This window comes from Sorex fumeus, unplaced genomic scaffold, assembly GCF_029834395.1.
Source record: "Sorex fumeus unplaced genomic scaffold, SorFum_2.1 ptg000008l, whole genome shotgun sequence".
NCBI classification, from domain to species: Eukaryota; Metazoa; Chordata; class Mammalia; order Eulipotyphla; family Soricidae; genus Sorex; species Sorex fumeus.
In genome coordinates, this window is record NW_026606065.1 from 46329851 (window position 1) to 46401939 (window position 72089).

A 72089-nucleotide genomic window follows, 5' to 3' on the forward strand; every position below is an offset into this window, starting at 1 on the left:
GAAAGAGCCTCCAATATGGCACTTTTGGGAAGGACGAGTAAGGAGAGGCAGCTAAAATCTCAGGGCTGGGCTGAATGTAGACATTACTGATGCCCACTCGAGCAAATTTATGAACAAGGGGATGGTAGTGATACAGTGATACAGTGATCACTTTGAAATTATTTTATTTCTCAGGTTTTTTTTCTCGCTTTGCTACATATACCCTAGGAAGGAATAATCTAAACCACTATGATGAAAAGGCTGATTGGTTTGTTTTGAGGCTACACACAGCAGTGCTCAGGACTTTTCTCCTGGCCCTGTGCTCATGGATCATTCCTGTCAGTGTATGAGTGATCATATGTGGTACTGGGGATTGAATCTGAATTGACTGCAAGTCAGGCAAAGGTCTTAACCCTTGTACTATCTCTCAGTCCCTACACTAAACAGTTCGTGTTAGTACACTAAACTCTAAGGTAAAGGTAAAGGTAAAGGCCCTCCCGTTGATCGTCGATTTGCTCGAGCGGGCCCAGTAATGTCTCCATTGGAGACTTTGTTGTTACTGTGTCTGGCATATCGAATACTCTCGGTAGCTTGCCGGGCTCTCCGAGAGGGGCGGAGGAATCGAACTCGGGTCGGCCATGTTGGCCGCTTGTAAGGCGAACGCCCTACCGCTGTGCTATCACTCCAGCCCTTAGAGCAAACTCTAAGAAATGATGTAATTTATATATATATATATATATATATATTATATTTGGCCTTTAGAATAATAAAATAAGAGTTCTGACATAGCTGTTATATGTCCTTCAGTGCAGCTAGTATTTTGTCATTTCAAATGAAAAAATCAATGTTTAAACTTTTTTTCCCTAAAGAAAAAAAGAGCATAGCTATCTGAGAACATGAAGAAAAAAATAACACCCTTCTGCCTTCCACAAGAAAACCATCAACAAATTAATAGCTTATCTAGAGAATGAAAGAAAATATTTGTAAATTATATATTTGTTGTGGGATTCATATATAATATATTAAAAATTCATTCAATTCAATAGCAAAAACAAAATCCAATAAAAGCAAATGAGTAAATGTCTCAATGACATTTTTCTAAAGCTATTATATAGAAGGTCAAAATACCTGAAAAGGTACTCAGCATCCTTTTTATATTAATAATATCATATTATAATTAAAATTAGCTCCTCAGAGAAATTAAATCAATACCACAAAGAGATACAATCTAATATTTAGTATTACCATTATGAAATATACTATAAGAAATGAGAAGTCATGTTAAGGATGCAGGAAAGGAAACCTTGTGCAATGCTAGTGAGAATGTAAATCTGGCACCAGCTACAAAGAACAATATGAAACTTCATGAAAAAATTAAAAGTTGAAGTGTCATATGATGTACTAATTCTAGAAATTTATCAGAAGAAAAGGCAAATACTAACTACAAATGTAAATATTTATGCATATATTCACTCTCAAGTACATTGCAATTTTCTTTATAATGGATAGATGGATAAATAATCACTATATTTGCCTACAATGAAGTATTTACTCAGCCTTGAAAAGAAGGAAAATATTTTTATCATGGAAACACTTATGGAGCTAAAGGGTGGTATGTTAAATAAATAAAGATTAAAAAGGTAAGTAATTTATGATTCACTGTATGTAGAATTGAAACAGAAAAATATCTAGCTTACAGGTAGAGAGAGGATTAATAGTTGACAGATGTGCAAAGTAAGTGAAATAAATTATGGGATTCTGTTTTCCATTAATTTGCTTTATTGTGGCAAACTCCCAACAGGTTCATAAAGTAAAATTTTCCAGTCATGAAATAAAGTAGTCATGAGCATTCAATGTACAATATTTAGGAATGCTATGAATAATAATATATGCATTATTATTTTAAAATTGAATGCATATGAAATATCTCATCATAAGAAAAAAATCTAACTATTTTAATGCATGGTAACTGTTTTCATTGTGTTGATTATTCTAGAATAAATCTAAATATTATATTTTTAAATGTGAAACTAACATAATGGGGTTTAACTAAGGAATATATCAAGTATACTTCAATAAAAGAGAGACATTAATTTTTAAGAATGTTACTACAAATAGAACTCCATATGTGCGAAAAGCAAGAGTTTTAAATAAAAGGTGACAAAATTATTTCTGGTTTGTTAACTGCATTACTTTTGTGTTGTTGTCCATTAACTAGTATTATGGATTTCATGTACTGAAGATTCAAATCAATTTTACAGCTTGTTCTTTCTTGTAATAAAGATTTAATTATGGATTTAACAGAAATGTTTCATTTTATTTGGGGATAACATCAAAAAAGGACAAACTTTATAAATGTATTTATATCATATATGCATTTTCACCCATTTCTTTAAATACCTCTAATCACGGTACAATGAACACAACCATAGTGGTTTAAATTGCAAATTTAAGATCAATTATTTTTTAAAATTTGCTTTCTAAAAATAAAATATTCAATATCTATCCAAAATAATTAGATTCATCAAAAAACAAGGTCAAGCTATGTACTGTAATCGATCAGCAGCTTGGCAATCATGGTGTCTGTAAGAAATACATCAAGCTAATGAGCAGGAAAGAGACAAGAGGATAAGTCTTCATATCTCAGATCTATGTTTTCAATGACTGTCGAAATTACTTCAGAGTCCAGGAGGAATTTTTTTTTACCAAGTCTAAAATAAATGGCTTGATTATTTTGTACATTGCAGTTGAAAAATAAAATAAAAGCATTTTAATTAAAATATGATTTAAAAACCAATCATTGTGGGTGCATGAAAACAGACACAGTGCTAGTAATTTCTTGACATATATTTTAGTATTTTAATATATTTTTGATATATATCTGTGCCCTCACTACAGAGGGTCCAGGAACCATCCAAGAAAGTGGTATTTGCCACCACTGCAAGAGATAGGGAATTTCTGAAGGCAAATTTTCAGGGGACAAATATTGATTTGGCTATTGGTGGGAAAGTGGGGCTTGTACTCCTCAGATAACAATGTTCAGGGGCTATACACATACCCTCAAAAGGCTATTATAGATTTTTTTTAAGTATAACAAGATGTTGACATGTAGCAAGAAAAATTAAAAATAAAGATGATTTTTACTTTATCAGGGTGAAAAAATATATCATTTGACAATACATCTGAAGTATCATGAATGAAAGTGAAAAATGTTCCAACTCCTATAGAGAGAAATTTGGTACTATCTTGTGAAATTACAAATGCACCTGTGTTTTAATACAGCAATTCCATTTCTAAGAACACACTAGCTTATATATTCTTATGAACCAAGATATTTTCTGTTGTATTGTTATTTGAAATAGTAATGATGTAAGCAAAAAAAATTCTCATTCAATGTGTGAAAAAATATTGTTACAAAATAGTGCTAGTTTAAAATTACATCAGAGCTCTGCATATTTATATACATGTATATGTATATACATATTTAAGTGAAAAATGAAAAGAAGCAAGAGGAATTCTGTATTTGGAATAAGAAAGTGGAAAAGGTGAATACAACTAACTCCCCTGGTTATATTTGAAAAAAAAAAAAACACAACTAAGTGAACACATAAATACTAATAAGAGGAGAAACAGAAAAGAAAAAAAAGAACTCTTCTAACTGGTGTAGCACAGCGGGTAGGGCGTTTGCCTTACAAGCGGCCAACATGGCCGACCCGAGTTCGATTCCTCCGCCCCTCTCGGAGAGCCCGGCAAGCTACCGAGAGTATTCGATATGCCAGACACAGTAACAACAAAGTCTCCAATGGAGACGTTACTGGGCCCGCTCGAGCAAATCAACGATCAACGGGAGGGCCTTTACCTTTTACCTTTACCTTTATCATGGAAATGCTTAAAGCTTATTTCTGTGAATGATTTCTATGAATGAAAAAATAATAATTTTGTTTGGGCCAAGGATATGATTCAGTATTAAAATGTATTTCTTGCTTGTGTGAAAAACTGGATTCAATCACTGGTATCAACATAAAAAAATGTAACTATTTTAACATTATTTATGAGATTGTTAAGCATAAACGCTAAAGTGGTATAGATATTGTGTTTGAATTTAATAAAAAGATTGTGATTTATTTTTTACAGTCTCACTTTCAATGCATGTTCTAACACTGTCGATTGAAAAGATTTAATGATAAAAGCAACTCAGTAACAATACACTGGTCTAAAGTCTGGTTGTATTCATCAATTGTCTCTCAACAATAAAAGTAATGGGGAAATTTAGAGAAAATACTCAGATATTGGAAGGCAATATGGAGGTGAGCTTGGGCACATTGCCATAATAGAAAAAATACAAGTTTCAAAAGTATTACATAGCATTCAGAAGAAGACTGATGGCATTTATACTGCATAAGTGAGATTTATTTGCACTTTAAGAAAAATAACTAATAAAATACATTGAAAATATGCAGATATAAATAAATCCCCAAGTTAAAGAAATGGGAAAACATTGGGGAGAATGAGTGACTATGAGAAATAATGTTATACTCATTAGAAACAGCGCTGTAACTTACCAAGGTACAAATTCATCATAACAAAAAAATATAGATTAATAAGAAAAACTAAGTTATTTTCATATTTCACAAGTAGATGGCATATCAGGATTATTATAATCTTAACTAGATATGATAAATTTAAAAAGCATAGTTTAGCTTCATAAATACAGAATGAATGAAAGATCTAGAAAGCCAAATTTTTGCAACTCTCACTTCCATAGGCCATAATGTGATTTATATGGCATTTGCCCCAAATGAGAAAGCACACAGTTTAAGAATCATACCTATGCTTACAGATGGAAAGCAGTAATTTAAATTGAGGTCAAAACCTTGCCTGAGAATAAAATAAAATAGTATAGATACAAAATAAGAAAGAATTCATTGCATTTTATCTCTGTGGTTTTAATATTTTTGAACATTAAATCTAAAATCAAATTCTTTCTGCATGTGAAGAGCTCTATGCACAGTTAGAAGGCTGCTATGAAACATTAAACACTGTCAATTCTTACTGTGATACTGCATTAATACTGCATGACATCAATATTTTATATTAAGAATGTTAATTATCCCTGAGATTCTGGAATGCCTTACACTACTAAAGTACTGGTGCACTAATTTTATTTTTAATTTGTTTTCTCTTTTCTATTGGCTGTTCTCCCTGGATCTGTTTCTTCTCCCTGCAGTGAGAAATGAGTTAAATCAGCTCTCACTGTCAAGTGGAACAGCCTTGGAGCTGAGTTAATTCATCACCTACTGACAAAAGGTTAAAAATATTGAATATCAATATCCAGAATGTTTTCCAACTCACAGCATTTGTTTGGCAGGGCTGGTATCTTAGTTCTAGGAACAAAGTGCATAGGTTTGAGAGTCTCTATGAGCATAAAGTTATTTTCATAATGTGTAATGTCTATGAATAAGCACGTTTTTGTATTCCCTTTCCTCTTACTCCCACCAACATCAGAGAAATCGAAAGTTGGAAAGCAAAGTAATATAACATATACAAGTGCTTTCATAATAAAACAAACTTTCACAAATGAATTGCAGAATTATTGACTCATAGTTATTCATGTGATCTAATTACAAATTTATACTCTAGACACCTACCAGCATTGAACAATAGGATCGTTATTTTTCATGAATTTAAATCAGTTACTATGTGAATAGATATGTGGTAGGATAACTAATGTACAACATTCTCATTCTGAATTTGCAATCCCTTTTCATCAATTTAAAATAAGATATATGTATGTTTGGGGTATATAGGCACATACACGAAAACATTTGTGAAGAATCATAGAAATGCATTAGAAATACATGGTAGCTTAGAAAAACATTGAAGTTTCTTGATTAGGGTTTTAAAATTATCTTTATGTACAAAAATGCCAGCATTTTATTTTATTTTTGGTTTGTAGGTCACACTTTGCTATGCTCTGGGCTTTCTCCTGGTTCTGTGCTCAGTGATCATTTCTGGTGATGTTTGAGAGAACCCGGGTGATACTTGATATTGAATCTGGGTCTTCTGTGGGCCAGGCAAATGCCCAACTCACTGTACTAACACTACAACCTGAAATTGCTAACAGTTTAAATTCAGAAGTTTAAAATCATGGGTTTAAAGTTTAAATTGATTGGTTGTAAGTTCATGATATTTTTCTCCTTTTTAACTGAATTACTATGAGGTACACATTTAAAAAATAGTTCATGATTGAATTTAATTCATGTTCCAACATGCAAGTCTATATTTGTAACAAATTCATTTACCATCACGCACTATAACATGCTCCTATGGCAGACACTTATGTGCCTTTGTCTCTGTCTCTGTCTCTACCTCTATCTCTGACTGCCTCTATCTCTGTCTGTCTGTTTCTCTCTCTAACCCTCTCTCTTAGACATTGTGGTTCGCAATAACAGGTACTGAAAAGTTATCACGTATATCATTTTTATCTCTCTTTATCACTCAATTCTTATCTGGAGTGATCATTTCTAACTATTATTGTCATAGTAGTCCTTTCTGTGAACTAACTGCCCTCTCCCCACTTGTGGCTAGCTTCCATCCATGGAACAGGCATCCTGATCCTCACTTCTATTGTCTGCTATTTCTGAGTATTTAGTCTCATACTTTAGTCTCATTCTATGTTTGGGTTTTTTTGTTTGTTTCTTAGTTCGTCTTGTTATCTGTTTTATAACCTGCAACTCAGTGCATCATTTCCCCCTCTTCTCTAACTCATTTCACTCAACATGAGATTCTCCATGCTCATCCGTAAACTTTGAAAACTCATTTTCCCTAGCAGCTATGTAGTATTCTATTGTGCATATGTACTCTAGGTTTTTTGTTTGTTTGTTTGCTTTTGTTATTTAATCTAGCCACCTGTTCTTCAAAACTTCAAACTGTATTACAAAGAGGTAGTAATTAAAATAGCATGATACTGTAATTAAGAAGAACCCTCAGACCAATGGAATAAAGTTGAATATCCTAACACATACTCTCAAATCAATAATCATTTCATCATTGATAAAGAATCAAGAAAGATGAAGTGGAGCAAGGAAAGCCTCTTTAACAATTGGTGCTGGGAAAACCGAGCCGCTGTATGCAGGGGGGGAAAAAAGCCTCAGACCTTTTTCTAACACCATGAACAAAATAAGATTGAAATAGCTGACCTGAATCCATAACTTAATAGAGGAAAATATAGGAAAAAAATCTCCATGACATTGAGGCTAAAGGCATCTTCAAGGATGAAACACCACTGACCATGCAAGTGGAAACAAAGATAGAGAATTGGGACTACATTAAACTAAGAAGTTTCTGCACTTCAAAGGAAATAATGACCAAGATACAAATATAGCCAGAATGGAAAAATTGTTTACCCTACACCCACCATAGGGGTTAATAGCAAAGATATATAAGGCACTTGTAGAATTTTACTAGAAAAAGACATCCAACTTCATCAAAAAAATGGGAAGAAGAAATGAGCAAAAACTTCCTCAAAGAATAATACAAATGGACAAAGGACACATGAAAAAATGTTCTACATCACTAATCATCAGGGAGGTGCAAATCTAAACAACAATGAGACACACCTCATGCCAGAGAGCTTGACACACATTAAAAAGAACAAGAACAACCAGTGCTTGTGCAGATGTTGGGAGAAAGAAACTCTCACTCTCGTTCACAGCTTGTAGAAATGCCCATTGGTTCCAGCCTTTTTGGAGAAGAATATGGGCATTCCTTAACATAACTAGAACTTGAGCTCCCAGACGCCTCAGCAATATTGCTCCTGGGAATATACTGAAGGGACCTAAAAACAATGCAGAAAAGCCATCTGCACTTCTTTGTTCATTGCAGCACCACTCACAATAACCAGAACCTGGAAACCTCCCAAGTGCTCATGCTAAAATTTATGGCCAGTGGAAACGATGGTCATCCACAGAATTTTATACCAAGAATATTGTGTGAAGCATGTGCAGCAGAATGGTAAAATATACTAGAGTTCCAAAACTTGATTTTTCAAAATACAGTGGGTCTGACAGGAGAAGCAAAAGGGTCTCTCAAAAACAAAAACAAAACAAAATGGAAAACATTGAGGCTTTTCTTAATTTCTTTCAGTTCTCACTGATATTTCAAAAGAATGTTTTGTTTTATCCATGTTTCTCTGTGCCAATCTGTGCATGTTTAATCGATGGTTCTCTTTCTGTCATCTTCTTTTGGCATACATGTGCAAAGACTTAGAAAAATACAGATATTTTAGGAAGCAATCCATGGTTGTAATTTTAAAATAAAAAAGATTCAGCATTTGAAGTTCATTTTAAGTCAATTTTCCAAGTAAGGAGATTAGCAGTTTGAAACAATTTAATTTCTCATTGAAGAACATTTAAACATTATCTAGCAAGAGAACATGCTAGCAAGAGAACAATCTTCCCGGAACACTTCTTAATCTCCTGAAAGTGTGTATGTAGATCAGTAGACTTTCCTGTTAAAATCATTCCATTACCCTTTCCCTCTAAGCAAATTGTACATTACAGATGTGAAAAGAAAACAAAAATAGTAGAAAATATGTGGTTTTATTTTACCCTGGGAATGTTTTATAATTTCCTGGGGAATAGCAGTAATGACTATTACACATATAGCTTCTATTTATTAATAATAACACATATAAGACAGTTTATCATATTCAATTTCATAACTCCTATTATTAAACATTTAAAAAACACTATGATGCTTCTGTTTATTTGCACTGTATCACAAAAAAATCTGCACTTCTTTTAATGATGTGAATAAACTGTGAAAAGTGAAGAAAACTAATGTAGAAAATGATATTGATGCTAACAATGCTACCTTGCGGCAAAAGAAATGTCAGTGTTGCCAATATTTGATAATTCTATAATATTACACAAAAGTCTGAGAGTAAAACCAAGATTACATCTTAGAAACAAACTGCAAATAACATCTAGTTCATCATAATAAGGAAGCATAAAATGATATTAGCCAGACTTGTAAGCTGACATCATTTACTTTAATTAATAACCAATGTCTAACATATGAAAAATTTATTGTTAGAAGAATACTATTCTCTCTGAAATTTAGGACCACAATAATACTTCATGTTGTAAATAAACCTATCTGTAAAGAAATATTAAAAATGTATTGTTCAATACAGAAAATAGTAACTATAATGAACATTAAAATATAAATTTTAGTATGAATTAAATAAAATAAAAAACTCAATTTTATGCTATTTAAATTCCAAACCCTCAAAAGTGTTATCATGTTGAACTGTTACAATAATAGACAATACAGAAAACATTTTTATCATCAAAGAAAATTCTGTTGGTGTTGCAATTTCAATTCTGTACTTCCATATCAATGTTAAAAAGATGTATACAACTTTGTACCAATTGAACAGCCTAATTTTCAAAAATAAATAAATCAATAAATAATAATTAAATAAAATGATCTATAATGATATGTAGTTGATAAATTTTTGGAATTCTAGTTGTGTTTCTAAAACTAGTCTGTGAGATAATGTCATAAAACTATTCTAGCGTAATCCTATTATCTAATAAAGATACCTGACTGCTTGTGAAAGACAGGGATAGACATAGAAAGATTGCACTCATCTGGGCAACATAAAATGACAAAATAGGAGACTAACACCCAAGAGTGGCCGAGATTAGTACCAGGAGTTTTGCTCCAAGGCTTGGAGGTCAGCTACACATGCTAGGGGAAAAGGGAGTTCAGATAGAGAAAGGAGCACCAAATAAATGGTGCTGGGAGGATCCTCCCAGGTTGAGAGAAGCATGCTGAAAGTAGACTATAGACTAAACATGATTGCTCCTCAATGCCTCTTTCGCAAACCACAACACCCAGAAGGAGAGAGAACGAAAGGGAATGCCCTGCCACAGAGGCAGGGTAGGATGAGGGGTTGGGGGGTGGGAGGAATACTGGAACCCATGGTGGTGGAAAATGGACACTAGTGGAGGATTGCATGCTTGATCATTGCATAATTGAAACCCAAGCACAAAAATGTGTAAATCTACAACTGTACCTTATGGTGTTTCACTAATAAAAATTAAAAAAAAAAAGAATTAAAATGGACACTAAAAAAAGATATAAAAAATAATAAAGATACCTGACTGTTTTTGCTCTATACTATCCCAATAAACAATTGTGATTATCATTTATTTTCATTGCCATTAATCAATCATATTTAAATTTTATCTATAATATAGAATAAGCTTTCTACATAATGATGGTAATTTTGAGATTTGTATTAAAATAAGTTGATTATAAAATTGATTTGCTATTATAAGCAACTACATAGAGAAGAATATATTGATCATTCAAATACATGTGGTCTACTTCATACATCTGTTCTACATTTCTAGCAAATTAATTGTTGTTCTGGCTTCACTAAATATTCTGGGTATAATTGCTACTAAGTGCACCAATGATATAGTGCCAACTCAATATGCATACATTGTTGTTGCTATTTTTTATTACTGATAGTAGGGCCAAGAAAATAAATCAAATAGTTGGAGCTCATGATTTGCATTTGGAAGGTCCTAAATACATTTCAAGTTCTATCGCCAGAACTATATTCCCTACAGTTCTGCAATGGTCTGTAGAAGCCTGGTGGCCACAGAGCTGCATTTGGATCCTCTGTTACTGCTGGACACAGAAACCCAAATCATAAACCATTATAACCTGCTTGATTATCTTTGGGAGTAACCTACAGCCTCTGAGTACTGCTATGGAAGCTCTCAGAAGAAGTCACTGTCACTGTCCTCCCGTTATTCATCGATTTGCTTGAACGGGCCCAGTAATGTCTCCATTGTGAAAATTGTTACTGTGTTTGGCATATCAAATATGTCACAGGTAACTTGCCAGGCTTTGCCATGTGGGCGAGATACTCTCAGTAGCTTTCCAGGCTCTCCAAGAGGGGCAGAGGAATTGAACTTGGGTAGGCCATGTTGGCCGCTTGCAAGGCAAACGCCTTACCCACTGTGCTATCGCTCCAGCCCATCAAAAGCCGAAAAACAAAAACAGTTATCAAAGTATATTACACATGTCTATATCTCCTGACAGAGGCCTAGTTTGACAACAGAACTAACTTCCCTTTCATAAATAACCAATCAGATTTTCAAAAAAATGATATTAAGGATGAGTGACTCAGAATATTAAATTACAAATTCTACAGTCCAACGCAATGGTAAAAACAAAAGAGAATGATAAACTTGTGTCCAAGAAACAACTTTGTATTTCTAGTTATTCCTGGAGGATTCATAACAAGTTACTGAACCAGTCTGTTTCTATTTCCTTATTGGCAACAGCAACATATTATTCTACCTCATTGTGTTTATTTCAGAATCGTGTGAGGTAGTGCTTTTAAGGCTCCTTTAACCAAACCAGTTCCACAGAGAACATCTCACAAATAATGATTCCTATTGTTAAAATTTATTGTCACAGTGATAAAATTAGCATAAGCTTTCAAATGTATTTTACTGAAAGACTCAAAAAATTAATGTCAAAATTTGAAAAACTTTGAAAAAATATTAATGGGAAAAAAAGAAAAATTCATTTCCGTCCTGGCTTAATCATCAGGGGAAAAATTTTTTTTTTTCAGCTTTTGTCAAATTGCAAAGTAGGTAGAATGCTTAAATAGCAAAGTTTTTTGTTTCCCAGTGTATAGCTAAGTTACTCAGACAAATCATTTAACTATACTTTTAAGAAGGTATAAATGTACCCAAAAGCTCAAATAGAGTAGTTGAAATAATCACAAATGAGTCAGTCAGTTATTCCATTATTTTAGTTTTGCCTGCCTTACTTCTAGAATTTCATTTATTCTCAAGTGTCTGGCCAATTTAATGGAGTTGTGCTTGTTCAGTCATTTCAACTCAATGATTTGAAATATACTGCCTTCCTCATCAGCATTACATATGCCCCAATCTACTCATTCGTCCTACTCATTAACTCTCCAGAGTGATTTAAAGGTTGACTAAGCATTACCCACTCAGGAGTCATTCTGACCATACCATTTTTCAATCCTCAATTTGAAATAAAAGTAATGTTTTTAATTAGTCTAGTTTTATTAGATTTTTAGTGTTCTTTTTATTTTATTGTTAAATTGATTGTTATTATTATTGTGAATCCTTAAAAATACCATCACCTTTCTGAGGTGATTTTTATCTTACACATAATAGTGTTTGAATTTACACCAAGTTGGCATATAATGAATAAATGTTTTTGGTGAGTTGTGTTTATAATGTACAAAATAATTTAAAATTTTAATGAATAAGAGATACACCATAGAGATGCCCTCCCTGCCAAAACAGAGCCCTGGCAGCCAAAATCCTCCAGAACTCAATCGCCGCCATGCTCAAGATTGTTCTCAGAAGAGCCTCCTCCATAAGTGAATCTGCTGAAAATCCCAGATATGTAAGATGTGAATGAAATTTCCAGGCTCGCATGGAGTCAGGAATGGGTGAACTCCTTCCATCTCCTTGTGCTTCCAGTAGCCTGGCAGTCTTGGCCACATACTGCCTCTGGTGCCACATAATCTCCTTAACAGCCATGATCCAAAGATGCACAAATAAATCTCTCTCAAGAAAGTAACAGAGTGACACACCATAGAGATGCCTCCGGACCCCCAAGTCACTATTTAAAAGTTTTAGAATTCCTTAAGCAATCAATATTTCATACTCTAAACTACTGATATACCAAGAGTAGCATACCACATTTGATGGGATGTAAAATAGAAAGCAACCAATATCCAGGAAAGAATATATATATATATATATATATATATATATATATTCCCTATATATATATTCCCTATATATATATATTCCCTATACATATATATATATATTCCCTGAGGTGATTTTTATCTCACATATCAGCAGAAACAATCAGCCTCCTTCCATTGCTGATTATATAACAATATATATTGTTCTGCCTGATATATATATGTATGTGTATATATATGTATATATATATATATATATCTCCTCCCATTGTTCATCAATTTGCTCAAGCATGCACAGTAACGTCTCTAATGTGAGACTTGTTGTTACTGTGTTTGGCTTATCAAATATGTCATGGGTAGCTTGCCAGGCTTTGCCAGGCAGGTGCAGGCAAGATACTCTTGGTAGCTTGCTGGGCTCTCAGAGAGGGGCGGAGGAATCTAATTCGGCTTGGCCTGGTTGGCCGCATGCAAAGCAAACACCCTACTCACTGTTCTATAGCTTCAGCCTATATATATATAATATATATTACATATATACACACATAAATATATATATCTCAACATCTAACAATTTAGGTCCTGCTTGGGGGCAGAGTTTGGGAGTCAGAGTGGAAACATTAGAAATATGGTGATGGAAAGGTGTAATGGTGTGGGATTCATGTTGGAATATTAAAATTTTTAAAAATTGTGAATAATTTCATAAAAAGTATTTTAATGATTAAAAGAGATAAAGCCTATAAAGAACTAGCATAATCATAGCAATGGAAGGAGGCTGTGATTGTTTCTGCCTAATATTAACATGGCTACCTAGAGATTGGATGCATTTGTGCCAAACTTTGAAGTACTTGGAGAGCTACTTCAACGTAGTTCTTGTGTATAACTCCCACTGGTTCTTAGGACTATGCTATGCTCAGAACAGGGATTGAATTGAATTCAATTGTATTCATGTATTCTACATGTATGCATGAATACTAGCTCTTTAAACTGCCTTTCCATTTCACTGTTAGTTTCCCTTTACCTGATTTGTTTCATTTAGTTCATCAAATATGCCATAAGGAGGTAGGATTTCCTCCTGAACAAATTTACACTATTATGTTGTTAAAAAAAATTGGTTTGGCCACTGAGATTATAGTATGGAGGGTTTCTTTTTAATTCAGGTTTGGCAATAGACCTAGCAATCTTACTTCTGTACACTGTGTCTAAATAAATTGAAATCATCATTTCAAAAGAATATCAAGATTATCATTTAATTGCTATGACTAACTTCGAAAATTGAATTTAAGATTAAATATGTCATCAAAATAAAATATTAAACCTTATTTTATTAAAAACTGATTTTATGCTATCCTTAACACATGTTCTAAGAACTATAACTTGTGTGCCTGTATCAATTGTAAAGAATCCCAAGAAAAGAAGTAGACATTCTTAATAACTTTTGAATATATTCTTCTGGCCTATTTTTTTATGCGATAGCACTTCTTCCAAGGTCATATTTGTTCTAATCTTTATTAAAATAATTTTATAATATTACAAGTTAAATATGTGATGGCATAATTATCAAACAGCCTGGATTATAAATAGAAAGAAATAAGGATCTCTTATCTGACAAAATATACAGTAATAAGAAACTTTTGTGATTATGTGAATAACCTTGTGATCAGCAATTGATAAGACACAAGTTCTAAAAGCCTTCAATATTATCTGGTGGTTTTATACCTAGATAGGGAAGTGCCTTTAGGATTTTTCTGAGTTCTCTGAATAATACTTTTTTGATGCAAGAGAATTGTGGGCCTATCCAGTAGTGCTCATAGATTATTCCTGGCTCTGTTTTGAAGAACAAACCCACACTGTCCTCAGGGAACCACATGTGTTCTGGGAATTGAATCAGGATCAGAGGCACTAAAGCAACTTGGAAGGCAATTGCCTCACTCCCTGTGCTTAGCCCTGAGTCATACCTTCTCTGCATCTTTAACCTGTCCTTGATGACATTGATTGCAGACATCTTCAGTGTTGAGCAGAATTCAGAGGAACACTCTGTTGGTTCCATCTGCAGCTGAGTTAGACTTGTAAGACGCCAGAAATAAAGGATAAGCCAGGTATCTGTTCACCACTGAATCTCAATGGAAATAAAGCAGATGAGGTAAATTCCTACTCAATTGCCAGGTCCATCATGCTATGCCAGACCTTTGTCTACCTGATCTGCCAGGCCTGGAATTAGGACCAAAAACCCTGAATCTCAGAGATATTGGAGAAATTAAGCTGGGGTAACATTTATCTTTTTCAGATCAAGGGAATATGTGAAAGTTGCCTCCAGGCAAAAAATCATTAGGATCTTTTGTCATAGAGAGTATTCAGTGAGGAGACACAGTATTAATAATACAGAGATGTAGTAAAGAAATGTTACACACAGGAGTCACATACTCAACTGTTTTTCATTACATTTTTTAGAAGAATCTTAATTTTTTTCCTCTTTTTTGCTTTTTGGGTCACAACCGGCGATGCACAGTGGTTACTTTTGGCTCTGCACTCAGGAATTAGTCCTGGAAGTGCTTGGGGGACCACATGGGAATCGAACCCAGGTTGGCCGCATGCAAGGCAAACAGCCTTCCCACTGTGCTATCACTCCAGCCCTTTAAAAATGGTTTCTAAAAGGTTTTTTTCTTTCTTTAAGCTGGATTTTAGTTGAGAGAATTTCTTTAAGAAATTTCTATTTCTTGGATATGTCTGAGGTCAGAGTCAAAGTCAGCATTATTTCACTGAACTTGCATTAAAAGATCATTATCTTTACCGAATAAGTAGTACACAGCGCATAACCATTCTACTAGTTAAGAGATACTACAGGAAAACGTGTTAACATTATCATAAAACAAACTTTATATCAGCATCAACTTCTGAGAACAAAGCTGTGATGTTGCATAGAAATAATTCTGAGGATTTCATTGACTTGGGAAACACCAGAGAAACAATAGTATCTTATAACAGGAAACAAGGACAAATATTTTGAACACTTGAATGAGACCAGTAGTGGAAGTAATTTTGGGGACATATCAAATGTCAGAGAAGTGAAGAGAATACAAACTTGTAGGTATGCTGAAAAGTGTCATAAAGTAATGGAGATAAAATTTGCCTTTAGTTTCCTGTGTCTTTAGCATAGCTTGGAGTGTTTATAATGGAACACTACTATTGAATATCTAGTAATAAAATTATCAACAACAATGAATCACTGAACAGTTCTGGAGGAAAAGAGAAGAAATGGAGTCATTCATTATTTTAAAAAATAAATATGTCAGAAAGATAGTAGAGCTGATAGGGCACTTATTTTGTACTCACTGACTTAGGTTCTAACCCTGGCACCCTAAATAATCCCCCAAGCCCAGCAGAAGTGATCCCTGGGTGCAGAGCCAGGAGTAAGCCCCAATCATCAGCAGGTCTGACCCCAAAACAAAATAAAACAAAAATAAGCAAATATATCAATATAAGTAAGACTATTCAATGTGCAACATGCATTGAGTTTTTTCTTCTTTAATTGAAAGAGAGAAAAAAGAATTAGATTGTGCATTTTCTGAAGCAGAAAATATGTGTAAATTATAAACATTTAAGATATTGACACAATTTACTAAAGTGGCCCTGTTGGATATCTTTAGTACTTTGATTTTCCTTTGTTTTATTTTCTGTTTCACAGGATTTTTCTCAATTTTCTAAATTGGCTTGGAACTCTAGTAATTGTTTCTCATTATTTAAAAAAATGAAAAAGTATTATTATTTTTTAATGTACTATCTCTCTGGTCCAGCATAAAAATATTTTAGGTAAGTTATGCTGTTAATAAAATTTCGATTTGCTGCTTCAATTGAAAAAGTTACTTGGAGAAAACCTAACAATTCCAGTGTGTGTGTGTGTGTGTGTGTGTGTGTGTGTGTGTGTTTGACCCACACATCAGATTTTACCCCTGACTATACTCAGATATTAGTCTTACTTGTGAGGTGTGCCTTACCTGCGAGGTTTACATTCAAAGCAAGCTATCTGAATCCAATAGTTAAAACCTTTATTCAATTACCTAAGCTGTAAAGAATTTGGAAAAAGAAAATGATTGAAGATATCCCCTATACATCCAATCAAATATATATATATGTATATATATTTTAAATTTATAATTTATAAAATATTTTCTTATTTGGGTTTTGATGCTATAGCTTTGTAATGTGGGAGATAAATTTTTATAGAAATAGCTTTCTTAAAGTACTTAGATCAACATCTTTTACAAATTTTCTACAACTTTTCTATCTGTTATTTGAATAATGTTCATATTTATCTTATACTCTATTGTTTATTGTAAATATTTATTTAATAAATTGTTCAGAAATTTTCATACACTTTAAAGTTCTTTGAAGGATATAATTTGAAAATTGGTAGTAAATAAAGTAAGGATGAGAAGTTCTCCTTACGAAAATACTGATGCCTTATGGAAAAAATAGGTTTATACGGGTTCTGTACTAAGTACTCCAACATATATTGCAGGCTATTTGCACAAACCACAGTCTGGAAGAAAGATATGATTATGTGACTCCCCATGCACTATTTTTGTACATTTTATCTTGGCAATGCCATCACTTTAAACCTGCTAACCATAAAGAAACACATTTGCTTGTATAGTTTCTCTTTTGCTTTTATACAAAATAGTACCATTTCAATTTTATTGGAATCCAGGGATTAAGAACATTATGTTTCAGTCTCATTTAACCAATACAACATTCAGAAGCCTGTCCTCAATTTCCTTAAAATAATGACTTTCACTTTTATATGAAAGCATTCTTTCCATAAATAAATTTCCATTTTCTGAGACATTCTAATTAGCTCAGCTACGTGGATGTGTGTGTAAATGTATCATGGGATTATTTTTATCTCAATTTTTTTTGCTATTATCAAGCTAAAACATAAAACATATGAAACCATAAAACACCACAGTTAATGTTGCTTTTAATATACATAGTTGACAGGGATTTTCTTTCTTCCAACCGAATATTTTTTATATTCTTGCATTTATAAAATAAAACTGAAAGTAAACAATAACTGTTGACATCAATAGGTTTCCAAGGTTTTCACACAATAATTAAAATTGACCAATGTCATTTGAAAAGTAAAAGTAAAGTAAAGGCCCTCCCGTTGATCATCGATTTGCTCGAGCAGGCCCAGTAACGTCTCCATTGGAGACTTTGTTGTTACTGTGTTTGGCATATCGAATACGTCACAGGGAGCTTACCAGGCTCTGCCGTGCGGGCAAGATGCTCTCGGTAGCTTGCCGGGCTCTACACCTTTCTCTTTGTAAGTTGATATTTGAACTTTAAATAATCTTCCATTAAAACTTATTTTTTCTTAGAGAATCAGTAAGCCAATTGGGACAATATTAAATTTTGTCTTTTCTAGGTATCTCCAAGAGAAGATAATGTGATTCCATATAAATAAGTTAGGGAACCATTGGTTTGTGAAATAACATATTAAAAAATCTTGAACTTGGGGGCTGGAGTGATAGCACACTGGGTAGGGCGTTTGCCTGGCACACGGCTGAACTGGATTCGATTCCCAACATCCCACATGGTCCCCTAAGCACAGGTAGGAGTAACTCCTGAGTGCAGATTTAGGAGTAACCCCTGTGCATCGCCGGGGTGGGACCCAAAAAATAAAAGAAAAAATCTTGAGCTTTCCCCTATAGTTATACTTCATAATCCATAATATACTTCATAATATCCCCAAACTCTTTACTAAATTTCAAATGACTTGTATTTCTGTTTATGTTGTATAATACATGTAGCAATAAAAAAATTTTTTCAGCAAGAAAATCTGAACCGGAATTTGTATCTGGTTAAAAAAATATTGCCAATAATAATGATAACTGATAATGATCAATGCCATGGTCTTCACATAATAGAGCAGGTGGTGATCTTTACGTGTAAAACTGTTGAAGATCTCTGATATTTTATTTTTAATACAGTATCATTAGTCATCATTCTCCTCTTCCTCTTCCTCTATCTCTTATTCCTCCTCTTCCTTTTCCTCCTCCTCCTCTTCCTCTATCTCTCCTTCCTCCTCTTCCTTTTTCTCCTCTTCCTCTTCATTCTCCTCCTCCTCCTCCTCTTCATTCTCCTCCTCCTCCTCCTCCTCTTCTTCTTCTCCTCTTCTTCTTCTTCTTCTTCTTCTTCTTCTTCTTCTTCTTCTTCTTCTTCTTCTTCTTCTTCTTCTTCTTCTTCTTCTTCTTCTTCTTCTTCTTCTTCTTCTCTTTCTCCTTTTCCTCTTCCTCCTCCTCTTCCTCCTCCTCCTCCTCCTCTTTCTCCTTTTTCTTCTTCTTTCTTCTCTACTTCCTCCTGCTTTTCCTCCTCTGTTTTCTTCATCTTAATTTAGCTGTACTCAGTGATGACTCCATACTATTGGTCCAGAAATCACTTCTGTCGGTACTCAGGGGAACATATTTGTGCCAGGATCAGACCTGGGTTGCCTTTGTGCAAGAAAAACACTTTATCCACTGTAGTAACTCATTGGCCACTGGCAGTAATTCATTTTTTAAATTTTATGCCCCTAATTATAACACTGAATAAACTTTTAACAACTCATAAGACTTCATTTGAAATCTTAAAATTCTCTAAGTCTTTATGAAAATAAGCAAGAGATATAAAATTTATAAGAACCTATAAAATTAACAAAACCAATTCCAATGAGAACTACAAAATATATATCAGCCTATTGTTTGAAGCAATAGAAAGTATTTAGAAACCATTTATCTTTCATTGTCTTTGCTTCTTTTTTTAATTTTATTTTTAGGATTGGCAAAACAGACAGCAAATATGATTAACACCAGGTGACCTGGCATTGTGGAAATTCCTGTTCTGCAATTTACAAACAGCATGACTTCAGGCAAGATATCTAATACCAGTAAATAACAGGGCTATAATCTATCATCTTATAACATATCCTTCCTGTTATGCTGTTCAGGTTATATTAGGTTATGGAAATAAGGCAATTTAGGACAGTGCTTTTCTTAGTGAACACTCCAGAAATATTAGGTGCTTATTATTTTTCTAATCACCTCCTCTTTAGAGAAATTGTATGTTTTATGAGTATATGTAAGTATATAAATTTCTGTCAGCAAATATTTATTGTGTACTTATTATGTCAGTGCTAAAAGGAAACCACATAAATCAGGTATCCTAAATATTGCTGACCTATGTGATCACATTTTTTCCCTGAAACCTTGAGTTGACTGAATATCTGAACAGGGCTAGATAGTCAGAAAAACATGATGCTTTGACTCTAATAGCTGAGTAGATACTAATAGCTAGAGAGCTTTCTTGCAGAATATGCTTATGGTGGCAGGACATTTGGTTATTCAACTATTTGGTTAAGGTATATTTTGATGTACTGGGTACAGACCAGAGGCAATTAAAAATTCAAATTTACTCTAAATTTATATTTTATATAAATTATAAATTTATATGATATATATTTCATTAAGGTGAACTATATTAAAATAGACTTTTGCTTTAATCAGACATGTTATATAATTCTTAGATTTAATGCATGCTTTTTTTTATTTTTGCAATTAGAATTTTTGTTTTCTTTGCACATAAAACTGTAAAATGAAAACCTCAGCACTTACCATGGGAGTCATTTTATCTTTTCCACTGGCTTTTAGATACCTTTGAAGGGAAGGTGAACTCAGATTTCACCTTCACTGAAATAAGGAAGAATTTAAAACTGCATTCATGTTCCAAAATGTTCACCTACAGTAATACTTCCAAGCTGGACATGTGACTTAGTGTAACATAAATTATTCATTAAGATGAAGCATTCTGACCTAGCAACCTTTATTGCCGTTATGAGAGCTGCAGTTGAAACGATGTTTTGAATGCAAATGTAGTAACTACAAGTCCAATGGCTCCGAATAAGTCTCAAGGAAAGTCTGCATGATCAAATTCTTACGGCCTGAAAACATGCAGAACAATGAAATGAAGCTGAGAGACATTTGAGTCTATTTTTTGTTACAAATGCCTAATTATAATGTGTTTATTCTGAATGTGCAGATATAGTTCTCTTCATAACTATGCTATTTTCTTCTCACTTGTCAAGCTCTGGCTGTCAGCCTCTCTCTCTCCATATATATATATATTTTTTTTTCATCAAAACCTTACCATTTTCTCTCCAATACCTTGACACTGCCAACATTTTCACCTCCTTTCATCTCCTGGGTTTTAAGGGGAAAAAAAAAGAGAAAAAATCAAATCAGAGGAATTAGGGAGATAACTCGAGGTAGACACATGCCTACCATAAGCAACGACTTAAATCCAATCCTTAGCAGTGCATTTTCTCCACCTGGCACCAGAGAGCACAGAGAGATGAGTCCCTGAGCAGAGTTGCCTGGTGATCAACAGAACTAGTGTTATCTCAGGTTCTATGGTTCCTTGTATCACTGGTATTACTTGTCATCCCATTGCTCATCGATTTGCTCAAGTGGGTTCCAGTTACATCTCCATTTGTCCCCGTTGTGTGCTAGTGTAGCCCAATTGTGTCTGCTCACTCCAGGAACATGAGGAGCATGGTCCCTAGAAAAATAAATTCTCCTGTTATGGCCATAAAAAAACAAACATGGGGATAACATATGCAAACAGAATTAAAAAGTTGAATGTACACATGTGTTACTGGGTCAGACTTTAGTTCCTAATATGATGTGGAGCTAGGCCTGGTTATAGCCATAGATAAGGTATAGAGAGAATGTTAACTCTCATGAAAGAAACATAAGTAGGGAAGGAACAGTCATTGAAGGTGAAGAGACAGGAGCAAGAATGAGAGAAGTGATTTTAATGATTTGCTGTGGACCTTAATTTAAAAAGTAATTTCAGGTAATCTGGTTTAAAATAATATTAGTAGTAGGGTTTTATGCAGACTATTCCAGCACCAAGCCCTGCACCAGAGTGTCTTCTTCCTTCTATCAATGTCACAATATGAGTATTTGTTATATGCTTATTATGCTTCTTTATAGCCTGCATACAAGAGAAATCCTCCTGTGTCTGTCTGTGTCCTTTTGACAATCTTCACTGAGCATGATACTCTCCAGATTAATCCACATAGAAGTATTTAAATTGAGATTCTATAGGAAAACTTCCAACATCACCAATACATGAATATTGGGGTAAGTGGAGCAATAAAATCAGGCTCTAAGACAAGTTTGGGGTGAACTAATGAAAGTAATAGTAAGAAAGAAGAGTAAACAGTGAAGTAACCAAATAATATCACGGTCACGGTCCTCCCGTTGTTCATCAATTTGCTCGAGCGGGCCCAGTAACGTCTCCATCGTGAGACTTGTTGTTACTGTGTTTGGCATATCGAATACGTCACAGGTAGCTTGCCAGGCTCTGCCGTGCTGGCGAGATACTCTCGGTAGCTTGCCGGGCTCTCCAAGAGGGGTGGAGGAATCGAACTCCGGTCAGCCATCTTGGCCGCTTGTAAGGCAAATGCCTTCCGCTGTGCTACCATATAATATAACAGCAAAGAAATGTCCCTTATACTAGCAGTTAAAATTTGATCTTCAATGTAATGCATAGTCATAGAGTTTGAAACAAAGACATGACCTTACCTTCATTTTGACATTATTCTTGATGGTTTCTAGAAAATAATTACGAGATGAGTAAAAAATAGTTACACAGAGGTCAAAACAGCAAGTCATTACAGTCATTGAATTAATGAATAAAAACAACCTCCTTACAGAGATGGTTTTTAAAGACAGAAAAGTGTAGGTTAGTTTTATATGTATTTTGAAGACAGTAAGAAAGACTTAATGATGTACTTACTTGAGAATGTAGATAATGACACAGTTGTTAGGAAAAATGAGGTTATGAAATTAGCCTACAAATGAATGGACATGGAGAGTATCATACTGAGTAAAATGAGTCAGAATGAGAGATACAGATATAGAATGATTGCATTCATAGGTGGGATATTTAAAAAAAATAGTTTGAAACTAATATCCAAGCCAGGCAAAACAGACCATGAGTATTGGTCAGTGGTTGAAAATTACCACAAGGGTGTGAGTGCTGAGGGTAATTAAAATAGAGGAGAGTATATTATGACAAAAATAGTTGGAAATGATCATTCTGGATAAGAACTGAGTGCTGAAAGTAGGTAAAGGAATATAGTTGATAACCTTTCAGCATATATACTGCAAACCACATTGCCTAAAATGGGAGAGAGAAAGAGAAAGAGAGAGAAGAGAGGTGCTTGCCATAGAGGCAGACTAGTGTGGAGATGGCTTGGGGTGTGGAGGACAGGGGATATTGGTGCTAGGAAACTGCACTGGTGGAGGGAATGGTTGTTAGAACATTTTATGACTGAACCACAATCATATAATGCTTTATAATGCTCTATCTCATGGTGATTCAATACCAGTATTTTTTTAATTAGTCAGGATAGGCAAATACTTTAATAGGGAAAAAAATTTAGAGAATGGTGGGAATTTAAAATGAATCCTAGAACCAGAGAGATAATGCAGTGAATAAGGTGATTGCCTTGCCTGTGGTTCACTTAGGTGTAATCCCCCTGCAAACTGCATGCTCCTGCACCCTCGTCCTGCCAGTTGTGATATCTGAGTGCAGAGCCAGAAGTAAGCCCTGAGTACCACAGAAGGGTTATGAGAGCACCAATTCCCCAAAATCTAAAAAAAAAGGAAAATGAGAGTCCTAGAAACCCTGACTCACAGTAGAATGTGGAACCTGTAGTTAGCCAGTCATAGGAAGGAGGCGGGACATAAACTCCCCCAGATGATAACAATCAATGGGAGTTTGACATGGCATTTGACCAGTACAAACCAGTTGGAGATGGCCAATCAAATAAAAGATCACCAGGAAGTTAGCTAGACCACCAAGAATTGGGCAACTTGCAGAAAACGGGGATAAAAAGGGTACGAGAAGAAAGCTCTCCTATGAATGGCGAAGGCTCTCACTGGTCAGCTATCTCAGCTTTCTGAACTTAATGCTTGCTTAACCTGTGCAGAATAAAATTTTATATTGCAACGCTCATTGCTTTTTGTGGTCTTTTGGATACCCGGCCCTAACAGAGGTAAATGATGGATTTGTATTTTTATACGGGAAAGAGTGGAAGGAGGGTTCATTTGGGTCAAGTAACAAAAGGTTTTCCTTTACATGCATTAGTATTAAAGTACCTTCATGAGGATAAGATCTTTTATTATTATTTGAAACTCCTCCCATAATCTTCTTATAAATGTATTTTGTTCTGCAAGTTTCCATCGATTTCAAGTATTCACTAATTTCATTCTACATTTATTCCCTCCAAAATAAATTATAGGTACAATATTTTCATCTTCAGAAAGCCTTAGTAATTAGGGTCTAGATCCATCTTTTCTATGATGTAATGCATTTATTTGAATCAGCAAATTTTATAAGAAGGTAAACTGCCTTTTTCTTCTTTTCTTTCAAGGCACTAATCCAAAGGTTCAATAAACATTGCTCTTTTTCTTCAATATTTTGCATTCTTGCAATACAAACCAGCAGAAGACCAGGAGTGAACTACCCAGCTCCACTAGGTTCTGGTACTTGCTCTCTGAGTCAAATAGAGCAATACATTAAAAAGCAATATTCCAGGACTGTCAATTTCAGTCAGGAGAACACAGGGACTGTGGCACTGTTTGTACCTGTGATGTCTCCACATTTCCATTTTCAGAGGCAAGACAAATAAGAAATTTGTGTTATTTTGGCATCTCTGATTTCAGGGTCGAATAAAACCTTGATATAAGAAAATTATGGAAAAATTAGATTCGTGAAAGCCCATATAAACAATGCAAATTGGGAAAGTTCTTGAATCAGTACAGTCCTACAGATATCTTAATGTTAATAATGTCCTTAATATTCCAAGAGCAGATGGTGAATTCTGAAAAACTTTAAAGACAATCTATGATGACTACTGACTCACTAAGAAACATCTATGCATATGCAAATTAGTAATAGAATGTTGATGGGAAGAAGGCTTAGTAAAATGGGGTAGGCATTTGCCTTACACACTTTTGATTCATGTCTGATCTCCATTGTCCCATATGGTTCCCTGAACACTGCCAGGTGTGATCTCTGAGCACAGAACTAAGAGTAATCCCTGAACAATTGCTTGGTATGGAACAAAATAAAAAATATATATATTATAATCATAATAATTATAATGGAAGGGTGATGTAAGTAGACAACACCAAAAAGAGTTTATTCAGTATTCTGAAAAATTTATTTTGTAACATCATATTTTTTTGTTTAATGGAATATCTCCATTACAATCACAAGTAATTCATATTGAAGGAGTTTTTAAAAAATAAAATAAAAACAATTGCTTACTGTTTGCTTTTTGCTATTCCATTAGTGAGACTAGGTAAGAATGACTCAAAATTAATTTAATTTAGGTGAAAAGCAGATAGTACAAGAAGTTAAATTTATCCATTAATACAAAACAAGATAACTTGGGATAGCTTTGGAACACTCCTATGATTTAAATGTGCAGCCTAAAAATGAACTAAATCTGGAAAGAGATATATTATCATTTTTGTTAAAATTGTTTTCTCTTTATTTTGATTTATATTTTTAGACAAACTATTGCCTTTTACAGCTGAGTATCTAGACCTTACTTCTTTATTATTTTACCCATATTTTTATCGTATCTTGGTATTTCTCTCTTTAGTAACTGAAATCTTCTAGAAATAATAAGAATTTTCTTTAGAAAAATAGCAAGGCATTATGTTTAATGTATTTTTATATTTACAGGAAAATTTTTATGCATCAGCTGACAGTTCTTTAGTACTAATAACTCATTCAATGCTTTAATACAAGCACTGATATAGTTATTTATAATATAAACATATGTAATATATATTTATAATGTATATATAGCTGATATAGTTATTTATAATATATAAATATATATTATATCCAATGCTTTAATATACAAGCACTGATATAGTTATGTATGATGTGTATACATACTTATTTAGATACATTTATATACATTTTATATTTTGAGATACAAATTAGTATGACAGTTATTTATGAAATAAAGTATGTCACACACTTGATATTGTCATCTTTGGGAAAAAACTTGAATGTAGTTCGATTAATATTGCAATTTCAAAATTTATTATAATAAATATTTCCATGGATTTATAGCAGTGTTTCATTCCAGGCAGTCTTTAATTCTAAGATCAATATATTTCTTTATAAGACACTTAATTGTAATGAACTGTAATATGTGTTGTGGGTAAATGTATTTTTTTGTGTTTATTTAAAATTAATATATTTATCTCTATTACTAAAACATTGACAATTTATTTTATTTCCAAGACAATAAAGCCAATTACTTAGTATATCAAAGATTATCTTTAAATCAACTGTACTATTATTTACTTATTTTGGAGATTTTTGGTCACACAGTAGTGCTCAGAGTTTACTTCTGGATCTATGCTCAGGAATCACACCTGTAGTGTTAATAATACTATACGCAGTGAAAGGGATTGAACTAGTTCAGTAGCATGTAGGCAAGTATCATAAACCTTGGACTATCTCTCTGGGCCCATATGCTGTTAAATCATAGTAGTAAACATCAATTTATACTGTAAAACATGTTACAATTTACCATTCTATAATTTTCACATATGTATTATTTAATTTTTATATGTGTTAATTTTAAACATGGGAATTGCTTTAAATATTTCAACTTGCCTCTAAACACCAATGAAGATGTATGAAGTTGATTTAGTAATTTGATGAAAAGCAAGAAATCATTGACAGCAAAGCTCAAACTTCAGTTTTAATCTAAGATTTTTTTTCAGTCAATTGTAGGATAACACTGTTCTGTCCTTCCTGCATAGCCTCAGGAATAGTTCAGAGTTGATAGTTTAAAACACCTTAAGGAGGTATTTTGCCTGGGGCAGTCAGGAAGGGCTTTAGAATACCTTTTAGGTGGGCCCTCAGGAAGGGTTTTCTTATGTTGATTTGGCTACCTGATGGGTGGAGTGTCAGCCCAGATTGCAAGGGACCAGGAGAGACAAGAGAGCTGGAGAGAGAGAGAGAGAGAGCAGGTTTGCAAGATGAACCATGAGAGGTTAGCAAGGGGGAACATGTGCTTGAGAGAACCTAGGCCCTCCATAACATAAATTTCTTCTATGGGATAAACTTCCTTGTAAAAAACTGCTACTAAGATCAACTAGCCTGGCCCTTGTCTCTTCCTTCGTCTGCCCTTGGCCAACAGCTATCCCTATCCAGGCCACACACAGCAGCTCTAGGACACCAAACTAAGGCAGTGATATAGAGCAGTCCAGAAAGCCCGTGAACACACAACCTTCCACGTGCATAGTTTTTTACAGTCAATGATAGACACATGAATAGATTTACTAATCTACCCCAACATTTTCATAATAAATGTCTAGCACAGATCACTTCCTTTTTCCTTGAACTTTTAAGTCTCCTACACATGAAGAAATAAACCTGATTACTAAGTCTTTATCAAGGACCCAAATCATAATTCCTCTTCTGGAATAAATGCTTTCCTGATTTTACCACAACCCAACTATTTCTCTCAGATCTTTCATTTATAGATTTATATATTTATATTATAGTTTTATATTTTAAGGCCCCTAGGGACCCTGAGAAAAATTCCAGCGCTAAACTCTGCTAATTTGTAACTCTTCCTTACCTGCCCCTTCCCTGGTAAAGCCTTGAGATGTAAATTCTGTCTCCATTTGTTGACCCTTCCTTATTGGGATGTAAATTCTGATACCATTTGTTGGCCCTTCCTTACCTGGTACCTCTGTTAGGAACTTTTCCCTTATCTGCCTCCACCAGAATGCAGGAGCCATGAGCTGAGAATCAAAGGGAACCAGGTAATAACCAAATGTTTGAGTTACCAGATACCCACTAGCCACAATGTCTATGTACATAAATGCTGATCTTTGAATCTATAGGCTAAGGAGTTATGTACTTTTAAATGGATTGGTTAAGAATGTATATGTTGTTACAAATCTATTGGCTATATGTTGTTACAAATCTATTGGCAGGCTTTGCTATAACGGCCAGTGAAGGCCTATATAAGATCCCCTTTAAAGAAGTTCAGGTTCTTGCTTGACCCTGGCTATGCAGCTGAATAAACTACCTGCTTGCTGATTGCATTCCTGGCATGGTCCTTGTTTGCAGTCAGAAATCCAGAGTTGTGCCCTAACAATATAACATATATAGTTTTAATAACAATTATAATTCACTTAATCACTTAACTTCCCGTTAGTCGTCGATTTGCTCGAGCGGGCGCCAGTAATGTCTCCATTTGTCCCTGTCGCATGCTAGTGTAGCCCAATGGCATCTGTTCGCTCCGGGAACATGAAGGGCCTCAAACCGATCATTCATGATCTTCAGGAAGAAGTCTGACCATCTGGTAGGTGGGCGGCCACGCGGTCTCTTGACATCCCGTGGAATCCAATCAGTAACAGCTCTAGTCCAACGGTCGTCTTTAAATCTCATTACGTGACCAGCCCATCTGATTTTCGACACCTTGGCAAATGAGACAGCGTCCCTGATCCTTGATCGTCGACGGATGTCAGAACTCCGGATTCTTTCTCTTAATTGAGTGAAACGTGATATTCCAAGCATAGCTCTTTCTATTCTTCTTTGAGAGACCTGAATGGCGTTCTCATCTTGTTTGGGTAGGGCCCAGGTCTCTGAGGCATATGTTAATGCAGGAAGAACAGTGGAATCAAAGAGATGTGCCCGGAGCCGAAGGTTCTTCGTCCTCTTAGCTATTTCTTCGACGTTCTTGAAGGCGTCCCAAGCCGCTCTCTTCCTCCTGCGCAGCTCGGTGCCAGGTCATTTGTCATGTTGACCTCTCGACCTAGGTAGACATAGCTGTTGCATTCGGAGATGGTCGTTCCATTGAGAGCGAATGGGGCGTCAGGAACAAGGCTGTTTCTCATAAACATTGTCTTCGTAAGATTCAGCTGTAGTCCTACCTTTCCACACTCACGGTCAAAGTCGGCCAGCATTTGTGCCGCTTGGCTGATGTTTGGTGTTATTAAAACAATATCATCAGCAAAGCGGAGGTGGTGTAATTGCCGACCATCTATCTTCACTCCCATTCCTTCCCATTCCAGTCGTCGCATGATGTTCTCGAGGGTGGCACTGAAGAGTTTCGGTGAAATGGTATCACCCTGCCGCACCCCTCTCTTGACATCAACGATCACTTCTTTGTAGAATGGTGAGATCCTGGTAGTGAATCCGCAATACAGCTCACAGAGGATCCTGATGTATTGGGCTTGAATGCCCTGATTGGCTAGGGCTTCAATGACCGCTTCCGTCTCAACAGAATCAAAGGCCTTCTTTAAATCAATGAACGTTAAGCAGAGCGGCATCTTGAACTCCCGAGAAACCTCAATGAGCTTGGTTATTGTGTGGATATGGTCGATGGTGCTGAATCCTTTGCGGAACCCTGCTTGCTCACATGGTTGTCCTTCATCTAGTGTTCTGCCAATCCTATTCAGGATGACTCGAGTGAACAACTTGTAGATGAGAGACAATAGGCAGATCGGGCGATAGTTGCCAATGTCATGGATGTCTCCCTTCTTGAACAGTAGTACGGTCCTGCTGGTTTTCCATTGGGACGGAACCTTGCATTCAGACAGGTAGCGTGTGAAGAGCCAAGCCAGTGTATTGATGAGTACTGACGCAGGTTCTTCAGGTGTTCAGGTCTGACCTTGTCTGGGCCGGGTGCTGTTTGTTTCTTTACCAACGAAATGGCGTGTCGGATTTCGGAGGGGAGAACGTTGCAAACAACATACCCATCCTGTGGAATTTGGTATGTTGGCAAGTGGACATGGCTATCGAAGAGATTTGAGTAGAAGTCATGGATAATCTTCTCCATTGCCGTTCTGGAGGATGTGATGGATCCATCAGGATGTCGGAGGGCAGTCATCTTGGTCTTATAGTTGGCGAAGGACAGGCGGGCCTTACGAATACTTTTCCCGGCTTCTGCCGCATCTACCAGTACTTCTGCTCTTCTCTCTTTGAGGTCTTCCTTGATCGCATCTCTGCACTGCTTTGCAAGCTCGGACATTAGCTTATGGTTGCCTGAGGCATGCGCCAAACCACGCTGGCGAATTAGCTCAAGAGTTTTCGAAGATAGGCGACTTTTTGTGGCTATCTCTCTCTTGGCGTTCCTCGCACATTCATGGAGGTGCTGAACCGGTCGATCGTATTCCTCGTCAATGTTGTCAACAATGGCATCTTCCCATGTTGCCGCAATAGTACCAAAGAGTTCCCAGTTGGTGGTCATTCTGGGAGTTCTCTTTTTGAACTTTGCAGCCCTTTCTCCCCGCTCTGTGTAGTAGAATTTTGCACGAAGGAGACGGTGGTCCGATCCCGTTCGAAATTTTGGGACAACAGCGACATCAGTCAGGCAAAACCGTCAATTGAATATGATGTGGTCTATTTCGTTGTGGAATCGTCCACCGGGAGACTCCCATGTCCATCGTTTAGATTCTGCCTTCTGGAACTGTGAGTTACCATGGATGGTCTTGGTCGACATGATGAACTCTGACAGTCTCTCACCCTGTTCGTTCCATTCTAGGCCATGGGTCCCGATGTGAAGTTCTTCAGCTGATCTTCTCGGTCCTATCTTGGCATTAAAATCACCCACAATGATCTTGTAGAAGGTGTGGTCTTCTTTATAGAACTTCTCTAGCTCCATGTAGAACTTCTCGATTTCTCTTTCATCATAATGAGATGTTGGTGCGTAGACAACGAAGATAGAAACTGCAGGCAGTGAGCCACATCTATTCAAATGTAAACGTCCGATTCAGGTTGTTAGGCATTCGAATGAATCAATGCTCTTGGCCAAGTTTGTGTTGACAAGGACACCGATGCCTCCAACACCTCTTTTATCGCATGTTCCGAGGAACAATTCTTCTCCGGTGTCAAAAACGGCATGGTGAGATTAGTGCCTTCTTGTCTCGGTCAGACCAATGATGTCGTACTTGATCATTCGCGCTTGTACCATCAGGTCCTCGATGGATGCATCTGATGCTAGCTTACGTGCATTGAAAGTACAGATGATCATTTTTGTCTTCCTTCGTTGTGGCAGCCTAGGTCGGCCTTAAGATTTTGTCGGCCTCTCCTTTCTCATCCTTCTCAGTGCTGCCATGTCGGTGAAGCCTTCAGGGTCAGGTGAATGAGACCAGTTGTAGTTACTGGTTTTGGCATATCGAATACACAGCGGATAGCTTGCCAGGCTCTTCCGTGTGGGCGGAATACTCTCGGTAGCTTGCCAATCTTTCCGAGAGGGATATGCAATATTTTAAGAATTTTATAATAAATGATTTTGGAAATCATTGATTTCAGAAATCAGTGATGTAAAAAAAAAAAAAGAAAAAGGGCCAACATGGTCAGAGAGTACAGGAGTTAAGGTGTTCGTCTTACATATGGCTGAGTCCAGTATGATCTCAGCACCACATTTATACAATGCCCCAACACTGCCAGAAAGGACCCTTGATCACAACTAGGAGCGGCTCAATGTTGAAACAAACACGTGGAACACAACAGCATTTCCCCTTAAGCATCACTATTACAAATCTAAAGGTGTGTGGAAACCCTAACAATTATAATTATATAAAATAATTATTTTTTTCTTTGAGGGGGTTGATTTGATTACATTTTATTAGAGTTCTCATATTAGTTACCTTCATGTGTTACTTTGCATTTTCAATGCTAAAATTCTCTACATAGTACATTTTGAATTACACATAAATTTTATAATTTTCTTTTAGAACATCTTCCTTGATATCTGAGTCATTAATACAATTATTCCTTTTCTTTTGTTTTTTATTTTGTCTCTACTCAACTTATATTTCATTTTTCTTGGATTTATCTTCTGATCACCCTGTCACTGTCACTGTCCTCCCATTGTTCATCGATTTGCTTGAGCGAGCCCAGTAATGTCTCCATTGTCACACTTGTTACTATGTTTATCATATCGAATTCATCATGAGTAGCTTGCCAGGCTTTACTGGGTGGGTGAGATACTCGGTAGCTTGCTGGGCTCTCTAAGAGGGGTAGAAGAATCGAACCTGTGTTGGCCACGTGCAAGGCACTGTACCTACTGTGCTATTGCTCCAGCCCTATCTGAAGTGATTTCTGACACATTCTCTTCTTATGATTGATCTGTTTGTGCACTCCAGTTTCACAGCCTCATGCCTTCTACTGTTCACTGATGAGTCACAGACCTCAGTAACTCCTTCACAGTTTGTCTCCTGGAATCCAATCAATTCTAAGTATGACCCCTATTTGTTTGTTACTTCTATGAATTTTCATTTGGAGTGTTCAAGGACACCTAAAATTTATTATATCCAAAATGATACCAATCCCATTTTATCAATTATGATGAATGTCTTCCAGTTTTTGAATAATGACAACTGTTTCAACCAGAATCAGAAATACACAAGTATAAAGATATTTCCTCATTTCCAGAAGTAACTTTAAGATGCCTTTATCACTGATAAATAACCTTCCATTATAATCTTTGTTATTATAATTGTTATGAGTTTCATTTTTATCTCAATACTTGAACTTCCAAACCACAATCTCCATTAGAGTCACAATGTCTGGTGTGCATTTTCCCCCTTTCTCTTCCCTTTGGGTGCTGATGTCCAAGAGTTGCACATGGTTGGTTGTGGGACTCATACACCTGGTAATTATCTGCTGAACATTACTGTGGAGCTCACTTGCATACTTGGTGAGGTCAAAATCCTGGCTGCAATGCTCATACAACTTCCCAGGTAGTGGCTGAACACTGCATGCTCTGGTGCATAGCTTGAGTCCCATATTTGAAGTGGTGTTTGTATGTGACCCCAGAGAGGAACCTGTGGTGACTCCCCTCTTACAAGGCAGAGACTTTCAGCTACTCAGCCAAGCTGAGGACCATTTGAATTTTTATGTTCCCTTGATTAAACTATGAGCTTTTTAATTATGTGAGATAATTTTCAATGAATCTAGGTATTTTTACACCTATAGAAAAAAAAACGGACCTCCGTAGATATTTAAGAAATAATTGAATAGAAATTAGTAGTGTTCTATCTATTTAATATCATGCAAATCAGCTCTTATGTAATATTGTTTAGATTATCAAACACAGTGGGAAACTACGTACTTTATGATGAAATAAATAAAATTCTATAATTGTAACTTTCAAATTGGAATATCCTTCTAGTTTGCTTTAGTTTTATTTATTTACTTATTTAAAAATTTGGGAATCACACCTGGAAATGCTTAGGGTTTACTCCCAAGTCTGTATTCAGAGAGGACTACTGGTGGTGCTCAGTGGAGGATGATGATCTTTGGTTCCAGGGATTGAACCAGAGGGTGGACAGAGTACAACCATATAGACTATTTGTGTTGTTTTTAAAGTCTGCTTTAAGCAATAATATTTCAGGGCACCTATGTCTGATAGAATAGTCATTACTAGTTTATTTCTTTTCCACTCTTAGAGGAAATGTTGCAGAATGTTGCAGATACCACTGAATTAGCAATTAATATGTGAATTTTCTGCTAACATAAAAATATTACTATTAGTTTCTAATGCCAACTTTCTACATTTGCTCATTTGGTTCTACTGTTACCATTTTTTTGGCATGTGAAAGGCAAGATATAATCTTTTATTTATGTTTTCTTATATGTGACTATTCCCTCATTAAATATTTGTTTCTATTTTATGTTTTCCAACTGTTTAATATTATATTGAATCATCTGTTTGATAATTTTACCATGGAGTCTTATGAGTTGTCATGAATTTTTTGTATAGTAACTCCTTATATGTGATTTGTGGTTTTCATATTCCATAGACTTTATTAATTTTGTGATCACTATTTTTGATGTGCAGATATTCTTTTATTTAAAATACTACCACCTATTTTATCTTATTTTGTTGCTTGATATTTATGTTTAATTTATAAAATTCAATGTCAGGACTCAGTTCAAGGACTATCTGTCCTATTTTCTTGTATATTTTATTTCATCTTTTCTTCTATAATTTTATCAGACATAGGCGCTGGAGCGATAGCACAGTGGGTAGGGCGTTCGCCTTATAAGCGGCCAACATGGCCGACCCAAGTTCGATTCCTCCGCCCCTCTCGGAGAGCCCGGCAAGCTACCGAGAGTATTCGATATGCCAGACACAGTAACAACAAAGTCTCCAATGGAGACGTTACTGGGCCCGCCCGAGCAAATCGACGATCAACGGGAGGGCCTTACCTTTACCTTACCTTACCTCTTCTATAATTTGTCAATGTGCATTAAAATCTTTAATTCATGTTGAGTCAATTTATCTTAGCAGGCTAAGAAAGTGTTAAAAGACTCATTCTTTTGCATGTGCATATTCAGTTTTTACTGCTCTATCTGTTAAAGACTCTGCCTTTCCTCCAATTATTATTAGTCCTTTTGTAAAACTTTGGCTGCTTAACATACTTGGGTTTGTTTCCAGGATAGTTGAGGTAGTGGAGGTCCACCAATGAGGAATTTATCAGATATCCTTAGAGTGGGGCTTCTGAGTGTAATCCCTGGGTTGCTGGAGATTGGTGGAAAAAGGCAGGGCAGGGTAGGGTGAGTTTTCTGGGTTTAACCCCTAGGTTGCCGGACATTGGTGGGAGGAAGCAGAGAATCTCTGTTCCCGGGTTCCATTGAGCTTGGAGTATAAGGTTGCAGAGTTCCACTTACCTGGTTCTGTGGAACTTCACTCGTGCATGAGTCTCAGTCCAAGTGTCCAGAAAGCAGCCTGGAGCATGACGGCTGCTGAGTACTGGAGGATGTGGAGGTGGACATGCAAAATTCTGCTTCGTGGAGTGGGAAGAAAGGACTGCAAAATTTAAGAAGATAACTCCCAGAACGATCACCAACTGGGAACTCTTTGGCACTATTGCAGCAACATGGGAAGATGTCATCATTGACAACAATGACGAGGAATGCAATCAACTGTTTCAGCACCTCCATGATTCTGCGAGAAGCACCAAGAGAGAGAAAGCCACAAAAAGCCTCCTGTCTTTGAAATCTCTTGAGCTCATTCACCAATGTGGCTTGGCGCAAGCCTTAGGCAACCTCAAGTGAATGTCCAAGCTCAAAAAGCAGTGCAGAGAAGCGATCAAGGAAGACCTCAAAGAGAGAAGAGCAGCAGTGCTGGCAGATGCGACAGAAGCCGGAAAAAGCATTCAGAATGCCCGCCTGTACTTCGACAACTACAAGACCAAGATGACTGCCCACCGATGTCCTTATGGATCTATCACATCTTCCAGAAAGGCAATGGAAGATCATCCATGACTTCTACTTGAATCACTTCAATGGCCACATCCACTTACCCACATACCAAATTCCGCAGTATGGATATGTCGTTCCAATGTTCTCCCTTCCGAAATCTGACACGCCATTTTGTTGGTAAAGAATCAAACATCACCCGGTCCAGACAAGGTCAGACCTGAACATTTGAAAAACCTGATGTCAGTTCTCATGGATACACTGGCTCTGCTCTTCACACGCTACCTGTCTGAATGTAAGGTTCCACTGCAATGGAAAACCAGCAGGACTGTACTACTGTATAAGAAGGGAGATATACACGACATTGGCAACTACCACCTGATCTGCCTGTTGTCTGTCATCTACAAGCAGTTCACTCGAGTCATCCTGAATAGGATTAGCAGAACACTAGAAGAAGGATAGCCATGCATGTGAGCAAGCTGGGTTTCAAAAAGGATTCAACACAATTGACCAGATCCATGCAATAACCAAACTCATTGAGGTTTCTCGGGAGTTCAGGATGCCACTCTGTCTAATATTCGTTGATACAAAGAAAGCCTTTGATTCTGTTGTGATGAAAGCAGTCATCAAAGCCCTATACAATCAGGACATTCAAACTCAATACTTCAGAATCCTTCATGAGCTGTATTATGGATTCACTACCAGGATCTCACCATTCTACAAGGAAGTGACAATCCATGTCAAGAGAGGGGTTCAGCAGGGTGATACCATTTCACTGAAACTCTTCAGTGCCACCCTCAAGAACGTCATGCAACGAATGGAATGGAAAGGAATGGGAGTGAAGATAGACGGTCAGCAACTACACCACCTCTGCTTTGCTGATGACGTCGTTGTAGTAACACCAAACATTAGCCAAGTGGCACAATTGCTGGCCAACTTCGACCGTAAGTGTGGAAAGATCAGACGAAGCTGAATATCATGAAGACAATGTTTATGAGAAACGGTCTCATTCCTGACATTCCTTTCTTTCTCAACAGAACAAACATCTCTGAATGCTACAGTTATGTGTAGCTAGGTCGAGAAGTCAACATGTCGAATGACCTGGCACCTGAGTGGTGCAGGAGGAAGAGAGCATATTTGAAGGCCTTCAAGAGCATTGAAGAAATAGCTAAGAGGATGAAGAACCTCAAGCTCTGGGCACATCTCTTCGATTCTACCGTTCTTCCTGCATTAACTTATGCCTCAGAGACATGGGCCCTACAAAAACAGGATGAGAGCGCTATTCGGTTCTCCCAAAGAAGAATCGAAAGAGTTATGTTTGGAGTATCACGCTTTACACAAGTGAGAGAAAGAATCCAGAGATCTGTCGATGATCGAGAATCAAGAACACTGTCTCGTTTGCCAAAGCATCAAATATCAGTTGGACTGGACATGTAATGCAATTTGGAGATGACTGCTACACTAGAACCATTACCAACTGGATTCCATGGGACATCAAAAGGCCGCGTGGCCGCCCACCTACAAGGTGATCAGACTTATTTGTCAAGACCCTGAACAATCAGTTTGAGGTCTTTGTGTTCCTGGAGCACGCAGAAGCCATTGGGCTATACTAGCATGTGACTGGGATGAATGGAGAAGTTATTCACGCCATCAAGAGCAAATCGATGAGTAACTGGATGTAAAGTGATCAAATGATCACAACAGTTATTGTATATAAATAAACTAATACAATTCTGACTCATGTAAAGAACTTATACTGTCCAAAAATATAAAGATTGAATTTGAGATTTTAGTTTTCCTTAGTAAGAAATACATATAGGGTGCTGGAAGAAAAATACCTAATATTTATCCTTATAGAAGATTCAAATTGATCACAAACTCATTAATTCTCTTCCTGTTGATAAATGACATGTGTGTTCCTTGTGTTGTCTACTGTTCTGAGTTTATAATAAATATTGCAAAAGTAAATTATTAATCTAACTCTTGAAAGGACCGATAGTATCTGCTTGCTTCCACTCTCTGAGATTTTATGTAAAGAAATTGACAAACTAACCTCTGGAGAGAAAGCATTTGGTGAAGCTCTGAGGTGCCTTGAATAGGGAAAGGAACCCATAAGATCTTCACTATGACAATGCCAATGCAATTATGCAGAAAGGAGGAAGAAACCTTGTCAAAATTCCAATGTCAACCTAGCTCCATGATGATTCTACCTGATAGAATAGAATTCCTAATGAAACTTCTCAAATTTGTGACCCACAATTCTGTAACAATAATAACCTGATTATTGTGTGAAGTTTCTATGTTTGTGAGTAATTTATTATAAAACATAGAGTAAATTAACATCATGTTTTATATACTATTAGACCAAACTTACTGCAGTTATAGTTTAGTAATTTATTTTTAATTTTTTTTTTTGTATTGTGATTTCTTGAACCAACTCAATGGTATTCAGGTACAATTCTGACTATGTACTCAGCATCCGACCAGCAGTATTCAGGGAACCATGTAGTACTAGGGATTAAATCTAGTCCCTCAACATACAAATCATTTAGACATTCCATATGTAAATCATGTATTATAGTCTTTGGCAATATCTCCTTGCCCTCAATTAACTTTTCCATAGTGAAAGTATTTCCTATATGGAAGTACCAGGAAATTATAAAATATAACATTATCAAAAATATTTTGACTATCAAAAATATTTTCTGCATTCATTTTAATTATTAATGAAATATAATATTTTATCTTCAAGGCTCAAATAATGTAATTCATTTGAAATAATATTATATGACCCACTCCTATCCCATTTTTCAGTATTTTGCATTCAAAATGAATTTAGGTGTGTTCTTAAATCAGTATCATTATAAAATGTTTAATATAGAGATAACTAGAAAACAGTAGTGTGAGTGCTAGGTAGAATTTATTTCATGTAGCTATTACATAAAAATAGGAAAAAGTGCTTTTCACAGCTTGTGTTTTCAAAAGAAACAGATACATGTGTCAATGTCTTAAAAAAGAAAAATAGAATAACAAAGACTAGCATAACAAAGGCAAAATGTATATTAGCCAAAATATAAAATATGTACCTTATGAACAGCTTCATAAAATTACATATCTTTGCCTTCACATTTTAGTAAAATATGTTTCTGTTTCAATTGAAACAGACCCAAAATGACTTAATATGTCTAATCTACCACATCATTTAGTTACAAAGTACAGACATATTTACAAATACTCATTAATGTTTCCCTACTTCACTAGATTTTCATTTTTCAGAATGCCTTTCTGTGTGTGTGTAATAATAACGTGAGAAGTGTTTATTCCCCATTTAAAATAGCAGAAAAATTTTTCTTTCTAATGAAAAATATTGCTGAAATCACTTATAGGGTTATACAAAAATTTTAAAAGAAAAATAGAATCTACACTTAAAGTAAATACTTATTCTTCAAATGTTCTTCAAATGTTTCATATGCTTTATGTCAAATGATATAACATTGAAAAGTCAATAATATGAGGAGTAAGTGCTATGTAGCTACTTTTCTTAAAGGAGGGATTTTCTATATAAATTAATTAATGATTGGCAATTTTAAAATCTTTTTTGTTACTATTGTTCTGTCTTCTTGATTAAAATCATCACAATCAATTTGCTTTTTTCTTCTTTTTTTGCTATTGTTTTTTTCATTTATATCTAGCACTACTCAGTGATTACTCCTGGTTCTGTGCTCAATGGTCACTTCCTGCAGTGCTGGGAAAAATATTCAGCGCCAGGTATTAAATCTGGGTAGGCAGCTACAAGGAAAGTATCTTATGCTCTGTTCTCTCTTCAGCCCACTAGTGTCAATTCTTAGAGAAACTTTTTTAAAAGCCTTGGGACACAATGTCAATGAAAGGTTTCCAAATTGGTAAGTATCTGAATTAATGGATTTTTTTTAGATGTGTTATTTTCTGGTGGAAATAATGATATTTTCACCATTTCTAATTTACCACTTTTGAATTATTTTTGTTAATCAGATTTTTTGAAACAAATTCATACTTTGATATTCCAGAAAAAAATTATATATGATCAAAGCTTTCTGTTAGTTTTTAAATTGTTACACTAAGAAAATTGATGTTATATACTATATAATTTTTGTCAGCCTTCATCATTAAATATGTTTATTACTATCAATGAACTATCTTTTTCTCCTCCATGGTTTTAACCAACATCTTTGAATAATAACATCACTAATAAGGCATTTGCATAATTTACATTTATGTTTTTTGAAAATATAAACTAAAAAACAAAATCCTAGAAAATAGTAGAAATTCTAATAAGATTTCCAGTCCCTTAACCATAAATAACTAAAGCTACATTTAGTGGGAAAGAACACACACACAAATCCACAAAAAATCCCTGAGTATTTATTAATTCACAGCCACACAGGCAATTTAATTAGAAGAAGTATAAGGCCAGACAAGTTCAAATAAGAGGTTCTGAGCATCAAGCCACTGAACAAACCAGAATAAAAGAACAAACCAATATTCATTCTTTAGCTGCTTCAAATATTTATTTACATACACTATTATGCAAATACCAAATGTGATTTCCTATGCCTTATAGCCCTAGGGTTTTTTGAAGTAAGATATTATTCCTGCCCTCCAAGAACTCATTGTTATGTCAAACAAATATAATTAATGTGACAAAGTTTAGACTAAGAGGGTCATAAAATATCTAAGAACCAAAAAAGAATTTCAGAAACTGACTAGTTCAAAAACCTGACAGTTCTGTTAAAACATCTCAACACAATATTTTAACCTATGTTTTGTAGGTTGGATAGAAGTAGCTACGCAATTAACTGAAGAACAAACATCAGAAACATGAAAATGCGTGTTTGTGTTTAGGCTTAAAGTTCAGGAGCTTGAATACGAATTGAGAACATCACTTGAATGATAAAAAAATGCAGAGACACTTTCCTTTAATTCTGGCTGTAGGCTACACTTCACTCTGCAGAGCCTTTTCTGACCCATAAGCTCAGTTCTAGTACAAAGGGCATTAAATGCTGGTAACAAAATAAATTATACAGTTGTAATTAACTAAGGATTCTGTTCAGCAAAGCATCACAAGTTCCTATATGTGAGTTGTGTAATTCCTAGTAATTGTTTTATTGACTATTCCCTCTGCTTATAAAGAACATCTATGTATTCTTTATTTAACAAACCTTCCCTATTTGCTTTGTTATACTTTGGGGGAGAGTATGGGGTGGGCCATATACAGGGCAGTATTAAGGGGTGATTACTAATTGTTTGTGCAGGGATCACTCCTGGCTGTGCTTGGAGCCCATCTGTGGTGCTCTTCACGTCAAGTAGCTTTAACCCTGTCCTATTTCTGGCCTTTTGATGGAAAAAAATGAAAAAATAAATAAGTAAAGAGAGAGTATGGGGAATATTGTCTGCCATGGAGGCAGGGGGAGGGTCAGAAAGGGGGGGTATACGAGGATATTGGTGGCAGGGAATGTGCACTGGTGGAGGGATGGGTGTTTGAACATTGTGTGATTGTAACCCAAACATGAAAGCTTGTAACTATCTCATGGTGATTCAACACAATTTAATAAATAAATAAAGAAAGAAACAAAGAAATAAGAAAGCATGCTTCGTATTGGAGATTAGAGAGAACATAGGTTAAGAAGCTTACCTTGAGCACAGCTAACCAGAATTCTATGTGCACCATAATTCTATATCTATATTGGTCAGGGAGCACCACTACAAGTGATCTTTGAGCACAGAGGCAGGAGTAAGTCCTGAATATTGTGTGTTGTCCAGTCCTCCCATACTAAACCAAAAATAAAATTAAAAAGAGGGATGTCATTGCATAAGTCTTCTCGAGTTCTACAATCCTCTTAGTACGGAGAGAAGGACACATTTCTTTCAGTAGTCTACAGACCAAAATATCATCTCTTTTTCATTATACATGTCTTCTCATTTCTTCTGCTGTTCTAATAATTACTCTGGTCTTTTGGTCCTTTGTTCCTGGAGTCATTTGTCAGAAATATTTCCTGGGGGTTCTTACTTCTGCTGAGAATAAGCTCCACCTTTACTTCTCATCTCAAGCAAGATTTCAGTATAGAACTTCACTGCTTGGTGTTGTTTTGCTAGCTGGATCTAGCCACTCTAATTACTAACAAAAGCCACCAGAATGAATATTTATTTAAAAAAGAGTTATCCAGCTAGCTCTCTATTTTTTATTATAAACCAGGGCTTGTGGGATACTACAGAATATGCCTCCCCTGAGGAGTTTAGAGGAAGACCTGGAATAGACCAAGTGAATCATGTGGAAAGAATGTATTAAATGTTTTAGGGAGTTGCAATAAAAACAGATTAACCTTTACATTTGTGTCCAGCTTTCAGTTAAGAAGTTCTATAGTAAGAAGAAGAAGCAACTGGGATATCCATGAATCTGTTTATATATTCCTCCCTCCCCACTACTTAGAGAACTAAACACTGCACCTCAGGCCAAGCAGAGCAGTCTGCTTCTCCTCTCCTACACCTAAAGAACTATTCTTTCAGTAAACTTAGTATTGGGAGGAATTCAGAATGTTTTTCAATCTCTTTGCATTTTCTCCAAAGAATCTGTTCTTGTACCAACAAACTGACAAACTGTGATTGCCCCTTCCCACAAATATTATGTTCTGGGTAACAACAAGCTTCTTTTTTTTTTCCTCTTTCTTTTTTTTACCTCTTTCTTCTTTGGGTCACACCCAGGATGCACAGGAGTTACTTCCTGTTACTCAGGAATTACTTCTGGTGGTACTCAGGGGACAATATGGGATGCTGGGATTTGAACCCGGGTTGGCCGCATGCAAGGCAAAAGCCCTACCTGCTGTGCTGTCCCCAGTCCTTGCAATTGAGTATAAACAAAAAATGAACTGAATCACATTGACCAGGTTTTCTGCTGAGTGGTGCAACTTAAGTTCAAAGATTCTCTTTAACACCTGTAGTCCTCAGCCATGACCACTGATGTCAGCATCATATGTAACCATCGTTTATGAGAATCCTTAATCTCTCATCCAAAACTTACTGAATTTGAAACTCTGGTTGTGAGATCCTGTAAACTCCATTTAACCTAATCCTCATATGCTAAATATGTTTGTCAAAGTTTGTCAAAGGTGCAATTTATAACTTCACATTTTTCTATACAATTTAAGGTAACTTTTGGTTTTCAAGAGAATATTAGTGACATTAATGAACAGGAAATTACACATGGTAGTACAGGATCATTGATCGGAGGATCTCTGTGTTAATCCATGATTCCTGGGCTCTTTAATATTTTTAAAAATGAAAATATAGAGTAACAAAGATGATCAGAGTTGGAAAGTAGAAAAGCTTACCAAAAAGTAGAAGAGAAAGGAAAAGGAACCCCAGATGTGGTAAGGAACTTAGTATAGACCAAAACTCACTCTGACTCTTTTTGTGGGGTTCATGGGAACACTGGGTCTTTCGGTTACAGAGAATGCAGGGAAGTTAAAGATTTTCTGTGCACATCCATTGAAATGGGATCCAACAGATCCTTGTCTGGCCATTTGCCTTAGGTATTTCCTATTATGTTAGGATAATGGTAATTTTAGTTGGACATTTGTTACCTCCCTGTTTATCAAAAAGAGCCCAGGAAGTAAACAATTGGGTCAGTTAAAATTGGGACTGCTCACTGTTCACAATAGCCAAAATCTGGAAACAACCCACGTGCCCTAGAACAGATGAGTGGTTAAAGAACCTTTGGGCTCTTCCTCTTCGTCTTGTCCAAGTTGTGCTGGTCTTGTCCCCCACCCAGGACAGTTTATCCGCCAGTATTCAAACCCCGGACTTGGATTTCTCCCTGCAAGCCCCCCAGGCATCCTCTGGGACCTTGGGAGAAAAGCAGCCCTGAGCCTCTGCCTCTTCCTCTTCATCCCTCAAACTGTGCTGGTCTTCTTCCCCACCCAGTCTTTAATCACCACACACCCACCAGGTACCTGTCGGGGTGTGGACTTTTCAGAAGTGGGCGTGGCTTCGGTAGAGGTGGGCGTGGCTTAAGTTTAGGCAGGGCAATGCTCACCCGGCCACAGGTAGTTTAGTCATACCAAGAAACCTAGTCCCCATACCTACACACCAATATGAAGAAACAACACAAATCCCCACCACATGGGGAGGACGATGAAAAGGGTCCAGAAGCCTCTGTAGGTGCTCCACACCTCTCTGACAAAGAATTCAGATGTGAAGTCATGAAGATGTTCAATGAACTCAGTGAATCAGTCAGACAGATAACCAGTAAATTGAAGGAGGATATGAAAGAAACAATGGATTGGAAAATCGAGAAAATCCAGAAAGAAATAAGAGCAGAGATTGGAAAGCTATGCACAGAAATGTCACAAATTGAAGATTTCGTAGATGAAATAAAAAACTCAGTCTTTGCCCTCAACAGTAGAATGACTGCAACTAAAGATAGAATCAGTGAGCTGGTAGATCAGCTGCACCAAGCCAACAGACAACAACAAACAATAGCAAGAGATCTCAAAATAGTTCTACAGAGAGTCAGAGTCCTAGGAGATGATTCCAAGAGGAACAACATTAGAATCATTGGAGTACCAGAAGCTCATGGAAACAATTCCAATGAAAAAAACCACGGTTAAACAAATCACTGCTGAAAAATTTCCAGAGCTGAACAATGCAGCCATTCAGGTTAAAGGAACCCGAAGGGTGCCCGCTAAAAGAGAGCCTAACAAAAAACATTTCAAGACATATCATAGTTAGAATGACCGATGTTGCTGATAGAGACACAATACTGCAAGCAACAAAGTCAAAGGAGGAAATCACATACAAAGGAGCAACCCTAGATTCACTGCGGAACTATCAGACAAAATGATCCAAGCCGAAAGGCAATGGCGGGATATAGTGAAAAAACTCACTGAAGTGAATGCTTCACCAAGAATACTCTATCCAGCTAAACTCTCACTCAAAATCGAAGGAACAGTACACTATTTTTTAGATAAACAGCAGCTCAGGAAGTTCATAGACTCAAAACCAAACCTAAAAGAAGGGCTAGAGGGGCTACTATAAGACAAGACAAACCCTACAAGCACAACAAACCCTTACAGAAAGACGACACAAAAACCCATTACAATAATCTCTCTCAACGTCAATGGTCTAAATTCACCAAGTAAGAGACACAAAGTGGCAAAATGGACTCAGAGACAGAACCCAACATTCTGATGCGTACAAGAAACTCATCTCAACAGTCAGAGCAAACATGGACTCAAAGTTAAAGGATGAAAAACAATCCTACAAGCAAGCACTCCCTCTAAAAAGGCTAGGGTGGCCATATTAGTATACGACAACATTAATTTCAGGTTGAGAAAGATTAGAAGGTACAGCGAATGCTATTTTCTCCTTATCAAGGTATATGTACAACAGGAAGAACTCACACTCTTAAATGTATACTAACCTAATGAGGGAACAGCAAAATATTTCAAACAACTGCTAACAGATTTTAAGGAGGACATTGCTAGCAACACAATAGTAGCTGGAGACTTCAACATCACCTTATCACCTCTGGATAGATCAAGATGAACAAAGCTAAGCAAGGAACATTGATTTGAAGGAAGAAATAGAAGAGAAAGGGCTTATAGACCTACACCCTAAAAAGAAAGAATACATGTTCTTCTGCAGTGTTCATGGAACATTTTCCAAAATACACCATGTGCTAGGCCACAAAACATATCTCAATAGAATCAGGAAGATAAAATAGTATCAACAACATTTTCAAACCATGATGAACTGAGTATAGAAGTGAATCACACACAGACACAGAAAACCAAATAAAAAACCTGGAAATTAAACAACTCTACTGGAAATTAAACAAATTACTGAACAACGAGTGGATCAGGAAGAAAGTCAAGGACAAAATAAAAAGATATCTGGAAACAAATGACAATGAAGACAAGAGCTACCAGAACCTATGGGATGCAGCTAAAGCCATGTTAAGGGGAAATTTATAGCTCTGCAAGCATTTATCTGGACGGAAGAAAGGATGCACATAAACAACTTGATTTCACAGTTCAAGATCTTAGAAAAGGATCAACAGAAGGAGCCCAAATCAGGCAGAAAGAGAGAGATCATAAAACATAGAGCAGACCTCAACGACATGGAAACCAAAGAAACAATCCGAAAGATCATTGAAACCAAGAGCTGGTTCTTGGAGAAAATAAATAAGATAGATAAACCACTAGCAACACTCACAAAGAAACAGAGAGAGAGAGAGAACCCTGAAAAATTGAATCAGAAATAAGCATGGGGATATCACAACATAAACCAAATAAATTCAAAAGATCATCAGAGACTACTTTGAAAGTCTGTATACCACGAAACAAGAGAACTTAGAAGAAATGGAGAAATTCCTGGATTCCTATCATCTCCCAAAGCTGAATCAAGAAAATCTAGAGTGCCTTATTAGACCAATTTACATCAAGGAAATTGAAAGTGTAATCAAAAGTCTTCCCAAAAACAAAAGCCCAGGTCCAGATCGATTCACTAGCTAATTTTTCCAAACATTTAAAGAGGACCTATTGCCAGTTCTTCTTAAGCTTTTCCAGGAAATTGAAAAAAACAGAAACTCTCACAAACAGTTTCTATGAAGTCCATATCTCTCTAATACCAAAAGGAAACAAAAACACCACAATAAAAGGAAACTACAGACCGATATCCCTGATGAACATGGATGCAAATATTCTCAACATAATACTAGCAAATAGAATTCAACAACTGATCAAAAAAGATCATACACCATGACCAAGTGGGATTCACCCTGGGGATGAAAGGATGGTTTAACATTCGGAAATCAATCAATATAATCAATCATATAAACAAAAGAAAAGTTAAAAATCATATGATCATATCAATAGATGCAGAGAAAGCATTCGACAAGATCCAGCACTCGTTTATGATGAAAACCATCGCCAAAATAGGGATAGAGGGGAATTTCCTCAATATAGTTAAAGCCATTTACCACAAGCCTACAGCAAGCATCATCCTCAATGGGGAATAACTGAGAGTCTTCCCCCTAAGATCAGGGATGAGACAAGGTTGCCCACTCTCTCACTGCTGTTCAATATAGTACTGAAAGTACTTTCAATAGTGGTTAGGCAAGAAAAAGTTATTAAGGGCATCCAGGTAGGAAAGGAAGAAATCAAACTCTCACTATTTACAGATGATATGATACTATACTTAGAGTACCCTAAAACCTCTACCAAGAAACTCCTAGAATCAATAGACTTGTATAGTAAAGTTGCAGGCTACAAAATCAATATCCAAAAGTCCATGGCTTTCCTATACACAAATAGTAAAAGAGGAGAAAGAGACATGAAGAAAACATTCCTGTTCACAATTCTGCCCCAGAAAATCAAGTACCTAGGAATCAGCTTAATTGAGGAAGTAAAGGACCTGTACAAAGAAAACTACAAAACTCTACTCCAGGAAACAAAAGAGAACATGAGGGAATTGAAAAATTTCCCCTGTTCATGAATCAGGAGAATTAACTTTGTCAAAATGGCAATACATCACAAAGCACTGTACAAATCCAGTGCGATCCCTATTACAATAATCATGACATTCTTCAAAGAAATGGAGCAAACACTTCTGATATTTATATGAAACAAAAAGCCCCAATCAATAGTTGAAGCAATTCTTGGGAAAAAGAAAATGAATCAATAGTTGAAGCAATTCTTGGGAAAAAGAAAATGGGAGGAATCAACCTCCCTAACTTCAAACTCTACTACAGAGCAGTAATAATTAAAACAGCATGTTATTGGAACAATGGCAGAGCTGTAGAACAATGGAACAGGGTTGGATATACTGACACCTCCCCCTAAGCATTTGATCATCTAATCTTCAATAAGGGGGTAAGAAAAGTGAAGTGGAGCAAGAAAAACCTCTTTAACAAATTGTGTTGCAAAACTGGATGACTACATGCAAAAAAGTGGTCTCAGATATCTGTCTAATGCCATGTACAAAAGTAAGATCAAAAAGTAAGATCAAAAGTAAGATCAACATCAGACTGGAATCCATAAGGTACATTGAAGACAAAGTTGGCGAAACCCTCCATGACATTGAAGCTAATGGTATCTTCAAAGATGACATGCCACTGGCCAAGCATGTGAAAATAGAGATATACAAATAGGACTATTTTAAACAAAGTAGCTTCTGCGCCTCAAAAGAAACAGTGACCAAAATACAAAGACAGTCTACAGAATGGGAAAGGATTTCACCAAATACACATCAAGGGGTTGATACAAAGGATATACAAAGTACTGGTTGAACTCCACAAGAAAAACACTCCCAACCCCATCAAAAAATGGGACCACAAAAAGTACAGAAACTTTCTCAAAGAAGAAATTCAAATGGCTAAAAGGCACATGAGAAAATGTTCTACATCATTAATCATCAAGGGGATGCAGAACAAAACCACAATGAGATATGATTTCACACCATAGAGAATGGCCCACATCCAAAAGAACATAAGCAACTGGTGCTGGTGTGGATGTGGTGAGAAAGGGACCCTCCTTCACTGCTGGTGGGAATGCCAGCTGGTTCAGCCCTTTTGGAAAACAGTATGGAAGATTCTCAAAAATTTAGAAATTAAGTTCCCATTTGACCCACCAATACCACTCCTGGGAATATATCCCAGAGAGGCAAAAAAGTATAGTCGAAGTGACATCTGCACTCTTTACAATAGCCAGAATCTGGAAAAATCCTGAGTGCCCGAGAACAGATGACTGGTTAAAGAAACTTTGGTACATCTACACAATGGAGTACTATGTAGCTGTTAGAAAAGATGAGGACATGCAATGTACATACAAGTGTTACTACATGGTACTATCATGCTAAGCAAAATGAGTAAAAAAGAGAGGAATAGACATAGAAAGATTGCATTCATCTGGGGAACATAAAGTAACAAAATAGGAGACTAACACCCAAGAGTGGCAGAGATTAGTACCAGGAGGTTTGCTCCATGGCTTGGAGACCAGACACACATGCTAGGGGAAAAGGGAGCTCAGATAGAGAAGGGAGTACCAAATAAAGGGTGTTGGGAGGATCCTCCCAGGATGGGAGAAGCATGCTGAAAGTAGACTATAGACCAAACATGATTGCCACTCAATGCCTCTTTTGCAAACCACAACACCCAAATGGAGAGAGAGAACAAAAGGGAATGCCCTGACACAGAGGCAAAGTGTGATGGGGGGTGGGTGGGAGGGATACTGGGGTCCATGATGGTGGAAAATAGTCACTGGTGGATGATGGGTATTTGATCATTGTATAATTGAAACCCAAGCACAAATATCTGTAAGTCTAAAACTGTACCTCGTGGTATTTCACTAATAAAAATTCAAAAAAAAAAAGAAACTTTGGTACATCTACACAATGGGATACTATGCAGCTGTCAGGAGAGATGAAGTCATGAACTTTGCTTATAAATGGATAGACATGGAGAGTATCATGCTAAGTGAAATGAGTCAGAAAGAGAGGGACAGACATAGAAGAAGTGCAGTCATTTGTGGAGTATAAAACAACATAACGTGAGGCTGATACCTAAGGATAGTTGATACACAGGACAGGTATTGCTCCATAGCTAGAAGCCTTCCTCATGAGCAAAGGGGAGAAGGCAGCTGGAATAGAGAAGGGATCACTAAGAATATGATGGCTTGAAAAACTGGTCGGGATGAGAGATGTGTGCAGAAAGTAGATAAAGGACTAAACATGATAACCTCTCAGTGTCTTTATTTGCAAACCATAATGCCCCAAAGTAGGAAAGAGTATGGGGAATATTGTTTTCCATGGATGCTGGGGGAGGATGGGAAAAGGGGTATACCTGGGATATTGTTGGTGGGGAATATGCACTCGTGGAGGGATGGATGTTTTATCACTGTGTGATTGTAACCCAAACATGAAAGTTTGTAACTATCTCAAGTTGATTCACCAAAATTTAAAAAAAAATTGAAACTGCTCACAGCAGGTGTCAGGTTAAACTGAGACTTCCCAGTTCAATAAAAGGATCTGGTTTCCAAAGTAAAACAAAAGGAAAGGAAATAGTATAGCCCATATTGATTCTAAGGGTCTTGTGAGAACTCCAGCTGACAATAAACAAGAGTCAATTTCTATCTATATCCTCCCTTCTTTATTTATATAGTTTTAAGATATCAGAACTTTAACCAACTTAAGTTGAAATTATAGGTCGACAGTTTAAGTTGTAAAATTGCAATTTCAGACATTCATCTGAAGCCAGGCAAGAGAAGAATTGCAACAAAGGTGAAAGAGTACTTCATATTAGTTAATCTTTCCGTTAGGCTAATTTCAGTTCATCAAAAAAAAAGTAGGGTTTGACCTAAAATACTCAAAGCCCTTATAAAAGCCTTGGGGATTAATTACCCTGCTCCTTCACTCCACAGCTACAGCAACTGTGACCGAAACACACCCTTTCCTAGGAGAAGCTTCTTGGGTCTAGCAGACCTCTTTCCTCAATATCTAATGAAAGGCCAAGGTTCTTAAAAATGTCAATGAAGCTGACTCACAACCAAAATGTCCTTGACTAAAGTATCTGTCAATCCTCCAGTTTCGGATACAAGTCAGCAGATACAATCAAAGAAATTGTGCAATTTGTCTCCAAACTTTATCATTAATCATGTAGGATAAGAAATATTTATTATTTAAAGCCATATTTAGACAGTCATTTTTTCATACAGCATCATAAAAATAATTTATCTTCTTTACACTTGTTATTTTAGTACACACTTGTTTTTTTTATTTTGTTTCATTTGGCAGTGCTCAGAGAGCACTTCTGACTCTGCACTTAGGAATCAATAACTTCTGGTGGGCTCAGGACCATATGGGATTTCTGAGATTGAACCCTACTCATAAGGCAAGCCCCTTATGCATTGTACTTTTTCTCTGACCCCCACAAGAAGTTTTAATATATATTAAATATGCATTAACATATTAAATATATTAGAAACTATATTTAATATGAATAAAATATACATTTCAAGAGATATATGTATATATTCATATATTCTTGGAAATAGAGGGACATAGATTTATTTTCTAAATTCTGTTTTTATTACCTTTTATTTCCTTCCCTTTTTTTCTTTGCACCATAGGAAGAAAAAAATATTACAATTTAATTCTGGTGATATTTTTAAGTTTGTTGGGATATCAATAGGTTGAGCGAACCAATAAAAATTTTTCATGAAAACCTCAGGTTTTTTGGAAACCTGTTTTCTGAAGTCTTCATAAGACTTAGTAAACCCTTAGGCCAAAACAAATACTTTCTATTGCTAGATAAAGACCCTTATGAATGGTGAATGCATTACTATCAGCCTGAAATTCACACATAATCAGTTCTATGTTGAGAAATAAAAATAATCTCACACCAAAGGAAAATGGGTGTGAAAGTAGGTTGTGAAAATAAAAACAGAGTCTTCCCTTTTTACCGTATGTCCCTTACTCTGACCTAGAATCTAAAGGAAAAAAGAGAGAAACTGCCTTTTAAAATATTATTAAAAATATTTGTTTTATCCTTTACAACCTTTCCTGAATATGATTGTTGAAGAAGAAATTCTCCTAAAATATGCTCTCCTACATTTCTAATGAGGCAGTAAGTCTGCCAGCAATTATTCTTAAGAATTTTACTGCTAATTATGAAAGGAAATTATTACTTTGAAAAAGATACTAGTGAAAAATTAAAACAATTTCCATAATCCTAAAAATTCATAATGAGTCCTTGTCATTGATCTATGTTTATTATTACAGCTCTTTTAAGATTTGTATGCTACTCTACCTACCTCCTGACCAAAATCATTATTATAAAAAGTTACACACACACATACACACACAACATAAAATGAATTTGTGCATATATATATCTAACAGTGATATTTTTTCTTTATGCTGTTTTTTTGTTAATTTCTCTTTTTAACCTGAATTGTGCCTGTCTGCCAGAGTTACATAGTTAGAATATGTTTGCAAGCCAGCCATACTTAAGGATGGTTAAAACTCAGTTATCATCACTATCTAGCTCCCGAGCACATATGTGTTTCAAATGCTCGGGGACAAAGAATATTTAGCATGGAGACAGAATTATAAGAGTTTTGCTCTATGTTTTAAAAACCTTACTTATATATTGGTCATTCTTTTTTTGTGTGTGTTTACTTTGTTACTGCCTGTACTTTCAATGCACATATGCTGACATCAGATGCATCCATCGAGGCCCTAATGGTACAAGCACGAAAGATCAAGTATGACATCATTGGTCTGACCGAGACAAGAAAGCATCAATCACATCACGCAGTTTTCGACACTGGATAGGAACCGTTCCTCAAACATGCGACAAAAGAGGCATCAGAGGTTTCGTTGCCCTTATCAAAACGAACTTGGCCATGAGCATTGATTCATTTGAATGTCTAAAAACCCAAATCAGACAATTACACTTGAATAGATGTGGCTTAGTGCCAGCAGTTTCTATCTTCGCTGGCTATGCACCAATATCCAATTATGATGAAGGAGAAATTGAGAAGCTCTACATGAATCTGGAGAAGTTCTAAAAAGAAGAGCACACCTTCTACAAGATCATGGGTGGTGATTTTAATGCCAAGATAGGACCAAAAAGATCAGCTGAAGAACTCCACATCAGGACCCATGGCCTAGAATGGAACAAACAGGGTGAGAGACTTTCTGAATTCATCATGTCTATCAAGACCATCCACGGTAACTCACAGTTCCAGAAGGCCGAATCTAAATGTTGGACATGGGAGTCTCCCAGTGGATGGTTCCACAACAAAATTGACCACACCATATTCTATCAACGGTTTTGCCTTGACCAAAATTGCTGTTTTCTCAAAATTCCAAATGGGATCGGACCACCATCTCCTTCGTGCAAAAGAGGGGAGAAAGGACTGCAAATTTTAAGAAGAGAACTCCCAGAATGACCACCAACTGGGAGCTATTTGGCACTATTGCAGCAACATTGGAAGATGCCATCATTGACACCAATGACGAGGAATATGATCAACTGGTTCAGAACCTCCGTGATTGTGCGAAGAACAAGAGATAGCCACAAAAAACTGTCTGTCTTCAAAAACTCTTGAGCTTATTCATCAGCTTGGTTTGGCGCAAGCCTCAGGCAACCACAAGGGAATGTCTGAGCTCGCAAATCAGTGCAGAGAAGTGATTAAGGAAGAACTCAAAGAGAGAAGAGCAGCAGTGCTGGTAGATGCGGCAGAAGCAGAGAAAAGAATTCGCAACACCCACCTGTCCTTCACCAACTACAAGACCAAGATGACTACCTCCGATGTCCTGATGGATCTATCACATCTTCCAGAAGGGCAATGGAGAAGATTATCCATGATCTCTACTCAGAACTCTTCAATAGCCATGTCCACCTGCCTACATACCAAATTTTGCAGGATGGATATGTCATTCCCAATATTTTCTCTTCTGAAATCCAATATGCCATTTCATTGGTAAAGAAGCAAACAGCACCTGGCCCAGAGAAGGTCAGACCCAAACACCTGAAGAATCTGCCGTTGGTACTCATCAATATAATGGCTCTGCTCTTCACAGGCTACCTGTCTGATAGCAAGGATCCGTCCCAATGGAAAACCAGCAGGACTGTACTACTGTACAAAATTGATGAGTACCATGACATTGACAACTATCGCCTGACCTGCCTGTTGTCTATTATCTACAAGCTGTTCAGTCGAGTCATCTTCAGTAGGATTGTCAGAACACTAGATGAAGGGCAACCATGTGAGCAAGCCAGGTTCTGCAAAGGATTCGTCATAATCGACCATATCCACATGATAACCAAGCTCATTGAGGTTTCTCGGGAGTTCAAGATCCCGCTCTGTCTAACGTTCATTAATTTAAAAAAGGCCCTTAATTCTGTTGAGATGGAAGCAGTCATCAAAGCCCTAGCTAATTAGGGCATTCAAACTCAATACATCAGAATCCTCTGAGAGCTGTATTACGGATTCACTACCAGGATCTCACCATTCTACAAAGAAGTGATCATTCATGTCAAGAGAGGGGTTTGATAGGGTAATACCATTTCACTAAAATTCTTCAGTAACACCCTCAAGAACACCATGCAGATACTGGAAAGGGGAGTAATGGGAGTGAAGATAGATGGTTGGCAACTACTCTACCTCCGCTTTGCTGATGACACCGTTCTAATAACACCAAACATTAGCCAAGCGGCACAAATGCTGGCTGACTTCAACCATGAGGGTGGGAAGGTTGGACTACAGCTGAATCTCACGAAGACAATTTTTATGAGAAACTGTCTCATTCCTGAAGTTCCATTCACTTTCAACAGAACAAACATCTCTGAATGCAACAGTTATGTGTACCTGGATCGAGAAGTCAACATGACAAATGACCTGGCACCTGAGTTGTGCAGGAGGAAGAGAGCGGCTTGGAACACCTTCAAGAGCATCGAGAAATAGCTAAGATGATGATGAACCTCTGAATCCTGGCACATATCTTTGATTCTACCATTCTTACTGCATTAACTATGCCTCAGACACATGGGCCCTACAAAAACAGGATGAGAACGCTATTCAGGTCTCCCAGAGAGGAATCGAAAGATCCATGCTTGGTGTATTACACTTCACTCAAATGAGAGAAAGAATCTGTAGTTCTGACCTCCGTTGACAGTAAAGAATCAGGGACACTGTCTTATTTGCCAAGGTGTCAAAAATCAGATGGACTGGACATGTAATGTGATTTGGCATTGACCACTGGACTAGAGCCGTTGCCAGCTGGATTCCATGGGATTTCAAAAGACCGCATGGCTGCCCACCTACAAGATAGTCAGACTTCTTTGTCAAGACCCTGAATGATCAGTTTGAGGCTTTTCGTGTTCCTACAATGGGCAGACTCCACTGGGCTTCACTAGCAGCAGTAGGGACGAATGGAGACGTTACTGAAGCCTGCTTGAGCAAATCGATGAGTAATGGGATGTCAAGTGAACAGGTGATCAAGTGATTTTTTTTTTTGCGTGTTTACTTTGCTTTTTTTTTTATCATCTTTGGTTTTAGGCCATGCTTGGCTGTGCTTAAAACTTACTCCTAGCTCTGTATTAAGGGATCACTCCTTGTGGGACTCAATTGGACATATGCAGTGTTGTGAATCTTACAATATTAGCTGCAAGCAAGTAAGTGTCATACCTGATGCTGCCCTACCTCTTTAGTCCAAGATGTTGCTTGTTCTTAAAACTAAATTGTCATCTTAAAAACCCTGAAAATTTAGTCTTGCAACTGAAATATTATCCAATCTTACATATTCAATAGGAAGAGTACATTCAAGAGGTTAGTTCTGAATTCATTATTCTAAGCACTAAATAATAATAATAATAATGCAACTTAATTCAATTCTCTTTCTGGAAGGCATGTTCTTTTCAAGATTCTCAGTTATGAAACTCTGTATTTTCATAATCATGCTTTCCCATGCCCAATCCATGTACCTTTTGAATAACTTACTGATTCTTCCCTTTTATCAGAACAGGAAATTTTTGACAAGATTCAATTTAGCATTTTGGATTTAAAAAATCATAGTAAAACACTGACAAAGGAGAATTTCCCACTCGCGGTACAACTTTGTCAAACAATTAAAATTTAAATGTTGAGTGCTAATATTAAAAATTCAGATGTCAAACCGATAATATTTCAATGAGCACATCATTAAAATTGTATTACATTAGTAAGAATAATTTGGAAATTTAACGTTCATAACAATACAATGCAATAAAAAAATCTGGGATGTGGACTCGAACAGGAAAGCACTGCAGTAATTTGCTGTCCCTACAGAAAAGAAGAAAGGTGATTTAGTGGACAAAACCATAACCTTTTTTATTTCTTTTATCTATTGAGGTACCAGAATTAACCAGCCATTGTATTTGTTTTTCAAGTACAATGTTAGTTCTTCACACCCACCACTTGAGTATTGATATTCCTCCTCCAGAGTCTCTAGAGTCCTTCTGTGCTCTCAGCCTCTACTCACTGAAAATTTGGCAGCTTCAGTTCCGAGATTTTTTTTTCTCTTTGGGACACACCCGGCAATGCTCAGGGGTTACTCCTGGCTCTTCACTCAGGAATTACTCCTGGTGATGCCCTGGGGACTATATGGGATGCTGGGAATCAAACCTGGGTGGGCTGTGTGCAAGGCAAATGCACCCGCTATGCTATCACTCCAGCCACAGTTCTGAGATCTTAACAACAAGATCTTAGGGTTTACTCTCATCAGTAACTGAAAACAAATGCCTTGTTTTGCTTCTTTATACTCTATATACCAGTAATATCAACACTTTCCCCTCTATCCAACATAGAGTCAAATGGAATATTTTGTCATTTTTCTAGTGAATATTTTATTCTAGGTGTTATAGCAGGATATAAAAGAATGAAGTCAAAGAAACATTGTACATTTGGGGGCTGTAGAATATGAAAGATAACCATTCGAGTACTTCCAGATTGTCACGTGTATTTTTAAAAACTCCTCTGAAGTCTAGTATCAGTTAAGTAAATATTTTGCCTACTTTCTTTTCCTGGTGAGGGGACTTAAAAATGCACTAGAGCACTTGCATGGCTGGCATATGTAAGACTCTGGTTTGATTCCTCAATACCACCCAAAAATAGCACTGTAACATTGTCCTCCTGTTGTTCATTGATTTGCTCAAGTGAGCCCAGTAACGTCTCCAACGTCAGACTTTTTGTTACTATGTTTGGACTATCGAATATGTCACAGGTAGCTTTCCAGGCTTTGCCGTGAGGACGAGATACTTTCGGTAGCTTGCTGGGCTCTCTGAGAGGGTTGTAGAAATAGAATCTGGCTCCGCCGGGCCGGCTGCTCACAAGGCAAACTCCCTACCACTTTGCTATCACTCCAGCCCAAACTAGCACTGTAGCACTGTCCTCTGTTGTTCATTGATTTGCTCAAGTGGGCCAAGTAATGTCTCCATTTGTGAGACTTGTTACTGTGTTTGGCATATCAAATATGTCACGGGTAGCTTTTCAGGCTTTACTGTGTGGCAATATACTCTCACTAGCATGCCAGGCTCTCTGAGAGGGGCAAAGGAATCAAACCCGGGTTGGCCACGTGAAGGCGGGTCAGCCACATGGAAGGCAAACTCCCTACCACTGTGCTTTGGCTCCAGCCCACCCAAAAATAAATAGTTCAAAAATAAAAATAAAAATTCTTTTCAGAACTATGTCCTTCCAGTTTTTGATGTGGTGTTTGGGCTGTGACACCAGTTCTCTGATAGATTTAAGAATTGTTGCTGAGGGGCTGGCTGGAAAGATAGTACAGCTGCTAAGGCACTCATAAGGTTGATGTACGTTTGATCTCTGTCAACATATCTGGTCCTGTCAAGAGTGATTCCTGGGCACAGAGCTAAGAGTAAGCTTAAGCAGTAACGCCAAAATAAAACAAACAAGACCATATCATTACTGATATTTTAGTCTGTTCAGATTTTTTACTTGTGTGGTCATGGCTACTTCTAATATCTTTATATATCAAATGGAAGCAGGAAGTCTGTCATGATTAAATTATGATAGACCATTTTTTGGCACGACACAACATTTCCTCATGGGTCTGTTGTTTCCCTAGGATGATTAACTGCTATCTCAGATCGTGAATTCTATTTTAGAAATATACTTAGATTGCACCATGCATGATATCTAAGTGTTTAGTAGATTGTGAAGGAAGACCTTTAAGAATAGCAAACTTGACACTGTAATCTTATAGTTTATGAGGCATATTTAACTTATAATGCCATGTCTATGATTTATTTTAACTCTATCTAGAATATGAGGATGATATGAATAGTTAGAGACAGAAAAATAAGTAACAGACTAATCAGTAGTTTGATCTACTAATCCTGTTTGTTCAAACTTTCCACTCCTTGCTAAATATCATCTTACAAGAATAATCCAATCAAACATGCTACAATTTTGTTAAATTTTGAAAAAAAATGGTGTAAGATCATTATTCAAGAGGAGACCATAATTAATCAAATATTTTTCACCCAACCCCACTCATTAGACATTAGTAAAATAAGTCTGTCATAGAGAATAAATATTGCATGTTCTAATTTATGAAGTATCTAAATTAGCAAAACTCATAGAAAATGAAAATAGAACTGTGATTTCCAGAGGATGAAAAGGAGGAAATATGGAGAGTTGTTTATAATAGATATTAAACTATAGTATAAAAGATGATTAAATTTTTTGGTTAACGTGTTCAGGAGCTAGAGAGATAGTACAGAGTTAACACACTTGCTTACATGCAGGCAAAAAGGACTTGAGTAGCTGCATTGCATATTATTCCCTGACCACCTCCAGATCGTAAGCCTGCATACCACCGGATGTTTCCCTAAAGTAAACATATATTAAAATAAAGGAAAAAATTGTGCAATTGAAAATCTATATGAACACTAAGCTGTGTTTTATACTAAAAATTAAGGCAGCAGATGTCAACCAAAGTATTCTAATACTTACAGTGAACACAAGAAATATTTTGCTCAGTTTATGTTTCTTTGTTTGTTTGTTTTTAGATCATACCAAGTGGTACTAAGGGCTTACACTGGGCTTTGTGCTGAGGGAACACTTTTGGCAGTACAGAGGGACCATCAGGATGAAGTGGACCAAACCTATTAGCTGAATAAATGCAAAGTAAATGTTTATTGCTGTATTATCTCTCTGGTCCAAGAAATATTTTAATGGTGGTGAATTGGATTGCCTTTTCTGAAGTGATTGTTATTACATGTTCATAAATTATATAAACTCATCAAAATGTATTTATCAGCTACATAAAGCTTACTTATTTTAAATATAATTCAAAGTCATAAATATGTTATAAGAAGGAGAAATATGAATTTGTATTTTTCTTTACTTTATATAAATGGTTATCTCAAATTAAGATGTTATCTCTTCTAGATGTGAGACTTTACCAATATTTCAAGTATCCAGAGTTTATGAAAGAAGTGATAAATTGGACACATAAGTTTTTAATGTCTTTTAAAAAATTTTACTCTTCAATGTTACGCTTTTTTCAATTGCTTTATTGGAGCTTTAACAGAAAATACAGAAATCTTACCTTTATAGTCCTGAAACTGAATTTTCCTTTGAGTTAAATATGACGCAAGTGTTAGAAAATCTATATGATTATACTACCTAGTCATTTGGGGTGTGTACTAGCCTAATTCTGTTTTTCTGTAGATGGCTTCTGAAATCTCGTCCTTGCCCTGATAGAAGGGGCATGTAGATCAAGTCTTCCTGTCTGTTTCGCTTTTACATTGTGCTTTTAATTCATTGTGATACATTTTGTCTTTCAAGACAAGCCAGACTAACTAGGATTGATGTGCTTTCTATCTGTCACTCTTCACACTGCCTGATTAAATTTGTTCTTCTGCTTTCTGAATTCAGACCAAATGTAGCCTTTTGCTATATCAGTTGTGTAATTCAACGTTTAAACTATCAAATGCTAGTCTTATATCCTGGTTTGGATACATAGGAATTACTATAATCTGCAATTTTTTTTGGAATACCTAATGAAGACTTGAATGTTAGGATGTTTTCTTGTTTTTTATTTACAAAAACGTTATTCAACTCTCAAGTGACCAGGTCAAAGTTAAAGCTGCTGAATTCAAACCTACCTATATTCTCAAAATTTTTGATGTAAATGTTCTTAGAATTTTGGGTATAAAAATATTTTTGCAATATTTTCCATAAATAAGATCATTAATACAGTAAATAAAGACCTCTCTGATATTTTAGTCTTATCTTAAGTCATTAGAGCTAAGTTGCAAAAAAAATGAATTTGAGGGGTTTAGAAGAGCCTCATTGCAAATAATAGAAAGTATATTAAAACATCATCCAAGATATACTAAGGCATATATCCAGGTATCTTCTGGTAATGTTTCACTACTTTTCACAAGTAAACATACATCACCATGTTTATATCATGTAAAAGTCAGCAAGCTTTTATTCACTTACACTTATAAAGTATTTTGCTGATCTCTATGATAATATAGATTTTAGAAATAAGATCAATTTTTCTATATGTCAGTTCTCATAAAACACTTATACTGTCCAGAGCAATAGCACAACTGGTAGGGCGTTTGTCTTGCACATGGCCAACCAGGATTTGATCCCCTGCTTCACATATGGTCCCCCGAACCCTATTGGAAGGGATTTTTGAGCACCAATCCAAAAGTAAATCCCGAGTGCCACTAAGTATGACACAGAAAGATAAACAATAATTCCAAGATAATATTTTGGAGGGTGGGTCACACCCAGAAATGCTGAGGGATTATTCCTGGTGCTGCTGTGGAAACCCTATGGGATACCAGGGATCAAAACTGGATCAACCACCAGCAAGGCAAATGTCCTATCCTCTGTATTATCCCTTTTACCCTTGATTTATTTATTTTTTCACCTAGCTCTAATATGTTTGTAATTAATGGGATAATATATTTCCAATAGAAAGGTTGATCTGTACTTTAATTTACTTTAAGAAAAAATTGATAAAAATGAAATTGAAAACTTGTAAGAACTTGATTTATTTCACAATCACAACTGACTTATTTGTAGCGTTGTGCAATACTGTTTAAGTTTTAAATTTGCTTTGTCAATTTTTGAGCTATATACAAAAAAAATCACCCAGACAGTATATATTTCTTTTAATTTTTTTAGGACACAGCGATTCATAGTTATTCATACTTGAGTTTTAGGTTTACTGTGTTCTAGCACCAGTCCCACCCTAGTGTCAATTTCTTTCCAGTGTTTCAAAGTCCCCTCCGAACACTCTTCACCTTAGCTTATCTCCTTAAGTCACAATTTTAATTTTTTTTTGTTGTGGTTTTAATCTCACGCTTTTAGTGTTGTTGACTCTGAGGTTTGAATAGTTATGCCACTTCTCTCTACCACTGATGTTCCCCAGGCCCTTGATGCCTGCCTTGTCTTATTTCTTATGTACTTCTGTTTACTAACGCCTTCTACACCCCCCAGATCCCTCAATTTATTTTCTTCTCTCTTCTTTTTCCTTACGCTGTGGCCAGGAGTAATTTAGGCATCTCCTATTTACTGCATTTCATTCATCCTGTAGTTACTATGCATTAGTATTTCACCTAGAACTATAATCAATTTGGACAACTTATATTCTATCTATATAGCTTACAAAGACCTAAATTATAGTGTTTGAGTGTCTTTGTGTATATGTGTTTTTCGTGGATGGGTGGGTGGTCACACCTGGATAAGATCATCTTCCTACTTATTCTGTGCTCAGGAATCACTCCTTGACATAATAAATTATAAGTAGTACTGGGGATTGAATCACATGCAAGCTTACGATATGCAAGGCAAATCCTTAATGTCTGTACTATGACTCTTGATCCCTGGGTTCTGAGTTTTATCGTACAACTACTCTGTTCCATTTGATTTTAAATTTACAGTTTGCTACCAAGTTGACTATACCAAAGTCTGCTATGAGAAGAGCATGCCACTAAATGTTTCCACCAAACAAACATAATTAGAAATGACTCAAGTAGTAAAATAGGAAGGAAAGACTGTGCAGCTTTTGTTTTAGAAAAATTTTAAAATTTATAGTTTCATATTTGTTGGGGGGTGACAATTAGTCCACACCCAGAAGTGTTTAGGGTTCACTCCTGGTTCTGTCCAAGCAGTAATTCCTGTCAGGGTTTTGGTGACCATATTAGTTTTATATTTTAATTTGGTAGCAACAAAATTTAATTTAATAAGTTGACAATAGTAGAATTTGGTACACTACTCTAAATTCCTGGAAGTCTAGGAATTACCTGCCATGGGCTGGCAAATTTGGTTAAAGCATACTCTAACTTACCTAACCAATTTAAGAGATCCATGAGACTTCTACAATTATGTATATTTGGGGAAGCTAATAAAGTTCCCAAAGTGAAAACAAAAAGAACAAATCAATCTAAAATGCAACTATATCCTGAAAGTAGTAGAAGTCTTTCTTCTAAGAGTTAGAAGCACCCAATATCAGGCATATGAGAAGTCTCTGGCTTCATACTTGATGTTTTAATCTCACATAAAATCCTTTTGCGTTTAAGATGAAATGATAGAATCAAAGTAGTGCCTGTGAGCATTTTAAGTAGAGAAGTTTCATGACTGTTAGAAACACATCACTTTTATTCAAAGACTGGTGAACAATTTTTTACATTTCAAAAGTCATTTTCAAATCTAATAATTTGTAAATTGTTACATGTAAAGTGAGAATCCTGAAGTCATGAGGCAACGCAATGGGAAAGAGCAAGTGATTCTTCCCTATATATTAATATTTGTATAAATTGATCCAGGGGAATAATAAAGTTTTATCTCTATGTAATTATTTTCATAGTATTTTCACTGCACTGTTCTCCCATTGTTCATTGATTTGCTTGAGCAGGAACCAGTAATGTGTCCATTGTGAGATTTGTTGTTACTCTTTTTGGCATATAGACTACGCCACAGGGAACTTGCCAGGCTCTGCCGTGCGGGCAGGGTACGCTCGCTAGCTTGCCAGGCTCTCTAAGAGGGATGGAGGAATCAAACCCTGGTTGGTCGCATGCAAGGCAAACACCTTACCCACTGTGCTATTGGTACAGCCCATCATAGTAGTTACCATGAACAAATGATATTTTAATGCTGTTAAAATTTGTGAGTTAATTTCAATCATAACAAGTTCACGCAATAGTCTCCTCTCACTCACAAGAGTAGAGATCTGGGCCGGGCCTGACTAAGCTCCCTCGTGTTCCCAAGACTGGTTTTGTGATGGCGGTGCCAGAGAGGTAAGGGGCCCACCGGGGACCAACTCAGTGCTTCAGGAGCGTGTCCACCCTGCTCCCTTCTTTCTTCCTCCCCCGGGTTGGAATGTTCTTCTGGGAATGTAACCCAGTGAAAGAGCACCTTTCAAACAGTGTATGGTAAAGATCACTGTTTTTCCACTAATCTCCAATCAATTGTGGCTGTTCTTTTTTTGTAAGCAACGTAGGAGTACTGCTATTTGCTCAGCCATTGATTAACCTGATTGAAGTGGACATGAACTCCTCATTACTTTTTTAATTTAACATATAACCGTGAGATAGAGTTACAAAGCTTTCATGTTTGAGATTCAGCCATGCAGTGATGGAACCCCTATCCCTCCACCGGTGCACATTTTCCCCCACTGATGACCCTACTATCCCTCCCACCTCCTCACCCAACCCCACATCCCAGTCCTCACCCTGCCTCTATGGCAGACAAATTCCTCAATACTTTCTCTCTAATGTTGGGCATTATGTGTTGCTCAAATTTTTCTAACACCATTCAAGCCTACCTGCTAGGGGCAGACACTAGATAATTTATTTTCCAATTGTGGCTATTCCTATAAAATGCAGTTGAAGAATTAAATAGTCAAACGATTGAAAAGCACCTTTACAAATATGAACCCAAATTATCATTAGCAGATTCAACAGCCATCACATTCTTCTGTCAAACTGAATAAAAGTTTCTAAATACTACTTTCAGAAAGTAACAACAAACAAACACTGTCTTCCCAATGTTCATCGATTTGCTTGAGCAGGCCCAGTAACATCTCCATTTTGAGACTTGTTACTGTGTTTGGCATATTGAATACGTCACGGGGAGCTGGAGCAATAGCACAATGGGTTGAGCATTTGCCTTGCACGTGGCCTACCCGGGTTTGATTCCTCTGTCCCTCTCAGAAAGCCCGGCAAGCTACCTAGAGTATCCCACCCGCATGGCAGGGCCTGGCAAGCTCCCTGTGGCATATCTGAATGTATGTCTGTATGTCCAAAACAGTAACAACAAGTCTTACAATGGAGATGTTACTGTGCCTGCTTGAGCAAATCAATGAACAATGGGAGGACAATGTTACAGTGTAATAGTCTCCTCTATCCCCTTAAAGATTGGAGTGATAACACATGGGTAGGGCATTTGCCGTGCAAATGGTCAACCTGACCTACCCGGGTTCAATTCCTCCACCCCTCTTGGAGAGCCCGACAAGCTACCGAGAGTATCTCGCCTGCATGGCAAAGCCTGGGAAGCTACCCGTGACATATTCGATATGCCAAACACAGTAACAAGTCTCACAATGCAGACGTTATTGGGTCTGCTGGAGCAAATCGATGAGCAATGGGAGGACAGTGACAGTGACAGTGATCCCCTTAAATTTTATTGCTGTTGCTCTTTTTCTGTCTCTTGCAATTCAACAATTCACAAGATAAAATTAGTAATTATTATATTCAGACATTTACTTTTACAGAAATTTAGTAATTGTGATGGAACATAATGCATATGAAACTAAACCTATTAACCAAGGCAAAATTCTTGGTTCTTCCCCTAAAAATGTCATGTTGAATGATTTCTTGATTTCACACATTACACATGCTTCTAATTTTCTTTAGTGTACTAATACTAGTTCCTTTCTCAGTAAGTTCATGTCAATTGCCTGCAATATGTACTGGTAAATATTAAGCTGTAAGTAAATGTTTGCTGTTAATAACAAGTAAGGTGATTTTGCAAAAATAATACAGTGTTCAACAGTAAGTGAATTATAATGTAAGCTATAAATTTTGGGTAAACTGCGTACTTTGGATAATGATGAGGTATTAGTTTAGGTTTATCACTTGTAGCAAATATACGATTCCAGAGTATGAAGAGTGGATAATGTGAGAGAACATGGAATCAAAGTGTATATTATAAAACTTTATTCTTTCCTGCCTCTCTTGTCAATTTTTGAATGAACCTAAAATTATACTATAAACAAAGTTCTAAAAGCAGAATTTCTCTCAAGAATCTTGGAAAGCGACAGGGAATTATTTAAGTTTATATAGCTAAATACAAGTGAACGTGAATGTATTTTTAAAAACCAAGAAAAATTCTGAAACGATTGAGTTAGAGTTTATAATTAGTTGGACTTTTAGAAAGTTGGATTTCTTAGAGAGCTTCATAAGTACAAGCACCATGTAATATTTAGGCTGGCTGGTTCTAAATGATAAGTGTTGCTTGTTTAATTTGGGGGCTACACATAGCTTTGATCAGGAATTATTCCTTGTTCTATGCTCAGGGATCATTCTGGCAGGCCTTGGAGACCATATGGGGTAGCCAAGATTGAACCCTTTTTAGTCATGTGCAAGGCAAATGCTCTACCTGCTCCAGCCAAATAGGTATTTTTTTTATAACTATGATAAATATTTATGTATTCTAGTTAAAAGGAACAACATATTCAGAAATGTTATATTAAGCCATCCATTTTATCCAAAACAAAGATCCATTTTATATGCAATAGTACAGTAGAGTCACGGTCACAGTCCTCCCATTGTTCATCTATTTGCTCAAGCGGGCCCAGTAACGTCTCCATTGTGAGACTTGTTACTGTGTTTGGCATATTGAATACATCACGGGGAGCTTTCTGGGTTTTGCCATGCGGATGAGATACTCTCGGTAGCTTGCCGGGCTCTCCAAGAGGGGTGGAGGAATTGAACCCAGCTCGCCCGGTCAGGCTGAATGCAAGGCAAATGCCCTACCGCTGTGCTATTGCTCCAGCCCATACAGTAGAGTACATAAGCTATAACTATCATATAATGAGATCATAAAAATTGAGCTGATCACATAATATCTTTAAAAACAATCAGATAATATGCTAGAATAGCAGAGAACAATAAATGTATACAACTAAAAAAGGAACTTCTCAGGTGTCTATTATGATCATTTTTTATGTTCAATTATCAAAAGATTTCTACAATGGAAAGATCAAGTACAGATATTGATATATATAAGTAGCTATACATTTTCTTATGTCCTCACACACACATATTCATATGTGACTGTAGCTATAAATTCTGCACTTATTTTTACTGCAGCCTTTAAAATTTTTACATTTCAAAACTTCCTTTATTGTTTATTACACTTCAAAATGTGCTAATGATTTCAGAATTTTTGCTGCATAAGTAACACAAATTAATATTGTACTACAGTTTTATTTGTATAATTTAACTCAAGGGCTTAAAAGTTTAAAGTAAACTTTATACTTTCATCAGTTTTCCTTTGTTACAGAAATATGAATTTTTCTACTGAGTCTGGTAATATTTAAATGATTGAAAACATATTACATTATTATTGAACTTTGATTTGAATCACTTCTCTGAAATATTGAACTCTCTCCTCTCCTAGAGCTGGCATGAATACAAATGCAAAAGTTTATCTGAAGAAATATGTTGATTATAATTGGCTGAAAGGAATGCACTGCTTAAAATTCCTCCCATATTTTACTTTGCTGATTATTCTGTAGTCCCAAACTAACTCCATACCATATAAAGATCTGTCCCCATAGGTTAAAGAATAGTCATATGATATGCAAAGTGTAACTTGGAAAATGATATATTTTTGCATTATTTTCTTTACTATTTAGCCTTATTATTAGTAGTACTGCGATGTAGGGCACATCTCAAGAACAGAATCCTTTTAAAATAATCACAATAGTTGTCTGCAAATGCATCAACTTGCATTTGTATCAAGGAACTTGATAATGTCAAAGTATAAAAGACTGTGCAATTCCTATTTCCTCTCACTACATAGAAGTCACCCCAGAATGCACATTGAATTGAACCCTAAAGTCTTTTTCTCTGTGGAAAGAATTACTTTATGAAAAAGTAATAAAAATACACTGGAAGAGAGTCTTTCGTCGGTATTAGTTTCAGCATGTAAAGATCTTTTTTAGATTATTGTTTCTTTCCTGATATCAGAAACTGATTTCAGAAAATGAAAATCACTTTCTTTTTCTGCACCCATTAGAGAACTGAAATTGCAGAGCAAACGATCACTCCAAATATGAAGTCTTGAAATCTCACTGAGCCGTGATGTATCACAAGAAGTGAACAGGGACTTCTGGACTCAAAACTGGTAGGAACACATAAATCTCTGGTATCAGAGTATGGGAACAAATGTGGGTTGTGAGAGTTCTTACATGGAGATTCAGCACTTTCTCGGGCCGTCCCTCCACAAACACTGTTCAGTTAGAATCCAGGGAAGGTCCTCAGCCCTGAAAGAGAAGGTGAAGAATAAACATTGTGAAATAATCATTGTGAAACAAGGTCACTCTTGTTCAGTGACTGTCCATGTCCTTGGCTAAAGAATTTTGACAGAAAACACCCCAAAAAGTGAACAGGAGATATTTCCTTTTATGCCTTTTCCAGCTTTTCTGTCTTACCTAAAGGTGCACTGGGATAAAAACTCTCATTGCAAAAACTATATAATCAGAAATTAAAATCGATTCTATTATAATTAATTTTATTATACCAAATTATCCCTTATTACCTACCCAAAAATCTGCAACACAATGCAAAATAGTGGTGATAACTGGTGAAAGAATAGACAACAGTTCAATCTGTGGTAGTACATAATATTCCCTCTAGCCAGAAGGAGTAAATCTAAGCACAAAATAAAAGAGAAAATAAAAAAGAAAGGAACAAAAGAAAGAAAAATAAATTCAAGGCAGCATAGCACATTTCTAAGATGCACTATGCACTATAAAAGGAATTTAAAGAAAAAAAAAGAAAGATTAAGGGCACTGAAGTCTACAGTAAATGTTAAGATACTTGATTTCTATCCAATCAAAGATACATTTTTACATTGAAGGTTTCTATATTTACTTCTATTATGTGATACAATATATCTGGCAATCAACAAAAAATATAAAGACATGCATGCCACAAGGAAAGTAGTCTTCATCTTTCAATTCTCGAACTGTAGTAAGGTGATTTTCCTGGATTTATAGTGGACTATCACTAACTTTTGGTGTATATTTATATAACACAATAACATAACTATAGCAGATAATTGTAATGATCACCAGATTAATCAAAAGGCAATAAAGATTTTCATTTTTTAATTTTTAATTTACTTTTTATTTTTTATTTATTCTTTTTGTTGAATCACCATGAACTACAGTTACAAAATCTTTATGTTTGAGTTTCAGTTATGGATGGATTGAACATCCATCTCTCCACCAGTGTAGATTTTCCACTAATGTCCCCAGTATCCCTCCCCACAACCCAACCCTCCCCCTGCCTCCATGGCAGACAATTTCCCTGTTACTGTCTTTCTATTTATGGGTACTATCATTTGCAATACAGGTAATGAGAGATCAACATGTTTGGTCCTTTATCTACTTTCGGCACATATTTCACATCCTGAACAATCCCTCCAACCATCGTTGACTTAGAGATCCCTTCTCTAACCCAGTTGCCTTCTTCCCTGCATATAGCAGATTTCCAACCATGGAGCAATCTTGCTGGCCCTTATCTCTACTGTCCTTGGGTGTTGATTTCATACTATGATATTTGATATCCCACATGTATACAATAGAATACTATGCATCTGTTAGGAAATATGAAGTCATGACATTTTCTTGTAAGTGGATGGTCATGGAGAGTATCATGCTAAGTGAACTGAGTCAGAAAGAGGGACAGACAGAATGAATGCACTGTGCTATTTATTAGAACTAGTACTGTACTGTTATTTTAACTTTATTGCATTTCTACTTTTATACACATGAAATCACATTGGTCAGTGAAAACAAAATTGATATTTCCCTTCTAGATGGGTAAATAAATAAACATAGTTTTCAAGCTTTTATTAGAAGATTATTTACTCCATTCTACCTTTTGGGGGCCTTTGGGAAGAAGGTCACTAAAATTATTTGATTATTTAAAATATGTTACATAACAAATAATTTTAGTATTACTTGAATAAACATTATCAAAACTCCTTTGATATTTTATATGTTTGCACTTTATAATCTACAATATTATTGAGGCTTGACATCCTTTAGGAAGAAGCAGTAAGATTCATTTTGAAAAAACTGGTTGAATAACATTTACTATATAGTTTACGTAGATGAGATAAGTGTAATTTATTTCAACTTTCTTTTATGAAATAACAATAAATAAACATTTTTGTTTTTAACTTATAAATTATAGGTAAACTTGGAGATAAATGTATGCTATAATTTTGATTAATAGCAAAAAATAAAATCACAGTAATAAAAAATCCTATTATATTGTTATACAATTAAGAGATCTTATAGTTTAAACAGATGTCATATGGTTTCAAATGAAATAATATAATTTGTTACTATATATTACCTTTCACATTATTACATTAAAATTCAATCTACAAAATTTGCACATGGAGCTTAACAGATGGAGTCCTTAAATTTTATCCAACAAAGAGTAATATCACACAAGTGCTTACAAATTCAAACATATTAAACAGATTTCATTTCGGTTTCAGTGCATCTATTTCTATGCGAAAGAGTCCTTGGAATTGAATGTTTTGTTCATTGTTGAGATTAAGAATATAAAAGTTGAAAATGGTTGTCAGTCATTTAAAATAAGTACTTTTTTTATTTCACGCCCTTTTCAAAATTTACAGTCAGCATATTTGCTGTTTTGTAGAAAGCACAAAGTTCTTTAAAGAATTGTTGCAAAATTTGGAAACAAATGGATTAACAATATACTCTAATGGTTTACTGCTATAAATTAGTGTTTTTCCAGATAAAAATAATTTTGCTTGACTTGACAAAATTAATCATTTTTCTGTTAAATGCTTATGACTGAAACTGAGCAGTGTAATTTGCATTACCAGTCACTGCCTCTAGATATTTTAATTGTATTTGTATAACTAATTCAAAGTTTATGAATATATTTTTTACCTAATAACGTCATAGTACCAATTTGATTATTTTAATGTAACATAGTTATTACAGAGAAAAAAATCAATATTGCTGGCAGTCATCTTGAATTATTGTAACTGATGGTAAATGTAATTTTGTGTTTTTTCCTTATACACAAAATGCATTGGGAAAAGAGCAGGGTTGTGAATGTATTAAGTGATATGAATCATGTGTGATATACACATATTCTTTTTTTATAATTAATTAGAATATTGTACGACAAATTATCTACAGATATGGTAATTATGTATCTGTATAAATATATGTGGGTTGGAGCCATAGCACAGCGGTAGGGTGTTTGCCTTGCACCCAGGCGACCCGAGTTTGATTTCTCCGCCCCTCTCAGAGAGCCCGGCAAGCTACTGAGAGTATCTCGCCTGCACGGCAGAGTCTGGCAAGCTACCCATGATGTTCGATATGCTAAACACAGTAACAACAAGTCTCACAATGGAGCTGTTACTGGGCCTGCTCGAGCAAATCGATAAATATATGTAGCCAAATGAGCAAATTTATTCATTAGTGGTATTAAGAACATTATAGAACTTGAAATTAAACCTTTTTAAAGCTGTATACATAATTGTCCACTTTCTGTCACACTGTCCTCCCATTGTTCATCGTTTTGCTCGAGTGGGCCCAGTAATGTCTCCATTTTTTATAGGTTTATATTATATTTTATTTTATTCTTTTTAATTTTTATTAGTGACACACCATGAGGTAGATTCCTCTGCCCCTCTCGGAGAGCCCGGCAAGCTAGGGAAGAGTATCTCACCTGCACGGCAAAGCCTGACAAGCTACCAGTGACGTATTCAGTATGCCAAACACACTGTGTGTGTATTCAATATGCCAAAAACACAGTGTGTTTGGCTTATTGAATACATCATGGGTAGATTATCAGGCTTTGCCCCGCGGGTGAGATACTCTCCCTAGCTTGCAGGGCTTTCCGAGAGGGCCGGAGGAATAGAACCTGGCTCGCTGGACTGGCTTCGCACAAGGCAAATCCCTACTGCTGTGCTATTGCTCCAGCCCATATTCATAATAGTAGAATAAAATAATATTTTTATAAAAAGACATTTACTAGTACATAAAGATACCCTTTTTCTTATTAAATTTAACACTAGGGCAGAAAAATGTTTGAAGTTTGAGAATAAATTATTCTGATCATTGTTTTTTGTCTATCATTCCTAAGTTCTAGTTATTTCCATAGGTTATATTTTCAGCACTGCTCCCCTTTGCCAAACAAAAGCAGAGTGACAGAATAATGAAAATATTTGACCACAAGTAGGTTTTCTTGTCAAACTTGTTTGACAGCAGTTACTGAATTTTATCATTGATCAATTTTAAGATAAAGAACTTTCCTCTGGAGCTTAAGTGAAAAAAAAAAAAGAAGAGTTGAAAAAAACTTAAAGTGAGTTTGTTTATATGATAAAAAAATGAGTACATATTTTCTCTTTCCTGTTTCATTGTGAAATTGTAGTTGCTACTCTTGTAATGAATAGAAATTAGTTCTAAGGAGAAGAAAAAAAGCATTTGGTTTTTGCAGAAAAGCAACTCTAGTTTTGGATTAGAAAAAATTGGAGCACGCACGCGTGTGCGTTTGTCTGCGCGCGCGGGTGTGTCTATTATACCCAGTATGTATGGTGTGTATATTCTTATGTTCGTTCGTAATTATTATTTGTCCTTTCTCCTGCTATTAAGTGTATTTATATTTTAAAGGTCACAAGGAATCTCCGTATTTGACTCAGATTTTAGATTCAAAGAAGAAAAATTTTAAAGAATGATTTTCACTGAGTTGATTGGAGGGATTTGTTCATTTATTTACTTATTTGTTTAGTCAGGGGCTGGGTATACTTGTGTGAACTCAAGATTTACTCCTGGCTCTTTGCCTAAGGATTAATTCTGGCAATGCTCAGAGAACCACGTGTTGTATTGAGAATCAAATATTGACTAGTCATATAAAGGCACGCACCTTATCTCTGCACTATCTCTCTAGTTCCAATAACTAGAATGATCCAAGCCTGGAAACATACATCTTATATTTTTAAGCAATTGGGGGGTTGAGGGATTTCTGGGTGACACCTACTGGTGTTCAGGACTTATTACTCTCTCTGTGCTCAAGGATTACTCCTGGAGGGGGTTGGGTTGTCCTTTGTGGTACTGGGTAAAGAAACCGGGAAGTCCTATGGTGTGCAAGTACTTATACATTGTACTATCCAGCGACATTCATCTCCTGAATTCTGTCTAATAAGATAAAAGGAAAGATATTCTTGAAAATTTTGTTAATGAACTTTTATTCTTGTTAAATGCAAAATGTAATGCTGTAGTTTTTAAACAGTTAAATATCATGATTGACATAAACAGTTCTTGTTGGTTGCCCCAAAACTGAGATGTCTTTTGACAAATGATATTTGTGTAGATGCTATATTAAAGAAAAGTCATTGCACCTCTTCACTTTTCTTAATCTAACAGATCCTTTTCCTTCTTGCATGTCCAACGGAAGTAATGGTTTTATGAGCAGGTATTTACTTTACATTAAAGGAAATATAAAGGCAACTGAGGATAATCTGTTCCCAAAATGTGCATAGGTATACAAACAGATAAAAGGGGCATGCAATTTCAGATTTTTAAGGTCTTATGAAAATTATGTGAAGATCCTAATCTTTCAGAAATGGGGGTTATTTCTAAAAATTATTATCATATTTAGCTCTGGGTCAGATATATTCCTTTCTGTCTTTTCTAATACTTATTCTTTAAATACAGAAAGTTCCATTAGTTAATGCTGAATAATATCAATATTTTTATTAACTTAATGAACTATTTTATCTATTTACTTTATAGAAAAGTGACATTTTCAATACTTCATTATTTTTAGCTATATTTTAATTGCCATTAATTTCCTCTATTTTGTAAGACAAATTCCCAGTTTTACCTTTACAGCAATTATCAGGGAAATTAAACTGACATGGAGAAACTAAGGGGGGAAAAAAGCAAAGAAATGGCTTTAACAATGAATCTGGCTCTTTGGAAACAATTTGAATGATATTCCCCAACCAGGATTAAATACAATTGCTTTGTAATATGAGTACATTAATAGAACCATTGAAGGAATAATGTCAATAATTAGAATATGAGTAATGTTATCAAGATTTAGTTTATGCTATTGCAATAGACTCAAATTGCATTCTCTTAAACTATATGGAAACATATTTTGCTCACT

The 72089-nt window shown here is 36.0% G+C and overlaps 1 pseudogene; it reads right to left on the reverse strand.

Annotated features, from left to right (window-relative positions):
* Nucleotides 1-28051: 28051 nt before the first annotated feature.
* On the reverse strand, nt 28052-30890 carry LOC130019399 (uncharacterized; annotated as a pseudogene).
* Between the last annotated feature and the right edge of the window lie 41199 nt (nt 30891-72089).